General features: G+C 42.0%; 1 protein-coding gene across 3 annotated transcripts; it reads right to left on the bottom strand.

Annotated features, from left to right (window-relative positions):
* Positions 1-25,184: 25,184 nt before the first annotated feature.
* LOC310855168 (cytoskeleton-associated protein 5-like) lies at positions 25,185-53,847 on the bottom strand. 3 transcript variants are annotated; one of them, XM_083760071.1, is made up of 44 exons: positions 53,803-53,847; positions 53,388-53,458; positions 52,612-52,805; positions 50,952-51,158; positions 50,486-50,657; positions 49,728-49,857; positions 49,518-49,615; positions 49,322-49,435; positions 49,117-49,221; positions 48,217-48,306; positions 45,839-46,003; positions 45,584-45,712; positions 44,783-44,914; positions 44,564-44,680; positions 44,020-44,130; positions 43,793-43,885; positions 43,441-43,626; positions 42,462-42,556; positions 42,307-42,364; positions 41,969-42,094; positions 41,322-41,381; positions 41,200-41,276; positions 39,904-40,078; positions 39,677-39,790; positions 38,679-38,807; positions 36,878-37,072; positions 36,098-36,248; positions 35,708-35,793; positions 35,226-35,348; positions 34,739-34,888; positions 34,205-34,408; positions 33,355-33,490; positions 32,350-32,543; positions 31,423-31,559; positions 30,999-31,160; positions 30,625-30,748; positions 30,297-30,476; positions 29,629-29,816; positions 29,455-29,527; positions 28,809-28,997; positions 28,317-28,421; positions 28,148-28,210; positions 26,645-26,719; positions 25,185-25,492 (listed from the first exon to the last, which is right to left on the bottom strand). In XM_083760071.1, the coding sequence occupies exons 2-44, from the start codon at positions 53,442-53,444 to the stop codon at positions 25,289-25,291; spliced, it is 5,673 nt and encodes a 1,890-aa protein (XP_083616197.1). In that variant the 5' UTR covers positions 53,445-53,458; positions 53,803-53,847; the 3' UTR covers positions 25,185-25,288. The 3 variants fall into 3 exon arrangements, with proteins under 3 accessions (XP_083616197.1, XP_083616195.1, XP_083616196.1); XM_083760069.1 differs by having other exon boundaries at positions 41,200-41,381; XM_083760070.1 differs by having other exon boundaries at positions 35,708-35,790; positions 41,200-41,381.
* Between the last annotated feature and the right edge of the window lie 18,242 nt (positions 53,848-72,089).

The raw sequence follows: 72,089 nt of genomic DNA, 5'->3' as shown, positions 1-72,089 counted from the left end.
CAGCCAAAATCCAACTCCAAACTCTAACTCACAGGCAAAGGAAGACTGTTGTTGCAGATATCAATAGGTAACTGAGTTAGGGTGCTGTCGTCATTGTCTGGAGATTGAAGGTTCAAACCCCACTGGCCCACTCAACTATTTACTGTGAAGTTTTCCTTTCCACACTGACATCAAGTGGCCTGGAAATTCCAGCTGAGCTGTGTGCCGCTAAGTGGCCCAGCGGTTAAATCACAAGTTATCTGTAGAGTACCTTGTAGAATTGTGCTAGTTCAAACCCAACACACTCAGTAGGAAGGTGCTGGTTTTTGACGTGCCAATCATTCTGATTGACAGATTCCTTGGCCAATCAGATCAGTCTGCCAGCCAATCCTAGGCCTCCTTACATTGTCTCCTCCAATCAAATGGTCGCAGACCCGGACCACATCCTTGTTTATAACTGGATGAAATACTCTGACCTGTTTTAGATTTATAGTGATTCTTCAACTTCATTTTCTTCATTTTCACAGTTTTTGACGTTTTATTAATATAATTGATCATTCTAGATCACTGCTAGATCTGTAACAATCTTCTCTTATGGGGTTAGGGTTAGGGTTAGGGTTAGGGTTAGGGTTAGGGTTAGGTTCAGGTTCAGGTTCAGGTTCAGGTTCAGGTTCAGGTTCAGGTTCCACAGGTTAATAAAGTGTAAATGTGGGGGTCCTTGACAAGAAAAGGTTTGGGAACCATTGTTGTAGAGGGACTATAGAATAGATAGATGTTGATAGTATTAAGTTAGTTACTTTGACAGTGTACAAATGGAACCGGTTTTCAGCAGGTCAAATGAGGTACAGAAAACCGTATGACTCCCAGGCTGATCTCACTGGGGGAAAACTGTATGAGTTTTTGTTTAAGAACTAACAATACATTGAAAAATATATTCTGGATGTGACACTTACAAGCCGAAATAGCTCAGTTGGTAGAGCATTAGACTGAATATCCAAAGTTCCCTGGTTCAATCCAGGCTTTCGGCACTTGAAATGCTGTACAGAAAATCCTTTGACTCTTAGGCTGATCTCACTGGGTGAAAAACTTTATGAGTTTTTGTGTTTAAGAAGTAACAAGTAACAGTCAATGTAAAAATAAATACTGGATGTGTTACTTGCAAGCCATAATAGCTCAGCTGGGAGAGCGTTAGGCTGTAGATCTGAAGGTTCCTGGTTCAAACCTGAGATTCGGCAGTTGAAATGAGGTACAGACAACCGTATGACTCTCAAGCTGATCTCACTGTGGGATGAACTGTATGAGTTTTTGTTTAAGAACTAACAATACATTGAAAAATATATTCTGGATGTGACACTTACAAGCCGAAATAGCTCAGTTGGTAGAGCATTAGACTGAATATCCAAAGGTCCCTGGTTCAATCCAGGCTTTCGGCACTTGGAATGCTGTACAGGAAATCCTTTGACTCTTAGGCTGATCTCACTGGGTGAAAAACTTTATGAGTTTTTTTGTTTAAGAAGTAACAAGTAACAGTCAATGTAAAAATAAATACTGGATGTGTTACTTGCAAGCCGTAATAGCTCAGTTGGGAGAGCGTTAGACTGAAGATCTAAACGTCCCTAGTTCAATCCTGGGTTTCGGCAGTTGAAATTAGTTACAGAAAACTGTATATAGTTTTGGAAGACTTACTATAATATGTTGTTTTTCATGATTTTGAAGGATAAAAAAATACATACTATAGTTCATGGGTTTGGAAGACATACATGTGTACTTCATGATTTGGAGGATTAAAAAATATCAGCCAAAATCCAACTCCAAACTCTAACTCACAGGCAAAGGAAGACTGTTGTTGCAGATATCAATAGGTAACTGAGTTAGGGTGCTGTCGTCATTGTCTGGAGATTGAAGGTTCAAACCCCACTGGCCCACTCAACTATTTACTGTGAAGTTTTCCTTTCCACACTGACATCAAGTGGCCTGGAAATTCCAGCTGAGCTGTGTGCCGCTAAGTGGCCCAGCGGATAAATCACAAGTTATCTGTAGAGTACCTTGTAGAATTGTGCTAGTTCAAACCCAACACACTCAGTAGGAAGGTGCTGGTTTTTGACGTGCCAATCATTCTGATTGACAGATTCCTTGGCCAATCAGATCAGTCTGCCAGCCAATCCTAGGCCTCCTTACATTGTCTCCTCCAATCAAATGGTCGCAGACCCGGACCACATCCTTGTTTATAACTGGATGAAATACTCTGACCTGTTTTAGATTTATAGTGATTCTTCAACTTCATTTTCTTCATTTTCACAGTTTTTGACGTTTTATTAATATAATTGATCATTCTAGATCACTGCTAGATCTGTAACAATCTTCTCTTATGGGGTTAGGGTTAGGGTTAGGGTTAGGGTTAGGGTTAGGTTCAGGTTCAGGTTCAGGTTCAGGTTCAGGTTCCACAGGTTAATAAAGTGTAAATGTGGGGGTCCTTGACAAGAAAAGGTTTGGGAACCATTGTTGTAGAGGGACTATAGAATAGATAGATGTTGATAGTATTAAGTTAGTTACTTTGACAGTGTACAAATGGAACCGGTTTTCAGCAGGTCAAATGAGGTACAGAAAACCGTATGACTCCCAGGCTGATCTCACTGGGGGAAAACTGTATGAGTTTTTGTTTAAGAACTAACAATACATTGAAAAATATATTCTGGATGTGACACTTACAAGCCGAAATAGCTCAGTTGGTAGAGCATTAGACTGAATATCCAAAGTTCCCTGGTTCAATCCAGGCTTTCGGCACTTGAAATGCTGTACAGAAAATCCTTTGACTCTTAGGCTGATCTCACTGGGTGAAAAACTTTATGAGTTTTTTTGTTTAAGAAGTAACAAGTAACAGTCAATGTAAAAATAAATACTGGATGTGTTACTTGCAAGCCGTAATAGCTCAGTTGGGAGAGCGTTAGACTGAAGATCTAAACGTCCCTAGTTCAATCCTGGGTTTCGGCAGTTGAAATTAGTTACAGAAAACTGTATATAGTTTTGGAAGACTTACTATAATATGTTGTTTTTCATGATTTTGAAGGATAAAAAAATACATACTATAGTTCATGGGTTTGGAAGACATACATGTGTACTTCATGATTTGGAGGATTAAAAAATATCAGCCAAAATCCAACTCCAAACTCTAACTCACAGGCAAAGGAAGACTGTTGTTGCAGATATCAATAGGTAACTGAGTTAGGGTGCTGTCGTCATTGTCTGGAGATTGAAGGTTCAAACCCCACTGGCCCACTCAACTATTTACTGTGAAGTTTTCCTTTCCACACTGACATCAAGTGGCCTGGAAATTCCAGCTGAGCTGTGTGCCGCTAAGTGGCCCAGCGGATAAATCACAAGTTATCTGTAGAGTACCTTGTAGAATTGTGCTAGTTCAAACCCAACACACTCAGTAGGAAGGTGCTGGTTTTTGACGTGCCAATCATTCTGATTGACAGATTCCTTGGCCAATCAGATCAGTCTGCCAGCCAATCCTAGGCCTCCTTACATTGTCTCCTCCAATCAAATGGTCGCAGACCCGGACCACATCCTTGTTTATAACTGGATGAAATACTCTGACCTGTTTTAGATTTATAGTGATTCTTCAACTTCATTTTCTTCATTTTCACAGTTTTTGACGTTTTATTAATATAATTGATCATTCTAGATCACTGCTAGATCTGTAACAATCTTCTCTTATGGGGTTAGGGTTAGGGTTAGGGTTAGGGTTAGGGTTAGGTTCAGGTTCAGGTTCAGGTTCAGGTTCAGGTTCCACAGGTTAATAAAGTGTAAATGTGGGGGTCCTTGACAAGAAAAGGTTTGGGAACCATTGTTGTAGAGGGACTATAGAATAGATAGATGTTGATAGTATTAAGTTAGTTACTTTGACAGTGTACAAATGGAACCGGTTTTCAGCAGGTCAAATGAGGTACAGAAAACCGTATGACTCCCAGGCTGATCTCACTGGGGGAAAACTGTATGAGTTTTTGTTTAAGAACTAACAATACATTGAAAAATATATTCTGGATGTGACACTTACAAGCCGAAATAGCTCAGTTGGTAGAGCATTAGACTGAATATCCAAAGTTCCCTGGTTCAATCCAGGCTTCCGGCACTTGAAATGCTGTACAGAAAATCCTTTGACTCTTAGGCTGATCTCACTGGGTGAAAAACTTTATGAGTTTTTTTGTTTAAGAAGTAACAAGTAACAGTCAATGTAAAAATAAATACTGGATGTGTTACTTGCAAGCCATAATAGCTCAGCTGGGAGAGCGTTAGGCTGTAGATCTGAAGGTTCCTGGTTCAAACCTGAGATTCGGCAGTTGAAATGAGGTACAGACAACCATATGACTCTCAAGCTGATCTCACTGTGGGATGAACTGTATGAGTTTTTGTTTAAGAACTAACAATACATTGAAAAATATATTCTGGATGTGACACTTACAAGCCGAAATAGCTCAGTTGGTAGAGCATTAGACTGAATATCCAAAGGTCCCTGGTTCAATCCAGGCTTTCGGAACTTGAAATGCTGTACAGAAAATCCTTTGACTCTTAGGCTGATCTCACTGGGTGAAAAACTTTATGAGTTTTTTTGTTTAAGAAGTAACAAGTAACAGTCAATGTAAAAATAAATACTGGATGTGTTACTTGCAAGCCGTAATAGCTCAGTTGGGAGAGTGTTAGACTGAAGATCTAAACGTCCCTAGTTCAATCCTGGGTTTCGGCAGTTGAAATTACTTATAGAAAACTGTATATAGTTTCGGAAGACTTACTATAATATGTTGTTTTTCATGATTTTGAAGGATAAAAAAATACATACTATAGTTCATGGGTTTGGAAGACATACATGTGTACTTCATGATTTGGAGGATTAAAAAATATCAGCCAAAATCCAACTCCAAACTCTAACTCACAGGCAAAGGAAGACTGTTGTTGCAGATATCAATAGGTAACTGAGTTAGGGTGCTGTCGTCATTGTCTGGAGATTGAAGGTTCAAACCCCACTGGCCCACTCAACTATTTACTGTGAAGTTTTCCTTTCCACACTGACATCAAGTGGCCTGGAAATTCCAGCTGAGCTGTGTGCCGCTAAGTGGCCCAGCGGATAAATCACAAGTTATCTGTAGAGTACCTTGTAGAATTGTGCTAGTTCAAACCCAACACACTCAGTAGGAAGGTGCTGTTTTTTGACGTGCCAATCATTCTGATTGACAGATTCCTTGGCCAATCAGATCAGTCTGCCAGCCAATCCTAGGCCTCCTTACATTGTCTCCTCCAATCAAATGGTCGCAGACCCGGACCACATCCTTGTTTATAACTGGATGAAATACTCTGACCTGTTTTAGATTTATAGTGATTCTTCAACTTCATTTTCTTCATTTTCACAGTTTTTGACGTTTTATTAATATAATTGATCATTCTAGATCACTGCTAGATCTGTAACAATCTTCTCTTATGGGGTTAGGGTTAGGGTTAGGGTTAGGGTTAGGGTTAGGGTTAGGGTTAGGTTCAGGTTCAGGTTCCACAGGTTAATAAAGTGTAAATGTGGGGGTCCTTGACAAGAAAAGGTTTGGGAACCATTGTTGTAGAGGGACTATAGAATAGATAGATGTTGATAGTATTAAGTTAGTTACTTTGACAGTGTACAAATGGAACCGGTTTTCAGCAGGTCAAATGAGGTACAGAAAACCGTATGACTCCCAGGCTGATCTCACTGGGGGAAAACTGTATGAGTTTTTGTTTAAGAACTAACAATACATTGAAAAATATATTCTGGATGTGACACTTACAAGCCGAAATAGCTCAGTTGGTAGAGCATTAGACTGAATATCCAAAGTTCCCTGGTTCAATCCAGGCTTTCGGCACTTGAAATGCTGTACAGAAAATCCTTTGACTCTTAGGCTGATCTCACTGGGTGAAAAACTTTATGAGTTTTTTTGTTTAAGAAGTAACAAGTAACAGTCAATGTAAAAATAAATACTGGATGTGTTACTTGCAAGCCATAATAGCTCAGCTGGGAGAGCGTTAGGCTGTAGATCTGAAGGTTCCTGGTTCAAACCTGAGATTCGGCAGTTGAAATGAGGTACAGACAACTGTATGACTCTCAAGCTGATCTCACTGTGGGATGAACTGTATGAGTTTTTGTTTAAGAACTAACAATACATTGAAAAATATATTCTGGATGTGACACTTACAAGCCGAAATAGCTCAGTTGGTAGAGCATTAGACTGAATATCCAAAGGTCCCTGGTTCAATCCAGGCTTTCGGAACTTGAAATGCTGTACAGAAAATCCTTTGACTCTTAGGCTGATCTCACTGGGTGAAAAACTTTATGAGTTTTTTTGTTTAAGAAGTAACAAGTAACAGTCAATGTAAAAATAAATACTGGATGTGTTACTTGCAAGCCGTAATAGCTCAGTTGGGAGAGTGTTAGACTGAAGATCTAAACGTCCCTAGTTCAATCCTGGGTTTCGGCAGTTGAAATTACTTACAGAAAACTGTATATAGTTTCGGAAGACTTACTATAATATGTTGTTTTTCATGATTTTGAAGGATAAAAAAATACATACTATAGTTCATGGGTTTGGAAGACATACATGTGTACTTCATGATTTGGAGGATTAAAAAATATCAGCCAAAATCCAACTCCAAACTCTAACTCACAGGCAAAGGAAGACTGTTGTTGCAGATATCAATAGGTAACTGAGTTAGGGTGCTGTCGTCATTGTCTGGAGATTGAAGGTTCAAACCCCACTGGCCCACTCAACTATTTACTGTGAAGTTTTCCTTTCCACACTGACATCAAGTGGCCTGGAAATTCCAGCTGAGCTGTGTGCCGCTAAGTGGCCCAGCGGATAAATCACAAGTTATCTGTAGAGTACCTTGTAGAATTGTGCTAGTTCAAACCCAACACACTCAGTAGGAAGGTGCTGTTTTTTGACGTGCCAATCATTCTGATTGACAGATTCCTTGGCCAATCAGATCAGTCTGCCAGCCAATCCTAGGCCTCCTTACATTGTCTCCTCCAATCAAATGGTCGCAGACCCGGACCACATCCTTGTTTATAACTGGATGAAATACTCTGACCTGTTTTAGATTTATAGTGATTCTTCAACTTCATTTTCTTCATTTTCACAGTTTTTGACGTTTTATTAATATAATTGATCATTCTAGATCACTGCTAGATCTGTAACAATCTTCTCTTATGGGGTTAGGGTTAGGGTTAGGGTTAGGGTTAGGGTTAGGGTTAGGGTTAGGTTCAGGTTCAGGTTCCACAGGTTAATAAAGTGTAAATGTGGGGGTCCTTGACAAGAAAAGGTTTGGGAACCATTGTTGTAGAGGGACTATAGAATAGATAGATGTTGATAGTATTAAGTTAGTTACTTTGACAGTGTACAAATGGAACCGGTTTTCAGCAGGTCAAATGAGGTACAGAAAACCGTATGACTCCCAGGCTGATCTCACTGGGGGAAAACTGTATGAGTTTTTGTTTAAGAACTAACAATACATTGAAAAATATATTCTGGATGTGACACTTACAAGCCGAAATAGCTCAGTTGGTAGAGCATTAGACTGAATATCCAAAGTTCCCTGGTTCAATCCAGGCTTTCGGCACTTGAAATGCTGTACAGAAAATCCTTTGACTCTTAGGCTGATCTCACTGGGTGAAAAACTTTATGAGTTTTTTTGTTTAAGAAGTAACAAGTAACAGTCAATGTAAAAATAAATACTGGATGTGTTACTTGCAAGCCATAATAGCTCAGCTGGGAGAGCGTTAGGCTGTAGATCTGAAGGTTCCTGGTTCAAACCTGAGATTCGGCAGTTGAAATGAGGTACAGACAACTGTATGACTCTCAAGCTGATCTCACTGTGGGATGAACTGTATGAGTTTTTGTTTAAGAACTAACAATACATTGAAAAATATATTCTGGATGTGACACTTACAAGCCGAAATAGCTCAGTTGGTAGAGCATTAGACTGAATATCCAAAGGTCCCTGGTTCAATCCAGGCTTTCGGAACTTGAAATGCTGTACAGAAAATCCTTTGACTCTTAGGCTGATCTCACTGGGTGAAAAACTTTATGAGTTTTTTTGTTTAAGAAGTAACAAGTAACAGTCAATGTAAAAATAAATACTGGATGTGTTACTTGCAAGCCGTAATAGCTCAGTTGGGAGAGTGTTAGACTGAAGATCTAAACGTCCCTAGTTCAATCCTGGGTTTCGGCAGTTGAAATTACTTACAGAAAACTGTATATAGTTTCGGAAGACTTACTATAATATGTTGTTTTTCATGATTTTGAAGGATAAAAAAATACATACTATAGTTCATGGGTTTGGAAGACATACATGTGTACTTCATGATTTGGAGGATTAAAAAATATCAGCCAAAATCCAACTCCAAACTCTAACTCACAGGCAAAGGAAGACTGTTGTTGCAGATATCAATAGGTAACTGAGTTAGGGTGCTGTCGTCATTGTCTGGAGATTGAAGGTTCAAACCCCACTGGCCCACTCAACTATTTACTGTGAAGTTTTCCTTTCCACACTGACATCAAGTGGCCTGGAAATTCCAGCTGAGCTGTGTGCCGCTAAGTGGCCCAGCGGATAAATCACAAGTTATCTGTAGAGTACCTTGTAGAATTGTGCTAGTTCAAACCCAACACACTCAGTAGGAAGGTGCTGTTTTTTGACGTGCCAATCATTCTGATTGACAGATTCCTTGGCCAATCAGATCAGTCTGCCAGCCAATCCTAGGACCTCCTTACATTGTCTCCTCCAATCAAATGGTCGCAGACCCGGACCACATCCTTGTTTATAACTGGATGAAATACTCTGACCTGTTTTAGATTTATAGTGATTCTTCAACTTCATTTTCTTCATTTTCACAGTTTTTGACGTTTTATTAATATAATTGATCATTCTAGATCACTGCTAGATCTGTAACAATCTTCTCTTATGGGGTTAGGGTTAGGGTTAGGGTTAGGGTTAGGGTTAGGTTCAGGTTCAGGTTCCACAGGTTAATAAAGTGTAAATGTGGGGGTCCTTGACAAGAAAAGGTTTGGGAACCATTGTTGTAGAGGGACTATAGAATAGATAGATGTTGATAGTATTAAGTTAGTTACTTTGACAGTGTACAAATGGAACCGGTTTTCAGCAGGTCAAATGAGGTACAGAAAACCGTATGACTCCCAGGCTGATCTCACTGGGGGAAAACTGTATGAGTTTTTGTTTAAGAACTAACAATACATTGAAAAATATATTCTGGATGTGACACTTACAAGCCGAAATAGCTCAGTTGGTAGAGCATTAGACTGAATATCCAAAGTTCCCTGGTTCAATCCAGGCTTTCGGCACTTGAAATGCTGTACAGAAAATCCTTTGACTCTTAGGCTGATCTCACTGGGTGAAAAACTTTATGAGTTTTTTTGTTTAAGAAGTAACAAGTAACAGTCAATGTAAAAATAAATACTGGATGTGTTACTTGCAAGCCATAATAGCTCAGCTGGGAGAGCGTTAGGCTGTAGATCTGAAGGTTCCTGGTTCAAACCTGAGATTCGGCAGTTGAAATGAGGTACAGACAACCGTATGACTCTCAAGCTGATCTCACTGTGGGATGAACTGTATGAGTTTTTGTTTAAGAACTAACAATACATTGAAAAATATATTCTGGATGTGACACTTACAAGCCGAAATAGCTCAGTTGGTAGAGCATTAGACTGAATATCCAAAGGTCCCTGGTTCAATCCAGGCTTTCGGAACTTGAAATGCTGTACAGAAAATCCTTTGACTCTTAGGCTGATCTCACTGGGTGAAAAACTTTATGAGTTTTTTTGTTTAAGAAGTAACAAGTAACAGTCAATGTAAAAATAAATACTGGATGTGTTACTTGCAAGCCGTAATAGCTCAGTTGGGAGAGCGTTAGACTGAAGATCTAAACGTCCCTAGTTCAATCCTGGGTTTCGGCAGTTGAAATTACTTACAGAAAACTGTATATAGTTTCGGAAGACTTACTATAATATGTTGTTTTTCATGATTTTGAAGGATAAAAAAATACATACTATAGTTCATGGGTTTGGAAGACATACATGTGTACTTCATGATTTGGAGGATTAAAAAATATCAGCCAAAATCCAACTCCAAACTCTAACTCACAGGCAAAGGAAGACTGTTGTTGCAGATATCAATAGGTAACTGAGTTAGGGTGCTGTCGTCATTGTCTGGAGATTGAAGGTTCAAACCCCACTGGCCCACTCAACTATTTACTGTGAAGTTTTCCTTTCCACACTGACATCAAGTGGCCTGGAAATTCCAGCTGAGCTGTGTGCCGCTAAGTGGCCCAGCGGATAAATCACAAGTTATCTGTAGAGTACCTTGTAGAATTGTGCTAGTTCAAACCCAACACACTCAGTAGGAAGGTGCTGGTTTTTGACGTGCCAATCATTCTGATTGACAGATTCCTTGGCCAATCAGATCAGTCTGCCAGCCAATCCTAGGCCTCCTTACATTGTCTCCTCCAATCAAATGGTCGCAGACCCGGACCACATCCTTGTTTATAACTGGATGAAATACTCTGACCTGTTTTAGATTTATAGTGATTCTTCAACTTCATTTTCTTCATTTTCACAGTTTTTGACGTTTTATTAATATAATTGATCATTCTAGATCACTGCTAGATCTGTAACAATCTTCTCTTATGGGGTTAGGGTTAGGGTTAGGGTTAGGGTTAGGGTTGGGTTCAGGTTCCACAGGTTAATAAAGTGTAAATGTGGGGGTCCTTGACAAGAAAAGGTTTGGGAACCACTGTTGTAGAGGGACTATAGAATAGATAGATGTTGATAGTATTAAGTTAGTTACTTTGACAGTGTACAAATGGAACCGGTTTTCAGCAGGTCAAATGAGGTACAAATGGGTATGACTCCCAGGCTGATCTCACTGGGGGAAAACTGTATGAGTTTATTTGTTTAAGAACTAACAATCAATTGAAAAATATATTCTGGATGTGACACTTACAAGCCAAATTAGCGCAGTTGGTAGAGCATTAGACTGAAGATCTAAAGGTCCCTGGTTCAATCCAGGCTTTCGTCAGTTGAAATGAGGTACAGAAAATCCTATGACTCTTCGGCTGATCTCACTGGGTGAAAAACTTTATGAGTTTTTTTGTTTAAGAAGTAACAAGTACCAGTCAATGTAAAAATAAATACTGGATGTGTTACTTTCAAGCCGTAATAGCTCATCTGGGAGAGCGTTAGGCTGTAGATCTGAAGGTTCCTGGTTCAAACCTGAGATTCGGCAGTTGAAATGAGGTACAGACAACCGTATGACCCTCAAGCTGATCTCACTGTGTGATGAACTGTATGAGTTTATGTTTAAGAACTAACAATACATTGAGAAATACATTCTGGATTTGTCACTTACAAGCAAGCAAACAAACAAAAAAGCACTTTGCTTTCCACACTTACATAAAATAGCACAAAAAAGCTGTGTAGTAGTATCCAGCAGTTAGCTCAGTGTGATGAGAGGCTGTCCTTGGGAGCCACAGGTCCAGGGTTCAAATCACACATTAGTCATAACTGTGACACTTTGCTTTGCACACTGATTTCCAGAAGGACAACTTTAAAGCAGCCCAGAAATTCACCATGTTTGTGTGCCTCAGTGGCCCAACGGATAAATCACAAGTTATCTGTAGAGTACCTTGTAGAATTATGCTAGTTCAAACCCAACACACTCAGTAGGAAGGTGCTGTTTTTTGACGTGCCAATCATTCTGATTGACAGATTCCTTGGCCAATCAGATCGGTCTGCCTTCAGCCAATCCTAGGGCTCCTTACATTGTCTCCTCCAATCAAATGGTCGCAGACCCGGACCACTTCCTTGTTTATAACTGGATGAAATACTCTGACCTGTTTGAGATTTATAGTGATTCTTCAACTTCATTTTCACAGTTTTTGACGTTTTATTAATATAATTGATCATTCTAGATCACTGCTAGATCTGTAACAATCTTCTCTTATGGGGTTAGGGTTAGGGTTAGGGTTAGGTTCAGGTTCAGGTTCCACAGGTTAATAAAGTGTAAATGTGGGGGTCCTTGACAAGAAAAGGTTTGGGAACCACTGTTGTAGAGGGACTATAGAATAGATAGATGTTGATAGTATTAAGTTAGTTACTTTGACAGTGTACAAATGGAACCGGTTTTCAGCAGGTCAAATGAGGTACATAAAACCGTATGACTCCCAGGCTGATCTCACTGGGGGAAAACTGTATGAGTTTATTTGTTTAAGAACTAACAATCAATTGAAAAATATATTCTGGATGTGACACTTACAAGCCAAATTAGCGCAGTTGGTAGAGCATTAGACTGAAGATCTAAAGGTCCCTGGTTCAATCCAGGCTTTCGGCAGTTGAAATGAGGTACAGAAAATCTTATGACTCTTAGGCTGATCTCACTGGGTGAAAAACTTTATGAGTTTTTTTGTTTAAGAAGTAACAAGTAACAGTCAATGTAAAAATAAATACTGGATGTGTTACTTTCAAGCCGTAATAGCTCAGCTGGGAGAGCGTTAGGCTGTAGATCTGAAGGTTCCTGGTTCAAACCTGAGATTCGGCAGTTGAAATGAGGTACAGACAACCGTATGACCCTCAAGCTGATCTCACTGTGGGATGAACTGTATCAGTTTATGTTTAAGAACTAACAATACCTTGAAAAATACATTCTGGATTTGTCACTTACAAGCAAACAAACAAAAAAGCACTTTGCTTTCCACACTTACATAAAATAGCACAAAAAAGCTGTGTAGTAGTATCCAGCAGTTAGCTCAGTGTGATGAGAGGCTGTCCTTGGGAGCCACAGGTCCAGGGTTCAAATCCCACATTAGTCATAACTGTGACACTTTGCTTTGCACACTGATTTCCAGAAGGACAACTTTAAAGCAGCCCAGAAATTCACCATGTTTGTGTGCCTCAGTGGCCCAACGGATAAGTCAGATGATATCCGTAGTATACCTAGTAGGAGTGTGCCGGTTCAAACCCGACATACGACATGCGGTGTTCAAATCACCAACACCTAGAGTAGGCGTGTCCCAGCGGTCTTTCTTTACTGTGACACTTTGCTTTCCACACTTACATCAAATAGCACAAAAAAGCTGTGTAGTAGAATCCAGCAGTTAGCTCAATTTGATGAGAGGCTGTCCTTGTGGGCCACAGGTCCAGGGTTCAAATCCCACATTAGTCATAACTGTGACACTTTGCTTTGCACACTGATTTCCAGAAGGACAACTTTAAAGCAGCCCAGAAATTCACCATGTTTGTGTGCCTCAGTGGCCCAACGGATAAGTCAGATGATATCTGTAGTATACCTAATAGAAGTGTGCCGGTTCAAACCCGACATACGACATGCAGTGTTCAAATCACCAACACCTAGACTAGGCGTGTCCCAGCGGTCGTTCTTTACTGTGACAATTTGCTTTCCACACTTACATCAAATAGCACAAAAAAGCTGTGTAGTAGTATCCAGCAGTTAGCTCAGTGTGATGAGAGGCTTCCTTGGGAGCCACAGGTCCAGGGTTCAAATCCCACATTAGTCATAACTGTGACACTTTGCTTTGCACACTGATTTCCAGAAGGACAACTTTAAAGCAGCCCAGAAATTCACCATATTTGTGTGCCTCAATGGCCCAACGGATAAGTCAGATGATATCCGTAGTATACCTAGTATAAGTATAAGCGTGCCGGTTCAAACCCGACATGCGGTGTTGGTTCAAATCACCAACACCTAGAGTAGGCGTGTCCCAGCAGATAAATCAGATAATATCCATAGGATGGTGCTGTTTCAAATCAGGTAGGAGGAGATTAGTGTGGTCAGGTAGGAGGAGATTAGTGTGGTCAGGTAGGATATGAGTAGTGGCTCAGGTAGGAGGAAATTAGTGGTGTCTGGTAGGAGGAGAGTAGTGGGTCAGGTAGGAGGAGAGTAGTGGGTTCAGGTAGGAGGAGAGTAGGAGGAGAGTAGGAGGAGTTCAGTCCGGGCTGTGTAGGAGGAGAGTACGGTGGGCAGGCAGGGGGAGAGGCCAGGCAGGAGGAGAGTAGGAAGGGGAGGGGCCAGGCAGGGGGAGAGTAGGAAGGGGAGGGGGAGAGTAGGAAGGGGAGGGGCCTGGCAGGAGGAGAGTAGGAAGGCGGAGGGGCCAGGCAGGAGGAGAGTAGGAAGGGGAGGGGCCAGGCAGGAGGAGAGTAGGAAGGGGAGGGGCCAGGCAGGAGGAGAGTAGGAAGGGGAGGGGCCTGGCAGGAGGAGAGTAGGAAGGGGAGGGGCAAGGCACGAGGAGAGTAGGGAGGGGCAAGGCAGGGGGAGGGGCCAGGCAGGAGGAGAGTAGGAAGGGGAGGGGCAAGGCAGGGGGAGAGTAGGAAGGGGAGGGGCAAGGCAGGGGGGAGAGTAGGAAGGGGAGGGGCCAGGCAGGAGGAGAGTAGGAAGGGGAGGGGCCAGGCAGGAGGAGAGTAGGAAGGGGAGGGGCCTGGCAGGAGGAGAGTAGGAAGGGGAGGGGCCTGGCAGGAGGAGAGTAGGAAGGGGAGGGGCAAGGCAGGGGGGAGAGTAGGAAGGGGAGGGGCCAGGCAGGAGGAGAGTAGGAAGGGGAGGGGCAAGGCAGGAGGAGAGTAGGAAGGGCAGGGGGAGGGGCCGAGGCCAAGTAGGGAGGGGGTTAGCACTGCCCCTCCCCCTCCTACTCTCCTCCTGCCTGGCCCCTCCCCACTCTCCCCCTGCCTGGCCCCTCCCCTTCCTACTCTCCTCCTGCCTGGCCCCTCCCCTCCTGCCTGGCCCCTCCCCTTCCTACTCTCCTCCTGCCAGGCCCCTCCCCTTCCTACTCTGCCCCTCCCCTTCCTACTCTGCCCCTGCCTGGCCCCTCCCCCTGCCTACTCTCCTCCTGCCAGGCCCCTCCCCTTCCTACTTTCCCACTCCCCTTCCTACTCTCCCCCTGCCTGGCCCCTCCCCTTCCTCCTCTCCCCCTGCCTGGCCCCTCCCCTTCCTACTCTCCTCCTGCCTGGCCCCTCCCCTTCCTCCTCTCCCCCTGCCTGGCCCCTCCCCTTCCTACTCTCCTCCTGCCTGGCCCCTCCCCTTCCTACTCTCCTCCTGCCAGGCCCCTCCCCTTCCTACTCTCCCCCTCCCCTTCCTATTCTCCCCCTGCCTGGCCCCTCCCCTTTCTACTCTCCTCCTGCCTGGCCTCTCCCCTTCCTTATCTCCTCCTACCTGAACCCACTACTCTCCTCCTACCTGACCCCGCCACACTCCTCCTACCTGACCCACTACTCTCCTCCTACCAGACACCACTAATTTCCTCCTACCTGAGCCACTACTCACATCCTACCTGACCCCACTAATCTCCTCCTACCTGACCACACTAATGTCCTCCTACCTGATTTGAAACAGCACCATCCTATGGATATTATCTGATTTATCTGCTGGGACACGCCTACTCTAGGTGTTGGTGATTTGAACCAACACCGCATGTCGGGTTTGAACCGGCACACTTATACTTATACTAGGTATACTACGGATATCATCTGACTTATCCGTTGGGCCATTGAGGCACACAAATATGGTGAATTTCTGGGCTGCTTTAAAGTTGTCCTTCTGGAAATCAGTGGCAAAGCAAAGTGTCACAGTTATGACTAATGTGGGATTTGAACCCTGGACCTGTGGCTCCCAAGGACAGCCTCTCATCACACTGAGCTAACTGCTGGATACTACTACACAGCTTTTTTGTGCTATTTGATGTAAGTGTGGAAAGCAAAGTGTCACAGTAAAGAAAGATCGCTGGGACACACCTACTCTAGGTGTTGGTGATTTGAACACTGCATGTCGTATGTCAGGTTTGAACCGGCACACTTCTACTAGGTATACTACGGATATCATCTGACTTATCCGTTGGGCCACTGAGGCACACAAACATGGTGAATTTCTGGGCTGCTTTAAAGTTGTCCTTCTGGAAATCAGTGTGCAAAGCAAAGTGTCACAGTTATGACTAATGTGGGATTTGAACCCTGGACCTGTGGCTCCCAAGGACAGCCTCTCATCACACTGAGCTAACTGCTGGATACTACTACACAGCTTTTTTGTGCTATTTGATGTAAGTGTGGAAAGCAAAGTGTCACAGTAAAGAAAGACCGCTGGGACACGCCTACTCTAGGTGTTGGTGATTTGAACACTGCATGTCGTATGTCGGGTTTGAACCGGCACACTTCTACTAGGTATACTACGGATATCATCTGACTTATCCGTTGGGCCACTGAGACACACAAACATGGTGAATTTCTGGGCTGCTTTAAAGTTGTCCTTCTGGAAATCAGTGTGCAAAGCAAAGTGTCACACTTATGACTAATGTGGGATTTGAACCCTGGACCTGTGGCTCCCAAGGACAGCCTCTCATCACACTGAGCTAACTGCTGGATACTACTACAAAGCTTTTTTGTGCTATTTGATGTAAGTGTGGAAAGCAAAGTGCTTTTTTGTTTGTTTGCTTGTAAGTGACAAATCCATAATGTATTTTTCAATGTATTGTTAGTTCTTAAACATAAACTCATACAGTTCATCCCACAGTGAGATCAGCTTGAGGGTCATACGGTTGTCTGTACCTCATTTCAACTGCCGAATCTCAGGTTTGAACCAGGAACCTTCAGATCTACAGCCTAACGCTCTCCCAGCTGAGCTATTACGGCTTGAAAGTAACACATCCAGTATTTATTTTTACATTGACTGTTACTTGTTACTTCTTAAACAAAAAAACTCATAACATTTTTCACCCAGTGAGATCAGCCTAAGAGTCATAGGATTTTCTGTACCTCATTTCAACTGCCGAAAGCCTGGATTGAACCAGGGACCTTTAGATCTTCAGTCTAATGCTCTACCAACTGCGCTAATTTGGCTTGTAAGTGTCACATCCAGAATATATTTTTCAATTGATTGTTAGTTCTTAAACAAATAAACTCATACAGTTTTCCCCCAGTGAGATCAGCCTGGGAGTCATACGGTTTTCTGTACCTCATTTGACCTGCTGAAAACCGGTTCCATTTGTACACTGTCAAAGTAACTAACTTAATACTATCAACATCTATCTATTCTATAGTCCCTCTACAACAGTGGTTCCCAAACCTTTTCTTGTCAAGGACCCCCACATTTACACTTTATTAACCTGTGGAACCTGAACCTGAACCTGAACCTAACCCTAACCCTAACCCTAACCCTAACCCTAACCCTAACCCTAACCCTAACCCTAACCCTAACCCCATAAGAGAAGATTGTTACAGATATAGCAGTGATCTAGAATGATCAATTATATTAATAAAATGTCAAAAACCGTGAAAATGAAGAAAATGAAGTTGAAGAATCACTATAAATCTAAAACAGGTCAGAGTATTTCATCCAGTTATAAACAAGGAAGTGGGCTGGGTCTGCGACCATTTGATTGGAGGAGACAATGTAAGGAGCCCTAGGATTGGCTGAAGGCAGACCGATCTGATTGGCCAAGGAATCTGTCAATCAGAATGATTGGCACGTCAAAAACCAGCACCTTCCTACTGAGTGTGTTGGGTTTGAACTAGCACAATTCTACAAGGTACTCTACAGATAACTTGTGATTTATCCGTTGGGCCACTGAGGCACAAAAACATGGTGAATTTCTGGGCTGCTTTAAAGTTGTCCTTCTGGAAATCAGTGTGCAAAGCAAAGTGTCACAGTTATGCCTAATGTGGGATTTGAACCCTGGACCTGTGGCTCCCAAGGACAGCCTCTCATCACACTGAGCTAACTGCTGGATACTACTACACAGCTTTTTTGTGCTATTTTATGTAAGTGTGGAAAGCAAAGTGCTTTTTTGTTTGTTTGCTTGTAAGTGACAAATCCAGAATGTATTTTTCAATGTATTGTTAGTTCTTAAACATAAACTCATACATTTCATCCCACAGTGAGATCAGCTTGAGGGTCATACGGTTGTCTGCACCTCATTTCAACTGCCGAATCTCAGGTTTGAACCAGGAACCTTCAGATCTACAGCCTAACGCTCTCCCAGCTTAGCTATTACGGCTTGAAAGTAACACATCCAGTATTTATTTTTACATTGACTGTTACTTGTTACTTCTTAAACAAAAAAACTCATAAAGTTTTTCACCCAGTGAGATCAGCCTAAGAGTCATAGGATTTTCTGTACCTCATTTCAACTGCCGAAAGCCTGGATTGAACCAGGGACCTTTAGATCTTCAGTCTAATGCTCTACCAACTGCACTAATTTGGCTTGTAAGTGTCACATCCAGAATATATTTTTCAATTGATTGTTAGTTCTTAAACAAATAAACTCATACAGTTTTCCCCCAGTGAGATCAGCCTGGGAGTCATACGGTTTTCTGTACCTCATTTGACCTGCTGAAAACCGGTTCCATTTGTACACTGTCAAAGTAACTAACTTAATACTATCAACATCTATCTATTCTATAGTTCCTCTACAACAGTGGTTCCCAAACCTTTTCTTGTCAAGGACCCCCACATTTACACTTTATTAACCTGTTGAACCTGAACCTAACCCTAACGCTAACGCTAACGCTAACCCTAACCCTAACCCTAACCCTAACCCCATAAGAGAAGATTGTTACAGATCTAGCAGTGATCTAGAATGATCAATTATATTAATAAAACGTCAAAAACTGTGAAAATGAAGAAAATGAAGTTGAAGAATCACTATAAATCTAAAACAGGTCAGAGTATTTCATCCAGTTATAAACAAGGAAGTGGTCCGGGTCTGTGACCATTTGATTGGAGGAGACAATGTAAGGAGCCCTAGGATTGGCTGAAGGCAGACCGATCTGATTGGCCAAGGAATCTGTCAATCAGAATGATTGGCACGTCAAAAACCACGACAGCACCCTAACTCAGTTACCTATTGCTATCTGCAACAACAGTCTTCCTTTGCCTGTGAGTTAAAGTTTGGAGTTGGATTTTGGCTGATATTTTGTAATCCTCCAAATCATGAAGTACACATGTATGTCTTCCAAACCCATGAACTATAGTATGTCTTTTTTTATCCTTCAAAATCATGAAAAACAACATATAAGTCTTCCGAAACTATATACAGTTTTCTGTAACTCATTTCAACTGCCGAAACCCAGGATTGAACTAGGGACTTTTAGATCTTCAGTCTAATGCTCTTCCAACTGAGCTATTTCGGCTTGTAAGTGTCACATCCAGAATGTATTTTTCAATGAATTGTTATTTCTTAAACATAAACTCAAAGTTCATCCCGCAGTGAGATCAGCTTGAGAGTCATACGGTTGTCTGTACCTCATTTCTACTGCAGACTCACCATCTCCCGATCATGTGGCAGCGTTCTAACACACTGAGCCACTGGCTCGAGACAATTCACAATGCTTTTTTGTTTGTTTTCTTCTTCTGAAATTGGTCTTGAAAATAAAGAATCATTTGGGGTTTGAACTCACCATCTCCCGATCATGTGGCAGCGTTCTAACACACTGAGCCACTGGTTCCAGACAATTCACTTTTTTGTTTGTTTGCTTGTAAGTGAAACATCCAGAATGTATTTTTCAATGTATTGTTAGTTCTTAAACATAAACTCATACAGTTCATCCCACAGTGAGATCAGCTTGAGAGTCATACGGTTGTCTGTACCTCATTTCAACTGCCGAATCTCAGGTTTGAACCAGGAACCTTCAGATCTACAGCCTAACGCTCTCCCAGCTTAGCTATTACGGCTTGAAAGTAACACATCCAGTATTTATTTTTACATTGACTGTTACTTGTTACTTCTTAAACAAAAAAACTCATAAAGTTTTTCACCCAGTGAGATCAGCCTAAGAGTCATAGGATTTTCTGTACCTCATTTCAACTGCCGAAAGCCTGGATTGAACCAGGGACCTTTAGATCTTCAGTCTAATGCTCTACCAACTGCACTAATTTGGCTTGTAAGTGTCACATCCAGAATATATTTTTCAATTGATTGTTAGTTCTTAAACAAATAAACTCATACAGTTTTCCCCCAGTGAGATCAGCCTGGGAGTCATACGGTTTTCTGTACCTCATTTGACCTGCTGAAAACCGGTTCCATTTGTACACTGTCAAAGTAACTAACTTAATACTATCAACATCTATCTATTCTATAGTCCCTCTACAACAGTGGTTCCCAAACCTTTTCTTGTCAAGGACCCCCACATTTACACTTTATTAACCTGTGGAACCTGAACCTAACCCTAACCCTAACCCTAACCCTAACCCTAACCCTAACCCTAACCCTAACCCTAACCCCATAAGAGAAGATTGTTACAGATCTAGCAGTGATCTAGAATGATCAATTATATTAATAAAACGTCAAAAACTGTGAAAATGAAGAAAATTAAGTTGAAGAATCACTATAAATCTAAAACAGGTCAGAGTATTTCATCCAGTTATAAACAAGGAAGTGGTCCGGGTCTGCGACCATTTGATTGGAGGAGACAATGTAAGGAGCCCTAGGATTGGCTGAAAGGCAGACCGATCTGATTGGCCAAGGAATCTGTCAATCAGAATGATTGGCACGTCAAAAACCACGACAGCACCCTAACTCAGTTACCTATTGCCATCTGCAACAACAGTCTTCCTTTGCCTGTGAGTTAGAGTTTGGAGTTGGATTTTGGCTGATATTTTGTAATCCTCCAAATCATGAAGTACACAGGTATGTCTTCCAAACCCATGAACTATAGTATGTATTTTTTTTATCCTTCAAAATCATGAAAAACAACATATTATAGTAAGTCTTCCGAAACTATATACAGTTTTCTGTAACTCATTTCAACTGCCGAAACCCAGGATTGAACTAGTGACGTTTAGATCTTCAGTCTAATGCTCTTCCAACTGAGCTATTTCGGCTTGTAAGTGATAAAATAAATAATTATTTGGGGTTTGAACTCACCATCTCCCAAAGATGTGGACAGTGTTCTAACACACTGAGCCACTTGCTCCAGACAATTCACTTTTTTGTTTGTTTGCTTGTAAGTGAAACATCCAGAATGTATTTTTCAATGTATTGTTAGTTCTTAAACATAAACTCATACAGTTCATCCCACAGTGAGATCAGCTTGAGAGTCATACGGTTGTCTGTACCTCATTTCAACTGCCGAATCTCAGGTTTGAACCAGGAACCTTCAGATCTACAGTCTAACTCTCTCCCAACTGAGCTATTACGGCTTGCAAGCAACACATCCAGTATTTATTTTTACATTGACTGTTACTTGTTACTTCTTAAACAAAAAAACTCATAAAGTTTTTCATCCAGTGAGATCAGCCTAAGAGTCATAGGATTTTCTGTACAGCATTTCAAGTGCCAAAAGCCTGGATTGAACCAGGGACCTTTGGATATTCAGTCTAATGCTCTACCAACTGAGCTATTTCGGCTTCTAAGTGTCACATCCAGAATATATTTTTCAATGTATTGTTAGTTCTTAAACAAAAACTCATACAGTTTTCCCCCAGTGAGATCAGCCTGGGAGTCATACGGTTTTCTGTACCTCATTTGACCTGCTGAAAACCGGTTCCATTTGTACACTGTCAAAGTAACTAACTTAATACTATCAACATCTATCTATTCTATAGTCCCTCTACAACAGTGGTTCCCAAACCTTTTCTTGTCAAGGACCCCCACATTTACACTTTATTAACCTGTGGAACCTGAACCTAACCCTAACCCTAACCCTAACCCCATAAGAGAAGATTGTTACAGATCTAGCAGTGATCTAGAATGATCAATTATATTAATATAACGTCAAAAACTGTGAAAATGAAGAAAATTAAGTTGAAGAATCACTATAAATCTAAAACAGGTCAGAGTATTTCATCCAGTTATAAACAAGGAAGTGGTCCGGGTCTGCGACCATTTCATTGGAGGAGACAATGTAAGGAGCCCTAGGATTGGCTGAAAGGCAGACTGATCTGATTGGCCAAGGAATCTGTCAATCAGAATGATTGGCACGTCAAAAACCAGCACCTTCCTACTGAGTGTGAACTAGCACAATTCTACAAGGTACTCTACAGATAACTTGTGATTTATCCGCTGGGCCACTTAGCGGCACACAGTTCAGCTGGAATTTCCAGGCCACTTGATGTCAGTGTGGAAAGGAAAACATCACAGTAAATAGTTGAGTGGGCCAGTGGGGTTTGAACCTTCAATCTACAGACAATGACGACAGCACCCTACCTATTGATATCTGCAACAACAGTCTTCCTTTGCCTGTGAGTTAGAGTTTGGAGTTGGATTTTGGCTGATATTTTTTAATCCTCCAAATCATGAAGTACACATGTATGTCTTCCAAACCCATGAACTATAGTATGTATTTTTTTTATCCTTCAAAATCATGAAAAACAACATATTATAGTAAGTCTTCCGAAACTATATACAGTTTTCTGAGACTCATTTCAACTGCCGAAACCCAGGATTGAACTAGGGACGTTTAGATCTTCAGTCTAACGCTCTCCCAACTGAGCTATTACGGCTTGCAAGTAACACATCCAGTATTTATTTTTACATTGACTGTTACTTGTTACTTCTTAAACAAAAAAACTCATAACATTTTTCACCCAGTGAGATCAGCCTAAGATTCAAAGGATTTTCTGTACAGCATTTCAAGTGCCGAAAGCCTGGATTGAACCAGGGACCTTTGGATATTCAGTCTAATGCTCTACCAACTGAGCTATTTCAGCTTGTAAGTGTCACATCCAGTATGTATTTTTCAATGTATTGTTAGTTCTTAAACAAACTCATACAGTTCATCCCACAGTGAGATCAGCTTGAGAGTCATACGGTTGTCTGTACCTCATTTCAACTGCCGAATCTCAGGTTTGAACCAGGAATCTTCAGATCTACAGTCTAACGCTCTCCCAACTGAGCTATTACGGCTTGCAAGTAACAAATCCAGTATTTATTTTTACATTGACTGTTACTTGTTACTTCTTAAACAAAAAAACTCATAAAGTTTTTCACCCAGTGAGATCAGCCTAAGAGTCATAGGATTTTCTGTACCTCATTTCAACTGCCGAAAGCCTGGATTGAACCAGGGACCTTTAGATCTTCAGTCTAATGCTCTACCAACTGCTCTAATTCGGCTTCTAATTGTCACATCCAGAATATATTTTTCAATTGATTGTTAGTTCTTAAACAAATAAACTCATACAGTTTTCCCCCAGTGAGATCAGCCTGGGAGTCATATGGTTTTCTGTACCTCATTTGACCTGCTGAAAACTGGTTCCATTTGTACACTGTCAAAGTAACTAAATTAATACTATCAACATCTATCTATTATATAGTCCCTCTACAACAGTGGTTCCCAAACCTTTTCTTGTCAAGGACCCCCACATTTACACTTTATTAGCCCGTGGAACCTAACCCTAACCCTAACCCGGCTATAATCCATGGTCAAAAACGATGAAAAACGAGGATTTGAAAAAAAGACAAAATCACTTCCAGACCATGGGCTATAGTCCATGGTGTCGGAGTGATTTTCGTCCTCAAAAATGATGAAAAACGGCATGCTACAGTTCCCTAACCCTAACCCTTGATCGTAGGAGATAGTAATGTAGGACTCTACAGATCGAGTGCTATCCAGTCATAAAGTTTGAACACTTGAAGAAACTACTACAGAAAACTGGAAACACCGCCAATGTGGCGCACTGCATCCTATCCGTAGCAATGAGTGTGGCCTGATAATTTGCCCAGCTGGTACCCACTTAAGGCCCAATCAGATCCCAGTTCAAACCCATATAGGCAAACACAGTTGGCACACATGGTTCTGAAATAAAATGGCCCATTTGGATACCACCTAAGACCCAGTTAGAAACCCACATAAGCCCATATGGGCTAACACGGGTGGGCCCTTTGTGAATACTGGGTGCACGGCCCACTTGGAACCCAAGCCCATAGCCCATGTCAAAACCCAATTGGGCCGAGGTGGACATGTTAGCTGGGATAGCACGCCGTTTTTCATCATTTTTGAGGATTTGAAAAAAAAAAACATGGGTTATAGCTATAGAATTTTTGAAAAAAAGAATGTAACCTCGTTTTTCATCATTTTTGACCATCCCACTGAGCAAAAAACACGTCTATTTTTAGACGTTTTTTATCCCATCTTTAGACGCTCGCCTAATAGCCCATACCGTACAGCATACTATAGCACGCCGTTTTTCATCATTTTTGACCATCCCACTGAGCAATAGCCGGCTATTAGACGTGCGTCTAAAAATGGGATAAAAAAAGTCTAAAAATAGACGTCTAAAACACGTCTATTTTTAGACTTTTTTTTAATCCCATTTTTAGACGCTCGTCTAATAGCCCATACCGTACGGCATACTATAGCACGCTGTTTTTCATCATTTTTGAGGATTTGAAAAAAATATTTAAAAAAAAAACCGATGGGTTATAGCCCATCGTTTTTAGATTTTTTGAAAAAAAAAAAATCCTCATTTTTTATCATTTTTGACCATCCCACTGAGCAATAGCCGGCTATTAGACCTGCGTCTAAAAATGGGATAAAAAAAGTCTAAAAATAGACGTCTAAAACACGTCTATTTTTAGACTTTTTTTTATCCCATTTTTAGACGCTCGTCTAATAGCCCATACCGTACGGCATACTATAGCACGCTGTTTTTCATCATTTTTGAGGATTTGAAAAAAAAGAAAAAAGAAAAAAAAACGATGGGTTATAGCCCATCGTTTTTAGATTTTTTTTAAAATCCTCGTTTTTCATCATTTTTGACCATCCCACTGAGCAATAGCCGGCTATTAGAGCTGCGTCTAAAAATGGGATAAAAAACGTCGAAAAATAGACGTCGAAAAACGTCTAAACATAGACGTCGAAAACATGTCTATTTTTAAACCATTATATTATTTAACTCAAGGTGCTAATCAACACGGATGTGTTCAGTTTCAGGTTTTGTCCCTACCTTTGTGATTGTTTGAAGTATTTAACAGTTTGCAGAATTACAGTACATTTCAAGCACAACTAAATACAAAAAACTGTTAACCGAGTGGATGCGAATGGGCTTACAGCTACAGCAGGTTGAATGGGTTTAGAGGGGGGGTGTCAGATGTGTCATTTGATCAAAGTAGTGATCGAATCAAACAACTTAAACTGTCTGGGGTACAAGCAAAAGCCAGAGTAGACTGGAAAATGATATCCAACAAGGGTTAAAAGGATCTTTATTACAAAAGTAAAGTAAAAGAACAAACATATAAAATGTCACACACATTGGACAACAAATATAAACGGGTCAAAGTGGGGCCTATTTAGCGCCCCTGCTTTAAAATCTGAAGCCTCCTCTTGATGTCATCCAAGGTGGCAGTGGACTTAGAGACAGACGTAGTAGGGCCACGGGCAGGGCTCTGGGAACAGGCCTGGTTGTCTTGGAGGAGAAAGGGGAGCTTGTTGTCGATGTTTACAGAGGAAGCAGGTCCAGAGGTGTGCGAGGAAGGTTTGTCTGCCTCCTCCAGCTGCAGTAGAGAACATAAAGTCGAGATGGATTAAATCATTGCCAACAATCTCAAACCATGTTCACATTACAAGATTAGTCTGAGGAAATACTACAGTACACAATAGTACTGAATTAAATGACTCAATTTCATGGAAACCTAAAAAAATAATATATATATATATATATATATATATATATATAGTGATAAAAACAATATTTTGCAGTGCTTCACTCGGTATCACCTTTGCTTTCTGAACCAAAAATCCAAAATTACACCACTGTGACCTGACAAAAATGTCCATTGTTTGGCGTATGCTGCAGCCTTTAAGGTGAGGTCTGAAGGGTTTCGTAACTCAGTTCTGGACATTAGACCCCAACAGTATAACAGCGTACGTTCTTATTCAGTATTTAAGTCCGACGTCATTTTGTAGTGCTACGTTACGTCCGGGTCCAAGTGGCACCAGCTCCCATCCGCATCTCATTGTAAATAGAATATCTAAACGCGTGAATATTTTCACAATGACGTTATTTTTCAGAAAGGAAGCCGTTGAGGGTTAAAATGGGTCCTAATGCTTCCAACTCAAGTAGAATTATTAATGTTTTGTACAAGTGTCCATGACAACAAAAATATTTGCTCGGTAAAATATTTCCGTTGCATATTTAGAATGTGTGCAGGCTTGAGTATGTTGAATCTAGTTTGCATTAATGAGGATTTAGTTGACACAATAAAATAAAATGGCGATAGTATTCCAGGTGGGGCAGATGGCCTGTCACAGCCAGATTTGGGAGAGCAGCGCAGCTTTGTTGTTGCGAGGAAAGCGGTAAAATGAGACTTTCGTGGTTGTTTTCGTCTCAGATTTACGGTAGTCCGACGGAGCATCACAGCTAAATTACTGAATTAGGTCATGTTGTTCGTATTGACCTGCTGAGGCAGAACAAAGTTGTGTTCTGTTGAGAACATACTGCAGCCTTAAGGGGGACGTTCTTCCTGTGCTATTGATTGATTTGTTTTATTAGTGGTAAATGCAGTTGTTTAGGACACTTTTATGAGTGCAACTTTTTCTTCCCATTCAACTTAGAAAACATCTATAAACAGACGTGTGAGCCATTACTTTACAGCACACTGCTGCTGCAGAAATTTTAGCGCAATGCAGCGAGAAGCCCAACGTACCCTCATGTTGCTGGTCAGTCCATGATGTTCTTGCAACACTTGCCGTTTCTCAAGGTTGAAGCCGGAGCCAGAGACCTTAAGGGCAAGACTATGGTTAGTTGGACATTCTTATGTGTAGCAGTGTTGTTTTTGTCGACTGAAACCAAGACAAAAAATGTTAAACTACCTTAAACTAAACTAAATTTAAACTAAATGAAAAGTAAGCTATGACTAAAACTAAGACTAAACTTATTGACAATTTTGTCAGATAAAAACTAGACTAAAATGTTAGGAAAGGACTAGTGGACAAGAGATCCAGTATAAGTCATTTAACACTTGGTTGTGTATAGCAGATCTAAAAGCACAACACACGTTGTGAGCTTGTAGATAGTCTATTTTCAGCAAGGCAAGTGTAAAATGAAAAATCAGTCATTACGACGTCATCAAGGCCCGCCAAAATACATTTTAGCCGACTAAATAAACTGTAGATTTAGTAGACTAAAATCTTATGACATTTGGTAAAACTAGACTTAGTCACATTTTAGTCACCTAGAATGAAAACGATTCGACTAAAACCAAGAAATTCTGCCAAAAACACTGGTGTGGAGTCACAGGATTAGTCTCCAATATCATTAGGAGTATTAATGTTATTGAGTGAGAGCTAAGCAAATATGAGGATCAACTTCAAATATATCAATTTAATACAGAATAAATTGTTCCCCATTTAATTACCATGCATGCAGGTGTGTTTATGCACCATTCACAAACATCACATGTAAACAATAAACCAAAAATGCACAGCTCTAAACAGACTACAGTCTACCGTGTCCTGTCCTCATTAGCCTGCTACTTAAAAGTGAATAGGTTGGCCTTGTGTGTTGTGATGACATATTTCCATGATAATACACCATTTATGACCAACAAATTCAGTAGAGGTTTTCACCTCGAGTCTTCAAATTAGTGATGCACCGAATATTCGGCCGCAGAAAATATTCGGCCTATTCGGTTTCGGTCCGAATAGGCAGAAAATATATCACCAGAAAATATATCACCAAATAGTGTATGCAATTAATGCATTCAAAAGAGCTGAATACATGTTTTATGGACCCATAAGTGATTATTATTCAAGTTAAGTTATGTTAAGTTTTGCCATAACCATTTATTTTGCCATAAATCAGGTAGCTTTAAGGTAGGGCCATGACAGCAATGGTAGGAAAAAAGATATAAAATATAATATTAATCATATTCGGTATTCGGCCAACTGTTTCCAATATTCGGTATTCGGCCAAGAATTTCCCTTTCGGTGCATCCCTACTTCAAATTAAACTCCAAGTGCCTCATCTGTCGTATATGACGGCATTGGGCTGGACACATTCCCACAGAACTTGCTCCTGGCATTAATTTAGCACCATCAAAATAGGGCCCCAAGTGAGCTCGTCTTATGGCATTATCGGTAGGATAGAAACTACGGTATTTATAGCATTGCAGCAGTTCAATAGCAATGCACTTTGAACCCCAACACACCTTAACATTGGTCAGTCCATGATGTTCCGGTTGCTTTTCAGGGTTGCAGCTGGTACTAGAGATCTTACAGCGAGAAAATACTAACGTTAGTTGAAGATTCTTATGGTGTACGTGAATATAATTGACATAGGAGCCCTACACGATTATACACTATTTTGTGTATACATACCACATTTTCTTTTGCGGGCATAAGACCTTGGGATTTCAACACATTCTTAAGCGTTGCCTCCAGGGTTGAGAACTCATCTTGGACTAGGGTCAAATGTTCCATGATCTACACAGACAGACACACGGGGGTAGTACTTTTAAAATGTTTCACATCTTTAGATACGCGTGGTATCAAAGAGCAGAAATGATGCGTTTCAAATCTTTAGATATACATGGTCTGAAAAATGCAGACATACTTTTAAAACTTGCGACAAATGTTTCACATCTTTAGATATGCATGGCCTGTAAAATGAGCAAATCGGCATAGTGTTTATTTTTGTCCTACAATGATTAAATTCCCATTGACAATGAATGGACATCATAGTGTCAAGGACAGAGGATAACCCCTCGGGTTGATGAGACTTATCACAACCCTGACCGAGGGCAAATAAAGGCTGGTAGTGGTGGATATAGAATTCTCACAAGAGATACACGGCATCATTCATACACCGACCTTTGGCCCTGTGAGTCGACACAGCGTGATGATCAGGGTCTTGAGTGTGCGTTGGGGTAGGCTGTTGGGAAACTGGCGAAGCTTCTCTTTGGTATAAACCGCCATAAAGTTGTGAATGTCCAACAAGACCCTGTCCAAGTTTAGTGTAGCGATGATGTCTGGAAGGAACCTGGTCACCCTCCATATACACTGAGCCAACAAAAACAAATCGTACAATTAGTTTCATTTCAACAGTAAGCAACATGAAGTACAGTGAAATAACCACCTGAAACTAAAGACTATCAGGCATTCTGTTGCTTGCATTTTTACAAAAGGAAAAAAAAGTCAAAGTGATCAAAAGGAAAAAGGAAAAGAAAAAAGACCCCTCTGAACCAAGTGGTGCTGTACTGTACTTGTACTGTACAATCCTCCTCCCTGGCCTGTGTGTGTCTGTTGGGCTGTGCAACAGTAACACTTGGTGGTGAACAAACGCTATTACCGTGCTCAGGCGGACAGACCCAGACCGAGCAAGGGACACATAATGCTGTGCAATGGAGTGGCTGCACCACTCAAAAAGTTGAAAGTGGACATCATAGATGTCCACTCAGAGATCCAAGACAAATTTCTCTTGAGGGAGACAAATAAAGACAACCTTGATGCCCGTTACCTTCATCACCAAGTCTGAGAACTCTGAGATGGTGTGGTCTTGAAGGGCATCTTGTAAAAGCACCAGCAGAGCACTGAAAGGGAAATGAGGTAGAGCTTAAAGTGAAGGCTAAATTTGTCCTGGATTCAAATTCAGACTAAAATATCAAATAAGGAGAACTGAAAGCACACATACCCGAGCACATTTGTCTGATCGGCCTTCAATAAAAGCAGCCCCATAAGTTTGTTAACAGAGCGGATGACCTCCGCTCCATCCGACAGCTCATTCACCCTTTTGTCTGACAGCACAGTCACCATGCCCTCTATCAGGTCTTTCAGGGCACCTGAAGAGGCTTGCTGTGCCAGCACCTCCGACTCAAATACCTGGGGAGAGGATATGACCGTTGTCATTTCAATTCTAAAACCATCCTTTTTTAGGCATTACCTACATCAGAGGAAGATCATGGCACAATGCATTAGGAAGCGTCCCATATTCACATAACAGAATTATAGGATGTGCATTAAATATCAGCCAACGTTGAACTTCATACCTTTTCAAATGGGACAATCCTGGTCACTGTAAATGCATGTATTGTCTGTACTTATCAAAAGCCTTTCAACCATAACGCAGCTGTCACTTTATATCTGCAAATTCTTACCTGTTCTAGCCCAGAAGGATTGCAAACGGCAAGTATATCTACCACAAAGGTTAAGACATTTGACGTTAAAGAATGAGTGCTTGCACTATTTACACAGACAAAAGAGTGACATGTGTCACTTCACTCTTCAATGTCTAAGTGCAGTGTTAATTGAACGAATAGCAGCATTATGGGTAATTTGGGCCATCGAGCACCCATTACTCACAGACGAGATACTCGTGGTAATACAGCAGTACAACTTTGAGAGGTCTCTTCTAGATACATGCCGATCGGCCAGGTGAGAGCTGTGGATGAGGCGCAGCTGGAACAGGGCAGCGTTTAGAAAGGGGTTCACAGTTTTTACCACAGCCTCTGAACAGCCCTTCTTGCCGAACTCCTCAGTCATCTGTAAAAAAAAATAAAAATAAAAAAATAAGGAAGACTTTTATAACGTGTTACTTTGCCATCTGATGGATGACAGGGCCATATTTCTCCCTGTACATTTCTAAAGTTATTAGCCAGAGAGTCATGAGGGAAATGGTTCGCGTTCATACTTGGATTAGGGCATCCATGCTGGTGTGAATGTCTTCAAATGCAATTTTGGACAATAGCATGTTGATGCGGACAGCAGGATCGGCATCGATATTGTACACTGGAGCAAAAAAACGTGAATTTGTCCTGCAAAAACAACATTACATGTATCAGGCAAGATAATTGAAGATACTGTATGCAATATGCATGGACATTATTGAAGTGGTCACGTGTGGAAATTGTTGTTCCCTGTACATTTCAAAGAGTGGGTTGATTATAGTGTCAGGGACAGCACACTGTATGAAGTGTTGATGTGATGACAGCATTGCAGAATCCTGAGGAACATTAATTGTGGCGCGCACACACCAAAACCTTGAATCCTAGGAATGCGTCTTACTTGAATGCAGGGACGTGTAGAGGCTCCAAGTTATCCAAATTCCAATCCTCCAGCTCAGGTAGCTCCTTTACAACAGAGAGGTTACTTTCGAGGTCCTCTGGAAGGTCCAGGCTGAATTCCTGGTGTGTTGCCTGGACCAGGGCACTCTGGGTTTGAAGCAGACTGCCGACATTGAACAGTGGTGAGACTTTTGAGAGCATGGGGTCAAAATATTGTGTTCAATGCATGAGAAACATGCTAAAAACTACACATGATGATTGAACAGTGTGTGTACCATGAGTGCATGTGGTCATGATGCATTGAATGGCACTTTCCTCATCACAGTGCGACTATAAAAATGAATGACTGTATAAACTATGATGGGGAAGATCATGTGGCATTGAAATGACTGAAAGCCACAGCTTTATGTCATAAATAAGCATACCCGAGTTTAGTGGGTTTGTCAACTGTTGGTTTGCACAGCAGGCTGGTGCTGGGTGCCTTGTCGTTCAACGGCGGAGCACTGTCCTTGCCCGAGCGCTTGATCCTCTCCTCCAACATGCTCAGGTCCTTGTCTGGCAACTAGGGACAAAGGAACGGCATAACGTTCATCTTGTTGTGGCTGCCAGGCATATAGTATCTCAGTTTCTTCTGATATATAATAGGGCAAAACTGGCCATTGCAGTGATCAAATTATTTTAACCCAGTCTGGGGGGGGGACCCCTTTTTACTTTAACCATAATTTAGCCAGATCTACAAGCTCGTAGCACGGCACTCTCTGCCATTTTTGAAAAATAGTGAAAATGTGGCGCAAATCTTTGAATATATATATTATTTCAGAGCACACGTTTTAACTCAAATATTTGCTTCTGGGGTTACCTGGAACAACATATTTTCAGATGGGGGTCTGCAGCCAGTTACATATAGTTTTGGGTGTCCTTGACATGAAAATGTTTGAGGAACCACTGATATAGAATATCGGGTTTTTCAGAAAACTGTACATATTTTTTTATTTTTTTTAATCGGCCTCAGGTCTAAATGGGTTAAAATGGTCCAGGTTAGTATAGTTAGTTTTCAGGGAATATAGAACAACACAAATTCATTAAACATAATTACTGGGCCTGGGCCATGGCTCAGCGGTCCAGGCACCTTGGCTGGTAATCCAGTCTGGCAGTGTGCCGCGGGTTCGACTCCCGATCACGACGGCCTTTACTGCATGTCTCCCCCCCCCCCCCATTTCCTGTCAGCCTACTGTCTGTCCCTCCATAAAATAAAAGGCGAAAGCCAAAAAAGAGAAAAAACATAATTACTGAAGCCAAAAAAACGTTTGGAACCACTGACATAACTTCAGTAGGAAAGCAAAGGTACGTACATTGCCAATGAGTTTGTAAACCTGCTCCCCGGATATGTTGTACACGACGACTATGGTTTTCAGAGCTGCGTTGCGCACCGAGGCGTCTCGGTCTCCGATGTGAACGGCAATGGACTTGAGTGCTTTTGCTGCCGTGGGCTGGCAGACGGACACGCCGCACAGCTCAATAAGACAGCCTAGTTCTTCCAGACACTCTGGATGGAAAATGTCCCCGTTTCAAATCGTGAGCAGTAAATCAAGAGGGGGAAAGAAACATAAATAATAAGCAAAATGATGGTATTTAATATGGTATGAAAATAAACTTCTTGCTATAGACACGTTACAACACTAAATGTTATACAATGGTGATTGTGCTTTAATGCTTTAATAAATTATAACATTGCCTGAGTAATTGAATTAACGTCAGCCATGCTTTGACAGGAGAAATGTGATTAATATGTGAAATCCCAAAGCAACGACAAACGTGAAATGATCAATGTTTATGTAAGATGTATGGCTGTGTGAATACTAGACAAGACAGCAGTATGGTCATTTATATATTATATATTAAACCTAAAATGCCAGTGGCTGGCTGTCAAAAGCATGAATAAAGTGCTTTGTTTGACAATTTATCTGATTGATAACAGATATGCAGTTATTAGAAAAAAGGGAAATAATATGGAGATTAATTCATTAAAGTATATTCAAAGGAGGAGTAAGAAATGCATCATTATACAGATTAAAATATAGAATCTGTATTGTGTAACTACTTCCGAGTGAGTCAGATGGCCCCTGTGCACATGGGTGTGTCCCCAGGTTGGTGTCGGAATGGAGCGCGGGTGCCACTTGCAACCTGACGCCCCATCCATTAGTGCAACTCATCACTCTCACCCCATAAGCTCTAACCTCAATCATGGCAGCTATTGCTTTGATGTGGTGGTGAAAGCTGTCAAAAGCATGAATAAAGTGCTTTGTTTGACAATTTATCTGGTTGATAACGGATATGCAGTTATTAGATCTACTCACCAGCTCTCTGCTTAGAGTTCTTAGACTTCGTTCCATCCATGACATACGGAAAGATTTTGCTGGAAGGGTAAACCTTGCAAAGCATGCCCATGATGGCACGCACATCCTTCCTCACCACATCCTTGGACTCGCCCATCTTCCGAAGAAGAAAAGATGTACAGAGAAATATAGATCAGAGGCACTGATTCAGAATATTTAAGTCTTTCTGCTGTGTGCGATGGGGGTGATTCTGTATGCCTGATACTGAGTAACAAAATAAATTCTGGACAGGCAACTTGGCTAAATAGTGCAACTCTTCACTGTCATCATCACAACCCACCAGACAATTCCACACCATTACTTTTTAGGGGTGCTTTTCAAGATTCTCATATGGCAGCCAAGTCTATGGACTTTAATGACTTTAACGGAATCTATATTTTGTAACTACTTCCGAGTGAGTCAGATGGCCCCTGTGCACATGGGTGTGTCCCCAGGGTGGTGTCGGAATGGAGCGCGGGTGCCACTTGCAACCTGACGCCCCATCCATTAGTGCAACTCATCACTCTCACCCCACTCCTCCATTATGAGTGGAACTGTTGAAAAATAGCAGATCTACAAGCTCGTAGCGTGGCACTGAGTGCCATGCTACGAGCTTGTAGGTCTGCCATTTTTGAAAGATTGTGAAAATGTGGCGCAAGTCATTGAATATTTAACTCAAATCTTTGCTTCTGGGGAGGTCCCTGGAACAACATATTTTCAGATGGGGGTCGGCGGCCAATTATTTCACGTCGAGGAGCCCCAGAAATATATATAGCTTGAGAATCTGGCATCAGGTCGAAATGGGTTAAGCGTGATTGGTGCAAACACAAACCTTGAGGATGAGGTAAGGAATGAAGGAACTGGCCTCCAGATCAGTGAGGTGGTATTTCTGCTCGCTGAGAGAGAGGAAGAGGAGCTTGAGGAACTCCAGAGCCTTCATCAGCACACTGGTGTTGGTGTCAAAGAAGCGTAGAGTGAACCACTTGAGGATCAGGTCCAGGCAGGACACCATGGCATCATTTTCAGCTTCCAGGCGCTGGAGCAGGTAGGAGGCAGTAGGACAACAACAAAAAAAAGAGGGGAAAACTCACTGCATAAAAAGGTGCATGGAGATTCATTCAAGTATATTCAAAGGAGGAGTATGCATCATTATACAGATTAAAATATAGAATCTATATTTTGTAACTACTTCAGAGTGAGTCAGATGGCCCCTGTGCACATGGGTGTGTCCCCAGGATGGTTGTCGGAATGGAGCGCTGGTGCCACTTGCAACCCGACGCCCCATCCATTAGTGCAACTCATCACTCTCACTCTCCCACTCCTCCATTATGAAGTGTGACTCTGAATGCCCATAACAAGCTCTAACCTCAATCATGGCAGCTATTGCTTTGATGTGGTGGTGAAAGTCATGGTGGAAGAGTTCTTCTTGCAGCCATTTGGCAACGCACGGCACCATCTGAGCCTTCAACTGCTCCACGTACTCGTCTTGGGGAGAGCCGAAGTTCCACTTCAAAATCTAAAAATAAATAAAAAGACATTTATAAAAACACGGTAAGCAACATGATAAAATATTACTGGCTGGTTGTTGTGGCAATTGTACTAAATGTGTTTTGATAAGTAAAATACACCCAGATTGAGTCGTTTACAGGATTAACCGTTTGCTTATACCATGGAGAATATTATATTCAGATTGGCTGTAGCTTCATTTTATGCAGCATCATTGTTCTACATTACAATGCATCATTCAAAGTATCAACTTTATATTAAAGCTATCATTAGCTGCAATATAGTCTTGAAAGTTGGCTTGATGTTTAAAACGGAAACAGTATTAGATGCAAATATTGGTAAAACACCTTTAAGCTCTTTTCCTCTTTGACACGAAGCTCTTTTTTGTTGGGTATCAGGGTGAAGATTGGACCAGATTTGTCCTCTTCATCTTTTCCCTTCCCTGAAGGCTTTTTCAGCACCACTCCACTCTGGAGGGGAGGAAATGAGGAAAGCAAATTGGGAAGTCAGTCTTCAAGATATTTGACTGTTTCTGATCAATCCTTGACCAAGTAGACAATTTCCACTAGTGGCATAACAAAAGGGTAGGCATTAGGAATTCATCAAGAGACAACAAGCTACAGAGTCACTCGGCAGTGTGTGACCAAAGAAACAAGGTACAATTACCAGCACGTTTTGTGGTTTCCAGAAAGACACTACTCATCCATTTCAGCTCAACAATTTAACATGGAAAGTCAAAATATAATGAGTTTGTTGAATACCTTGTCCAAGAGGGTTACAAAAAGCATGCAAAACCACTGAAAATAACCAAAACTGTATAATGACTCACTTTTCCTTTTTTTGCCTCTTCTGTTGGTTTAGTATTCTTGGGAGGACATTTATCAGCGGTTTCTGAATCCAACTGGGCAGTTGCTGCTTTAATGGAGAGAATACATAATGATGTTCAAAAGGAGACTGAGCTACAGTTTTCTAGGATGGATATAATGATGACTATAGCTATAAATTGACTGGCATGCATCTTGTAATATGACAAGCATGGGTTACAAATCCTTTGAAAATGTATACAACGATTTGTCAAAATTTGAGCAAATTGTCTGGCCGGGTCATCTTAGAAATCCTTCCCTACTGGCTTGAATTGCACACACCATCATGCCACAAATGGTTGGTTAGGTCCCAGACACACATTTGCCCCTTGCTGGGAGAGGATACACGAACCAACCTGGGGAACTCTTGGCAGGATCTTTGGTTTCCAGTTTGGCAGTGGGACCACTGGCAGCAGGTTTAGAAGTGGGATCACTTGCAGTGGGTTTGGCTGGCATGTTTGATCTGGCTTTTTCCAGCAGCACTAAAACCTGGTCCTTCGATGCAGGCTATAGACGGAAGGACAATTTAACTACACCAGTAAGTATAAAGCAGCCAAACAGTTGAGCAAAATGTAATACATTGCAAGAAACCCAGATGCAAGCTTTCCCCTCTGACCACACTTCGGTTTAGCAGGAAATTAACACATTTTGGGCTGGAACCCCTTTTGGTGTCTAAGCATTATGTTATACTTTAGCTATTGGAAAATAGCAGATCTACAAGCTCATAGCACGGCACTCTGTGCCGCGCTATGAGCTTGTAGGTCTGCTATTTTTGAAAAATGTGGCACAAATCTTTGAATATATATTCTTTCCGAGCGGACGTTTTTATCAGATGGGGGTCGGTGGCCAATTACATATCATTTTTGGGGTCCTTGACATGAAATATTGAGCACCACCGATACAGAAACAGGTATTTCAGAAAAGTGTCAGAAGAATACTTCCCCCCCCCCCCCCCCGACGTCAGGCCTAAATGGCATAACATTGTTCAGTTGTTCAGTTTAATTCACACTAAGTAATCTAATCATGTTTGCGTAATTCCTGGAAGATACATGTGCACTAGTAGTATATCCTCCCCCCCCCCCCCCCCCCCCCCCCACACACACAAAAAAAAACACATCTTTTACAATGTGGTCTACCTTGAGTTTCCCGGCAGCCTTTTTCATCTTGTCAAAGCCCAGGTGGGTCATGAAAACAGGCAGGGCATCCTGGGCCTTCTTCCTCACATCAGCATTGCGGTCTTCCAGGCATGCGTACAACGGGCCCACACAAAGCAGTGCATCTGCAGGGACAGAGCCAAGGGCGGCCAGGTTCTCTGCAAGCCAGCCGAGCAGCTGATAGAGGGGGAAACGGAATAAGACAATAACCAATGAATTCTTATATACATATTTAGAGAATGAAGTTAACAATTTAGTCATGGTCCCTATATCGATATCATCTCTCATCCCATTTATGAACTGCTTGGCCCATTTCAACGTACAAACCCGTCATGGTCCGTGACTCCCTTATATTGATATCATCCTATATAATATATTATCTGATTTATGAACCGCTTGTCCCATTTCGACATACACAAACCCTGCCTGCAACATCTCTTGCACCACGGCTGGATTGTCACCTTGACCTTTGAGTCCCAAAACTTTAAATCATTGCCCCTAGTTGAATCCTCTTGATCATTCCCATACGTTGTTCATTTTGAAATTCAAACCATTCTGGGCTGGAACTCCTTTTGGTGTTTTAAGCATCATGTTACACTTAAGCTATTGAAAACTCTACAAGCTCGTAGCGCTATAAGCTTGTAGGTCTGCTATTTTTTTTTTAATCTTGAAAATGTGGAGCAAATCTTTGAATATATATTCTTTCAGAGTGAACCTTTAACTCAAATCTTTGCTTCTGGGACATCACTGGAACAACATATTTCCAGATGGGGCTCGATGGCCAAATTTTGGGCCTTGACATGAACATGTTTGAGAACCACTGACATAGTTAAACCATGGACAGATATAGACCATAGACTGTAAAAAAAATATGAACAAAGCGTTCTCCGGGTCTGATATGGACGTAAGATGAAGCCTGTCAGTAAATCGCCATCTTTCTAGATCCGTTTGGGCCCAGCTGGCCATTGGCTGGCCCAGACAACAAGGCGGGACTTCCCCGATCGTGGTCCCGATCATAGACTGCAACGGTAGCCACACCCCTCAGAACATACTCAACTTTATGGTCATGTTTTTAATAAATGGGACCATAATTTTCCAAAAAGAATATTATGACATGAGAAATTAGACTTTAAACTAGTGACTGGAAGCAGAAAGTATTCATGACCATGTTTATTAAGGTAATACAGTCTAGGTCATTGGTTCCCAACCTTTTTATACTGAAGTACCACCAAAGATTTGTCTCTCCAAGTACCACCATAATAACTGATGTTAAAATACAAGAGCGTATTACCTGTCCTTTTTGTTCTATTCCTATGCCAATAATGCTGCTGCTCTGACAAAACTGTCTAATCACTAATCGGCACAACTGATGATATTTCTAATGTGATTAATCCGTTCTCAAATCTTCTATTAACGGCTAGGTGTGCTGTCATGCTCATTTCAGCACGGCTGGATAGCCTATTTCAACCAATTGCTTGTTCAGAATAACTACCTGTAGTAATATAAATATTTCATTGCACTTTTGTCTTTGTTTAATTTTTTGGGGCAATTCCTCTGTGTACCACCAGAGGAGGGCTCAAGTACCACCAGTGGTACCAGTACCAGTGGTTGAGAACCTCTGGTCTAGGTGAAGTTGGGCCCAAATACATGGACCTCTATGGAGCTATGGGTTTTTTGGGCCCAATGACAGCGCCACAACAGGCCATTATATGAACTTTCAGGAAGTCAGGATTTCCGACTGGCTTCACTGCGCCCCTGATGTAGACCCAGAAGACATAATCACCTCCTGTCTAAGGAAGGGGTTCTCCTTCCTCAACTCCTCAGACAGCTCCTCACCCTCCAGCCATTTCTTCATGCCAGTCTGCTCCACCCAGGCCTTCAGGGTAGCCAGGGCTGCAGCACGGACCATGTTCTGGAGGAATACACAAAGCCGCAGTGTTGTTTTTGGCAGCAACATTTAGTTTTAGTCATATTTTAGTCATCTGGATTCTGTAATGTCTTGGCGTTAAGTCTAGTTTTAGTCGACTAAATGTCATGCGATTTTAGTCGACTAAATGTACAGTTGATTTAGTCAAATAAAATGGCGGGCCTTGATACCGTCGTAATGACAGATTTCACACTTGCACAAATAGCCGATCTAAAAGTAGATCTGCTGTCCGTTTCTAAACAAATCTGACAAGAGCTCAGAAACACGCAGAATTGAACAAAGCATGCTGCATTTTGTTGTGAATTCCTAAACTTCTTCAGCCAGATCCTACAAAGTAAACCTTTTAAGAGTCAGTTATACAATTGTTAAAATCTATCTTCCTGTACCAAGTCTGTTACCAAATTGTCAGAATCAATCTCCACACCATGTACCTACTCCAGAAGAGAATAAAGTACTTTGAATCATGGTGTGTGTATATGTATACAGTATATATATATATATATATATATATATATATACACATACAATGAAATGGGAGTTAAATGCTGCAATTTGTAGAAATGGCAAAATATGACTCCTAACGTGGGACTCATAAAATGTCCCTGGGAATCATCTAAAAGACCTTCCCTGCGCCCCGCGACTCATTACATTGAAAACCTATTTACATCACTGTATACTGCAATCATTTCTACTGGAATTTATATCTTGTTATAAATGTCTTTATTGTATTTGAATATAGGTAGAGGTATAAGCCCCCAGGGCTTCTTGCCTCCTCCTGGCACTTTCCCTTTTTTATGCTTAGATATTTTTTTTACTTTGGCACAGTATAGAGCAATACATTAATCTTCCTGTACCTTGCCGTCACCAAGGACAGTGATTACAGGTATTCCAAGAGGCTTGATATGCTGCTGGATGCCAGGACCCATGGCAACGGCCATCTGCTGAAGGATGGACAGGGTCTGCTGGACCTGAATGAGACAAAATACCAGCGTCAAAATCAACATTCCCATTGTGTCGGTTGCACTCATTCGGTAGGCCAACATTAAGGCTGGGTGTGTGGGAGACAAACCCTACTACGCACCAGGATCTTGTTGGAGTCGTTGAGGCGTCCTTTAAGTGCATTAGGCAGTTCTCCCACTGTGGGCTTGATGAGTTTAGCTTCCGATATGACCGCAGCTACCTGGTCCAGTCCTTCCTTGCGGACCTTCCAGTTTTTGTCCCCAATATTTTCTACCATCTCCCCAGTTATCTTGTCACTGAAAGAGATATACAATGATCAGAAAGATTTACCACCCATTGTTTTACTTCAGTACAGTGCATACTATGGCACGGCTTATGTAATTTCTTTAATCCATGCTTTTGTGACGTTATTTGTATGCCATAATGTATCTTTACTGTATGTTATTGGTATTAGTGAACTACTGAACATACCATTATCACCATCAGTATTTATTTTTAACAAATAATTGATTTGAACAAGTATTTGATATACCAAAATTTTAAATTGAACCAATATTGTTTAATTAAAACTAACAATTGTTTAGATTAACCCATTCTGGGTGGGAACCCCTTTGTGTTTTAGCTATTGAAAAATAGCAGATCTACAAGCTCATAGCGCGCCACCGAGTGGAGCGCTATGAGCTTGTAGGTCTGCAATTTTTTTTAATCGTGAAAATGCGGCACAAATCTTTAACCAAACATTTCCACAGGTCCTGTGGCCATTACATGACAAATGCAAGCGCTATGCTAACCATAGCTAGTGAAAGTACACACAGCCCAGTGATAGTGGAAATCAGATTCCATGAGAATGTACATGCAGTCCCATGACAGCTGGATTAACCGCTTGTATAAGTCTGACGTCTGACGTCCGAAGTCTGACGTCAATATCGGTAGAAGGCGCAAATCCACGGGTTCATGTACTTTTTATTTGCATTGTAATCCCCATAGGGGGATTTTAGATCGCCTCATATAAGAACTGGGTTTGAAAAATAAACATGTCATCCCGGCCGTTACACTCATTATGGATATGACGAATCAACTGACTGAGAGAAAACTCTATCGTTACTGATGCTGAATTAGTTACATCTTTGCTAGAAACAGACTGTATCATATATGAGTGACTGACGGTCGTAAACGATAGAGACACCTCCCTGACAATAACGCAGAGACAGCTAGTTTACTTTTGGACCACAATGCGTATATGAAACGATTTTAAGATGAGCCCATGTTATTCTCCATAGAGAAATTACTTCCGTGAACCAGGCAGAGCCAGGGGATGAGCGAGTGACGTCAGGACTTCGGCGCTCTATTATCTTTGGCTACATCAATCCTACTTTTCACACTGGACTGGCAATCTTTCATTAGTTCAGCGGCTAACCTGATGTCAGTGCGCGGAAGCATATCCGCGACGTCATCCTTTTCCTCATCTTGCTGCTCAGCCTCCTCTCCTTCCACCTGGCCCTCACGCCCCTTAGCAGAGCCCCTGGTCTCTCCTTCCACCTGGCCCTCACGCCCCTTAGCAGAGCCCCTGGTAGGTGCAGGAGGAGCCTGGCCTTGCATCTACGGAACAGCACAGAACACCAGTGAGATTCACGGTGCAGACACATAATTGCAACCCATTATGAACTGCCCACTGAAAAAGAACCCCATTGTTGAAAAGCAATGAAAAGCATAAAAGTGCGGCGTCGACAAAACCAGCTAACTTAATTGGACCCTCAAACTGTCGACTAAACCAGCCAACTCCACCCCCTCTCCTGCAAGTAATTGACAATATATAACACCAACTTTGACGAGGCAGTGTTGCTTGGTTTATAAAATATAGTTTACATTTCCTGGAAATAAATAATATGCCCGACAGCAGAGATATGCAGCACTCTTGTTTCAGACTATGTTTGACTTTATAGATCTTCAGACTAGGTTAGACCTTATAGAAAATAGTCACTGCGCACATCCCTGCAAGTGGTTAACCCATTATAATTTAGCTATTGAAAAATAGCAGATCTACAAGCTCATAGCGCGCCACCGAGTGGCGCGCTACGAGCTTGTAGGTCTGCTATTTTTGAAAAATCGTGAAAATGTTTATTTCAGAAAACTGGAGGATTTAGAAGATTTTTTTTTAATTTCGACGTCAGGCTTAAACACGCCACCTTTTGGAACTCTGCATCAATCTGGGTTACTAATGCAGCCTTCTCATCCTCAAAGAACATCCGCAGCGGAGATCCAATGTAGAGGTACATGACGCCCAGGAGACTGATGGCTGCTGTGCGAATGGCCTGCAAAGGAGGAAAAAAAAGAAGAAAAACAAAGATTTAAAATGGCAAGCAATATTTCTGCTTCATATTTAATTGCCAAACTTGATTCTCAAAGTAGCTACACTTTACTCTAGCAAGAGTATGTGCTCTTATTAGATCATCTGTAATCGGAAAAGGTGAAGGCACAAACACAATGTACTGTAATGTCAAATTAAATATGATGAAACACTCACAGGATTGGTGGCTTTCAAAGCAGTCTTCACATGGCTGATGAAAGCTTTCACATTCATTCTGCAAGGAGAAAGGTGATTGAAACGCAATTGAAAAAAAACAGAAAGGCATTAATCCAATGTAAATCCAAAACCAACTGTCACAGAGTCGCGCTTACCCTGAAAAACCAAAATCTTTTATGGCATTAGACAGCCAGCTCAGTGTCTCAGCTTGGATCTTTGGGTTCTTCTGGGTGAAGGCTATTGAAACAACCTAAGACAGACAAAAAAATATTGTATAATAAGCAAAAGGCTATTAATTTCAAAACAATCGAAATAAGCAGCACACAATGAGGAACAATAGGTTAGTTGCAAACAGATGCTCATCATAGAAAAGTAATGGAAAAGTATATAATATCGCACACAAGTTTAAAGGAGAATTCCATACTAAAAGGCTACCTTTCTTTGTAGTTGTTACGTCCCCACCAAAGAGGTCCAGGTGTTATTTTGTGCAAAAGCTCCTTATTGGCTATTTCCCCTACCATAAGCCAATTAATTGCATTGAATGGGAATTGATTGGGGCTATGGGGTGTTGTGCTAATTCGCTTATTTCCATCACTCAAAATTAAAATGTATTTGTATATATCCTCTCTTCATAATGTAAATAATATCCCAAGCGGCACACTTTACTACTTATTTCGATGGAAATAAGCAAATTAGCATAACACCCCATAGCCCCATTCAATTCCCATTCAATGCAATGCAATTCATTGAGGGTTTATGGTAGGGAAAATAGCCAATAAGGAGTTTTTGCACAAAAAAACACCTGGTCCTCTTTGGTGGGGAGTCGAGACGTAACAACTACAAAGAAAGGTAAGAAAGATAAGAAAGCATTCTAGCATGGAATTCTCCTTTAAAGTGGCAATAATAGAAATGTTAAACACACCGAAAGGCCTCCACAAATATTGGCTACCATAATAAACAAAAGTCTATAATCTAACATGTCAGTGAACTTTACTCAACAAAATAAAACATACAGTATTTTGGTAGTAGTTTAATAATTTACAAAATACCGTAATTTAATTTTGGCACTGGTGTTCTTTGTACTATTGCTTGCAAAGTAAAACAAAACTAAAAACTAAATAAGATACTTGTCACCTGCTCAGCTGTCCAAGGCAGAGTACAGGCCTCCCCAATAGCAGTCAGGGCTTCCTTGGCCTTTCCGCCACACTTGATGTCTCCCACCTTGTCCACCAGACCTTCCAGCACTGCAGAGGCTGATGTCGTAGAGAAGTTACCCCTCTGGGCCACCACAGCTACCACCTGCAGTTTTAACTGCATCACCTGGGGGAAAAAAGACAAATAGTCTTCTTGAAAAAATAATTAAGACAGTGCCTCTGTCCTTCCTTCAATGTGAGCGCTTATCTACAAATGATTGTGTCTGTCAAACTTAATTTACTCATAGCAACATAAGGGATATAAGTACATAAACACAGTAAAGGGGAGGTACCTGAAAGTTGGTCTCCTTCCAGCCTGGTTTCCTGGACAGCATGCGGACCAGAGCCTGACAGGGCATCTCACTGCCATCAATCTTCTCCACGGTCTACACAAAACACAGCCACGGTTAAAGCTAGTCTTTTGCATATAGTATATACTACTGAAGAACAGCAAAAATGTTTCTATAAAATTATAGCTCTAGTCGAGTTTTAGGATTTCAGATTCTAAACTAGTACTGACCTGAAGGAACTCCTCCATGCCAGCCAGTCTCTCCTTCCAGTTGCTGCTGTCTAACTGCTGCACACAGGAGGATGGAAGGACAGCAGCAGCTTTCTCTTCGCACACCTCCATCTGAGAACAGAAGAACCATCGCAAATGTCAAGGTTGCCGACTGCCCGTGACAGGTAAATAAAACTTTCGGGCAGGTGGAGTTCTCCTCTGGTTTCCCCAACCAGGCATGTGCGCGTTTGAGTGAGGACGCAACAGTCTTTAGTTCACTGTAACACAACATGAGAGATCTGTCTAAACATGGCCAGGTCGCTCCGTGGATCTCTCTCTCCCTCCACTGTTCCCTAGTCCCTAACAGATATGTTAAAAGTACAAGAATGCAGCAAGCCGCTTACAAAGTCTTCGGGCAAGACCCATGGCCAAGTAGAGTAGACAATTACTTCCGACTGTTCTTGCCTGCCCTGATGGGAAAGTGCCTCTGAGACCTTAGTGTCAACACTTAAAACATAACCAAGAGAACTTGCTGCATGGTCATTTACAGTATATGATTACTCACAGAGAGTTCCGTTTCCAGCACTTCTTTAGCCTCTGCCACATCTTTGTTTTTTCCTGCCAGGGATCGTGCTCCAGCTGCTGCTTTTGCCTTGGTTTTCTTGATAGCCACATTAGTGGTCTAAAAAAAAAATTACATATAGACACACACACACGTGTGACAATGTGCAGCATATTATATATTTTCTAAAGGTAGAGTGCTGGACAGATGCCGTGTCCTTACTTTGGGTAGAGGGGTCTTTTTGGGATGTGCGGGGGCCTCAGGGGCTGGTTGTAAGGTGGAGGCAGAACTCTGTGTCGGTGCTGCTTTCTTCTTTCCTCCAATAACCTCTACCTTGTCAGCAATCTCCTTAATCTGAAGAAACAAACAACGATATGGAATTAGGAGACTGGCCATTAAAGATGCATGTTAACAATTATGGCATGTGAAAATAAAACTGTTGGTTGTCAGCCGGTTCCAACACATTTTCCATTTTGAAATCAAACTGTAACTCTTTAAACATACAACACTAGATGTTTACCATACGACCCTAGAGGTTTATGCTATAAATTAGCAGTTTTATGTTCGGCTTGCCTTTATGTAGGATAATGTTACCAAATAAAGATTTGTAGCCAGGTGCTGTAGGTCATACAAATAAATTAACAATACCAACGCCGTTGTCATACAAGTGTCAAAAATAAACAAATCCCAAAATGTAACATTGCCATCAATGCATATTTTGCCATGATTATAGACGGCATCCAACGTTTTCCATCTACTTAAAATTCAACCGTTCAACCATTGTGGAACTTTTTGGTCAGGTTCAAGGCAATGGGCAACTACAATTAAATATTCATACAGAGCAGATGACCCTCAATTCACGGGACACATGTTTTGACAACAAGGCACACAAAACCATAGGGATAACTTTCCCAGCATCTCAAACTATTCAGTATAGTTTATTGTTCAGTATAGTTCATTGTTTGAGCACCTTTAATAATGGCTTTCCAATTACACCGCTTCTCTCCACCCCCAGTAGCTCACCTTATCGAGCTTGGTTTTATCAAGGTCGGCCAAGAAGGGGTTGACGGCCTTCTCTCCAGCTACCTTCATCATGGTTGCCAGAACGTCGAAGGCAGCATCACGCACCTCAGGAGCTGAATCGTTGACTTGCTGTCAGAAGGGAAAACCAACCTTAATATGCTACAAGCTATTCATGCGAGTCACAAAACAAGATAATTGGATTTCATGACAAGTCAAGAATTAGGTTGTGGTTTTCAGAAATGTTGTGTATTGAACCTTGAGGGCAGCAGCACAGAATGATTTGACCAGTGGCTTTGGCACAATAGCAGGGCTGGTGACACGAATACTTCTGGCCAGAAACAAGGACGCCTGTTGCTTCACTGAAGGGTTTTTATTGTCCATCACGGCAAGAACATCTTCAGTCACATTTTGTAGAGTTGTCTGAGGAAAAAAATACATAAAAAATGAACTTTTATAAACATAGCAAGAACTTCACACTGGCTGCACAGACCTTTTCAACTTCTGAGTGAGTGGACACATTCAAGTTGTTCCAACCTCAAGCATGTTATTATAGTAAAAAATAGAGCACCTGACGTCACTGTCAGTAGAGGGCGTCAGTCCAGGTTCATGTACTTTTTATTTGCATTGTAATCTCCATCGGGGGATTTTAGATCGCCTCATATAAGAACTGTGTTTGAAAAATAAACCGATCACCCCGGCCTTTTCACTCCTATGGATATGAAGCATCGACTGAAGGTGGAAATGTACAAATATACCCAAAGAGTAACAAAATAAGCGTTATAAACGAGTCAAAGCCTGACAAAGCCATCATACTGCTACCTAAGGGGCGCCTCTTGTCTACTCTGAATGCAAGTAAAAAAGCGGGGACAAAAATACCGTATGATTAAAATCAGAACAGTTTATTATGGACTTTTTTTTTTAATTCTTGATCTGTGACTTTGTTTGTTCCGGCACCCAGGCTACTAAGGTACTTGGGTGTGCGTGGCTTTTGGCTGTTTTTCAGCCGCCTCCTTCTAGCTAATCTCCCATAGCGGCATGTATAATGTTGAATGACAGGACTGGATGATATTTGAATTCATGGCTCTGTATGCTATTGCTAGTTGTCTCAGAGTGTTAACATTGCTAATTTCGTTTCAAATGTCTAATGGTTTTGGTGTTTAATATTTAATAGAATGGGCATCTGATTTACCAGGTAGGCAGGGTTGCTGCATCTGCCCGTCGCACAACAGAAACTGAATGTTAATTACGTTTATTTTTATTTTATTGATATTTATTGTTTCGTGGTTAGTACGAGTCGAGTCACCACCAGCTGAGCTTCCGTCAACAAGGAATCTCAGGAAGGCAATGTGTTGACAGATGGGCATGAAGTATATTAGCAGCGACATTGCCTTCATATGTAGTTTCAAGGCTTTTGCAGCCACATTAATTAAATTCTCTCCAGAAACTGGCTGTATCAAATATGAATGGACATCATTAACCACGCACAGCCACACCGACAGAAAGGCCGGGGTGGTCAGTTTATTTTTCAAACTGTTCTTATATGAAGCGACCTAAAATCGCCCTATGGGGATTACGATGCAAATAAAACAATACATGAACCTGTGTATTGGCGCCCTCTACTGAAAGTGACGTCAGACTTCGGTGCTCTATACAATCAGTTTGAACAGTGTTTTATTGTCAGTTGCTTGAGGCCAATAACAATTAATGATAAGAGTACACACAAGGGGTGTATGGGTGGTACATGGAATGAATGAACCCCATTACTTCACTGTAAGACTAGAGTAAGATTAGTTTAACCCATTTTGGCCTGACCGACATTTAAAAAATGTCTTCTAAATCCTCCAGTTTTCTGAAATAAATATGTTCACGATTTTTCAAAAATAGCAGATCTACAAGCTCATAGCGTGTGGCGCGCTGAGCTTGTAGATCTGCTATTTTTCAATAGCGAAATTATAACATGTTTAAAACACCAACATGGGTTCCCACCCAAAATGGGTTAAACATAGGCTCTTAGCAAGCCAACTAAGTGGGAATTTGGATTATTTATTTTCTTAAAGCAGATGCCCATTCTATTAAATAGTAAACACCAAAACCATTAGACATTTGAAACGAAATTAGCAATGTTAACACTCTGAGACAACTAGCAATAGCATACAGAGCCATGAATTCAAATATCATCCAGTCCTGTCATTGAACATTATACATGCCGCTATGGGAGATTAGCTAGAAGGAGGCGGCTGAAAAACAGCCAAAAGCCACGCACACCCAAGTACCTTAGTAGCCTGGGTGCCGGAACAAACAAAGTCACAGATCAAGAATTAAAAAAAAAAGTCCATAATAAACTGTTCTGATTTTAATCATACGGTATTTTTGTCCCCGCTTTTTTACTTGCATTCAGAGTAGACAAGAGGCGCCCCTTAGGTAGCAGTATGATGGCTTTGTCAGCCTGAGGCATTTGTGTACATTTACAATGTCTGTAAAAGTCTGGGATAAACAGGTGGACTACGTATATAAATGTATTGTCTCATGAGGATGGGCTGCGTAAAGATATAACTGGGAGCTGAAATTGGTGTGCAGGCTGTTTTATTCTTGATATGGGAGATTAGCTCCCTTAAAGGAATAAACCAACTCACACTGAGGAAAACAGCATCAATAGCTTCTTGGAGGGCTTGGACCACCAGAGCCTTCTTTTCCTTGAACTTCTCCAAAATGGTTGGCACCACCTAGATATAGATTGCAAGTAGTTAGGATTGACACAGGCTTCCCAGTCCAAATGTGTGGCTATATTGTGTATTGTAAGTACATTTTATGTATCTAGCACCCGTCACAAAGATCTCTCTCAAGTGCTTTACATACAGTGAGAAAGAGCAAAACAGGGGATAAAAACAGAAAGAATACTGTACAATTTCGACTCAAACTAAACAATAATACACACATCGAAAAAATAAAATCAATCAGAGAGAGGGGAGTTGCACCACGGGTGTGATTTTAATTTAGTAGAGGGTGGGTCTAACAGACCATGTTCAGCAGACCTAAGGGCCTTTCTGGGCACATACCGAGGGAGCCAGGTCAGTCAGGTAACCTGGGGCCTGACCGTGCAGAGCTCTAAAAGTGAGCACTACAACTTTAAACTGGACCATGACATTTATAGGATAGGAAGCCAGTGTAAGGAGGCCAGGACTGGAGTGATGTAGCACCATCTGCTGGACCTGGTTAGTAATGCGGCTGCTGGCATTCTGAATTAGTTGGGAGGCGGTCCATGGTGGTTTTGTTTAGACAAGTGAAAAGTGAGTTGCAATAATGCAGCCTTGAGGAGACAAAATTGTGACTATTGTCTGACACTTCCATGGCCATAAGCATGAAGCCTTATATAAGCTTTTATTTGACACTGAGGATGTTATTGGAAAATGTTTAAAACATTAAGCAACAAGCCCTTGGGAACCAACCATTCTAAGACATTACAGATTTCAAATTGCATGGCAGGCTATGCATCACATGGTGTGTCTCAATCGTGAATTCAGCAGCTCTCTTACCTGGCCTGCATAGATGCCAAACTTCTTTCTCAGACCAGATGCCAAAGCAGCTAGGCATTTGGCTGCCAGAGCTACCAATAAAACATTGGAGTCTTTTCCAATGACCTACAACCAGAAGAGAAAATAAATACATTGTTGTCCAGTACACATCCACCTGTCCATGGGTCATTTAAAACCGTGTCAAGTGGCTAAATGATGTCCGTACCTTTTTCAGTGCCCGTACCAAATCCCCGTAGTCACCCTGTTCTAGCTTGGGGTTTTTAGCTAGTGGCTCCAAGGCTTCCAGCGCCTCTTTTCTCTCCTGCCATTTCTTGGCCTCCTGCAAAGACAGAGTAATTTAACATTTGCTAGAGCTGAAGTAATAATTTTGATTTCCCAAACTGTAAATGGATAGAGCTTACAATCTTCTCATAGAAATCCTTTGGCAGTTTTGAGAGGATCTCCACTGGCTCAAGGAACTCGTAGGAATCAACTTGCTGGGGCAAGTCCTCGGTTTCACCTAAGACAGGGAGAACATGCCATTTTTTATCTCAGCTGACTGTATGTATACCACGATCCAAGCTGCCAGAAAGAAGGGTGAAGTGAGGGGGTCTGTGTGTACGACTACATACTGTCATCCTCGTCCCCTGCAGCTTCCACTTGTTGTTGCCGTTCTCTCAGCTCCTGTTGGGATCGAAGGAAGCGGTTCTGTCTGGGGGCTCCTTGAGGTACTTTAGCCCATTCCTCCTCCAGCTCCTTCAACTGAGAATACACACACACACGTATCAGTGTTGTTTTCGTCGACTAAAACTAAGACGAAAAATGTTTGTCGACTACCATTTTTCACTGACTAAAACCAAATAAAAAGTAATCTATGATGACTAAAACTAAGACTAAATATACTGACAACTTCGTCAACAAATAAAAACTAGACTAAAATGTTAGGAACGGACTAGTGGACAATAGATCCAGTTTTGCTGAAAATAGCAGATATACAATCTCACAATGCATCGCAGCGCGACGCGTTGTGAGATTGTATATCTGCTATTTTCAGCATGCAACCAAAGTGTAAAATATGTCATTACAACGACATCAAGGCCTGTCAAAACACATTTTAGTAGACTAAATCAACTGTAGATTTAGTCGACTAAAATCGTATGACATTTAGTTGACTAAAACTAGACAAAACTATTCAAGAGACAATGACTAAAACTAAAATAGAAATTTGCTGCCAAAAACAACACTGACACATATACAATGTGCTCCAATGCATGGACCAAAGGAACACCCTAAGAAGCACTACAGTGAGTAGATACAGAAAGGTGGCCGCATTGAGCAATATTCCAATGTGGCTGTGCGCATCCTTGACATTACAGTGAGCTTGGTTCACCTGTACAGCATTTATGCTCTGAAGCGAGGGCCGGAGAGCATCTCTGATCCATCTGTAGATTTCTACAGCCAACAACTTTGCTTCATCCCTCACTGCCTTCTCTCTGCACTCGAAGAGCTTCGGCAACAGTTTAACAATTGGCTTCACAGAAAAATTCTTGAGTCCAAACTCACTGGGGGAAAAAAAGCAAAAGGATACATAATTCAGCTATATGGGAATAATGCTGACAAAAATATTTTTAAAGTCACCTTTAAAAAGTACTTTGTGCCAGCCCATGTTAGCTGGAAAATTGCTATATGAAGCTACAATTTCCTGGGTTTTAAATAAATTACATTTATCAAAGCATTAAATGAGAGATGTTCTACTGTAAATAATTACATTTCACTCTAGTAAACAGCGATCAACTCGGCACAAAAAAAACACAAAGTCCTGTTAGCAGAAAAGCCATTCCATGTGCCTGTAGTACCTCAGAGCTCTTCGTATGACTTCCACACAGGCCAGAACAATCTTTGGGTTCTTATTGTCGAGGCCCTTGATGAGCTCTTCCTGGACAACATCAGCCTTTTCTATCTCTATGTACATGAGGCAGATGTCAGAGCCCAAGTCCTTGGCCCTCGCCTTGGGCTGGTTAAAAACCTTATTGACGACGGCACTCACTACCTCACCCACTGTCCTGCAGATGGCACAAAAGATAAAGACAGAGGGATTAAATCATACTTATTAATTGCAGGGTTCCTACGCATTTTAACCCATTTTGGGGCGGGAACACCTTTGTGTTCTAAGCATTATGTTATGCTTTAGCTGTTGAAAAATAGATCTACAAGCCGATAGCTCGGCCGCGCAATCAGCTTGTAAGTCTGCTATTTATTTATTTTTATCGTGAAAATGTAGTGCAAATCTTTGAATATATATTATTTCAGAGCCAACGTTTTTAACTCAAATCTTTGCTTCTGGGGGTCCCTGGAACAACATATTTTCAGATGGGGGTCGGCAGCCAATTACAAAAAAAATTGGGGGTCCTTGACATTAAAATGTTTGAGAACGACTGACATAGATACATGGGTTTTCAGAAAACCGTCAGGATTTAGAAGGCATTTGTAGAATCGGTCTAAATGGGTTAAAATAATAAATGCTTTCATGCGGTCTATATATTATGCCAATACGTTGCCAAATAATTTCAAGAAGCCATGTACTGTCGCTCATAGAAGTCAATTAACCACCGCCTTAGCTGTGCAATGGTGTCAAGTGGTGAAAATAGCCAATCTACAAGCTCACACTGAGCTTGCTGATCTGCTATTAGATATTGATTTTTTTTTGCCTACAATGTCAAAATAAGGACAGCATGTGGAAATTAACACCAACTTCAGGCAATCAATGTTATAGTTTGTCGTCAAGTAAACTTAAACCATATACACCTTCAACCCCTGCAGTAACACCATGTGATGTGCATCACCAAAGAACAATAACTCTGCTCCATTGGCAGTTTATAAAGTAAAATGTTAAACATACGTCAGCAGCTTAACAAATTATAAGTAAACCAACTGAAACGGTCGGTCTATATATATATATAATTGTTCTCCATGAATCGCTTTATGAAATAACAATTTAAATAAGATGACATGTATATATGCAATTCAGAGATATTGCTGCATTGTCTGTAAACAAATTTGGTGGGGGATGTGCGGAATTGGTAGTTATTAAAAGTCAAGTCTGTAAACTGATTTCTATACTAATTTCTTATTTGCATACTTAAACCTGGAAATGACAAAAAACATATACACTTGTGTAGGAAGCCTGTAATTACCATGCATTTAATTTAATTTTACACATGCAATCGCAACATAAATGAAAAGATCCATTTCAAACATTGTAGGCTAAATGAAATTGATAAAATACACAATTGGCCTACACGAAAAATATAACCATAAATAAAATATTTTGTTCTGTTCTGTAAAGCGACTTTGAGTACCTTGAAAAGCGCTATATACATTTATGTATTATTATATACACAACATACAACAGTGTAACAAACAGTAGTCTTATTTACCCGACTTCTAATGAATGAAATGTAACATTATTGTAGCCAGCTATCTGCAGGGAACCTAATGGAACATTCATCTACCTACCTGGTAGCAACATGGGCTTTTTCTATAAAAGCCAGGGCAGCTTCGAGGCTCCTCAGCTGGGCAACTGCATTGGACTCTTTCACAAAGTTTTTGATGAGTCCAAGGAACTTCCCCCATTCTGGGCTTTTATCATCGTGAATCCTCTGAAATAGCTTCAGAGCATCCTCATAGCCTTGTAGCCTGGCCTTCCACACCTTGGGGGGAAAAAAGACAAGGTTCATGACAACGCTGTTTTAACATGCTGATAAAATTCAAAAATTAAAAATTAATAATAGAGAAATGTAGATAATTTGCGTGTGAAAGTGTGAAAGCTACAGGTAGGTGGGCACATAGGAAGAGTGTGCAACTCTGTTAAATTGGCTTCTTTTTTTTCTAAATGTTTTAAAATAACTCAGTTTATAATATTTTTTAAAGTAAAGTATACATGATCCGAACATGCTTAAACATTCGTGAAGAGTTGAGATGAAAAAACATTTAAGTGCATAACTTATTTATGGACTTAAATGTTTAATTCATGTTGGTGATAATATAAAAAGGCATCATATTAATATAACATTGTCAAGTTCACTCTGTATAACCACGGGCATAATAGCATGATGATGGCTTGTACAGAGTAGAGTAGAGTAGAGATACTATACAATCTAATAAATCTGTATATACGATGATTTCAGATAGGGAGGGAAATACTAAATTAACTGTTAAATACATTAAAACGTTTTGCGGGGGCAAGTGTCACATGACGCTCGTACTTCATGTTTCAGGGCTAGTGTTTATACCTTGTGTTCACATTTCTGCTCCACTGGTAATTTTGCCCACTCACTTTCGTCAGTCATGTTTGAGGTGAAATCTGTTAAATTAATACATGAAGAAATAGGCCCTGTAAACAGACATGACATGATCGACGACACTATCCGAATTACTGTAATCATTATGGTATCAAACTTATTAGTTTGATATAACATTACATAGATAGCCGATATACAATATACAGAGACGAGTAAATAAATACAAAGTAGCGAACATGGTTAACAACAGCGTTGCTACCAGCAGACATAACATTAGCTGAAGCAAAGAGACATTAAAATCGTAGCTTTAAGCTAAGCTAACGTTAGTTAGCACTGTGCAGCATTTCTACCAAATAACCCTGAAGCGGAGTAACTAATCAGTAATCACCCAAATCGCAAGACTTACCAAAACACAAGCAGTAAAACAACTATAAAAATAATAAAACTTATTTCTTCCGTCAGTCAAGTCAACTCAACGCTTCTCTCTGGAATGTTTTCAGCAAGACGAGCAAGTGAAGCAACAACAAATTTTAAACTGAGCTATGACTCGGCGCTGAACGCCGCTGATTGGTTCAATCGTATACGAAGGCAGTAGTCCAGGCAATCTAGCCCATTTTAGACCCAAAAATCTGACTAATTAAAATAGGTTTTTTTTCAACAGATATAATTTCTATGAGGTGTCTAGAATAACATACTAAAAGTCCTAAGAAATCCTAGATGCGGAAATATGTTTAATTCTCATAAATTCAAGATGTGTGCTAATACCTCGAGAAAACTAAACACCCTAATGGGCTTTTTCTTTTCTTTTGTCCTATCACAATGAAACTTTCCACAATGAATCTTAACATGAAAACTAAACTTTTTTGTATTACAAGTTTCTCTGAAAATTTATTTGAATATGCAAATTAGCTTAATATATATTGAATATGCCCACATTTGCATATCACGAAAATTCCTTTTCCCCAAAATGTATAATATTTACATTGTTGTTTGTTAATGATATCAAACACACTGATCAGACTTTCATGAACCATTTCATCGAAATATTGTGACTTCATAGAATAACACCATTCATATGTATGACAAATGCATAAATCCGTCAAATCTTCCTCCAACCATCCTACTGCTAATGGTTGATGGCAATGCTGCTTTTGGACTGGCCTCTAACCTGAAACCTGCCTGGCTTGGTTGGACCTACCGGGGGCATAACCCCCACCGGTATAGTCCTCAGGGTCACAGAGGCACACAAGCCTCCCCACCACGACAAGGTAGCAACAACAGGGGAGGTTCCCCTGGTAACGTGGCCCAGGAAAGAGAAGTCTGGAACTCTCTGCAACCCGACTTCGGATGAGCGGATGAAGATGAATGGATGGATGAATTTGCAACACATTAAAGGGATTGTGACATTAAAAATAAATGAATTAATGTCACATGTGAAACCTTTAAGGAGTAGGAAACACACAACATAATTGTAGCGACAGAGCTGTGTGATGGAGTCTACCTGGAGGAGACAGAGCTGTGTGATGGAGTCTACCTGGAGGTGACAGAGCTGTGTGATGGAGTCTACCTGGAGGTGACAGAGCTGTGTGATGGAGTCTACCTGGAGGTGGGAGAGCTGTGTGATGGAGTCTACCTGGAGGTGGGAGAGCTGTGTGATGGAGTCTACCTGGAGGAGACAGAGCTGTGTGATGGAGTCTACCTGGAGGTGACAGAGCTGTGTGATGGAGTCTACCTGGAGGTGGGAGAGCTGTGTGATGGAGTCTACCTGGAGGTGACAGAGCTGTGTGATGGAGTCTACCTTGAGGTGACAGAGCTGTGTGATGGAGTCTACCTGGAGGAGACAGAGCTGTGTGATGGAGTCTACCTGGAGGTGGGAGATGTGTGATGGAGTCTACCTGGAGGTGGGAGAGCTGTGTGATGGAGTCTACCTGGAGGAGACAGAGCTGTGTGATGGAGTCTACCTGGAGGTGACAGAGCTGATGTGTGATGGCGTCTACCTGGAGGTGGGAGAGCTGTGTGATGGAGTCTACCTGGAGGAGACAGAGCTGTGTGATGGAGTCTACCTGGAGGTGACAGAGCTGTGTGATGGAGTCTACCTGGAGGTGGGAGAGCTGTGTGATAGAGTCTACCTGGAGGAGACAGAGCTGTGTGATGGAGTCTACTTGGAGGTGACAGAGCTGTGTGATGGAGTCTACCTGGAGGTGACAGAGCTGTGTGATGGAGTCTACCTGGAGGTGGGAGAGCTGTGTGATGGAGTCTACCTGGAGGTGACAGAGCTGTGTGATGGAGTCTACCTGGAGGTGACAGAGCTGTGTGATGGAGTCTACCTGGAGGTGACAGAGCTGTGTGATGGAGTCTATACCTGGAGGTGACAGAGCTGTGTGATGGAGTCTACCTGGAGGTGACAGAGCTGTGTGATGGAGTCTACCTGGAGGTGGGAGAGCTGTGTGATGGAGTCTACCTGGAGGTGACAGAGCTGTGTGATGGAGTCTACCTGGAGGTGACAGAGCTGTGTGATGGAGTCTACCTGGAGGTGGGAGAGCTGTGTGATGGAGTCTACCTGGAGGTGACAGAGCTGTGTGATGGAGTCTACCTGGAGGTGACAGAGCTGTGTGATGGAGTCTACCTGGAGGTGGGATAGCTGTGTGATGGAGTCTACCTGGAGGTGGGAGAGCTGTGTGATGGAGTCTACCTGGAGGTGACAGAGCTGTGTGATGGAGTCTACCTGGAGGTGACAGAGCTGTGTGATGGAGTCTACCTGGAGGTGGGAGAGCTGTGTGATGGAGTCTACCTGGAGGTGACAGAGCTGTGTGATGGAGTCTACCTGGAGGTGGGAGAGCTGTGTGATGGAGTCTACCTGGAGGTGGGAGAGCTGTGTGATGGAGTCTACCTGGAGGTGGGAGAGCTGTATGATGGAGTCTACCTGGAGGTGACAGAGCTGTGTGATGGAGTCTACCTGGAGGTGACAGAGCTGTGTGATGGAGTCTACCTGGAGGTGACAGAGCTGTGTGATGGAGTCTACCTGGAGGTGACAGAGCTGTGTGATGGAGTCTACCTGGAGGTGGGAGAGCTGTGTGATGGAGTCTACCTGGAGGTGGGAGATGTGTGATGGAGTCTACCTGGAGGTGGGAGATGTGTGATGGAGTCTACCTGGAGGTGGGAGATGGCCTGCAACAGCTTCAGGCGCGTCTGCAGAGTACAGGAACAAGAAGACTGGGATGGACTGAGACACTGCTGCAGCCAGGGGATGTCCTCCCAGAGGTAGGTCACCTGGCCTCTGTGACCCTGAGGACTATACCGGTGGGGGTTATGCCCCCGGTAGGTACAACCAAGCCCGGCAGGTTTCAGGTTAGAGGGCAGTCCAAAAGCAGCATTGCCATCAACCATTAGCAGTAGGATGGTTGGAGGAAGATTTGACGGATTTATGCATTTGTCATACATAAATTTGTCATACATATGAATGGTGTTTTTGATGTTATTCTATGAAGTCACAATATTTCGATGAAATGGTTCATGAAAGTCTGATCAGTGTGTTTGATATCATTAACAAACAACAATGTAAATATTATACATTTTGGGGAAAAGTAATTTTCGTGATATGCAAATGTGGGCATATTCAATATATATTAAGCTAATTTGCATATTCAAATTCAGTTTCAGAGAAACTTGTAATACAAAAAAGTTTAGTTGTCATGTTAAGATTCATTGTGGAAAGTTTCATTGTGATAGGACAAAAGAGGTATTAGCACACATCTTGAATTGATGAGAATTAAACATATTTCCGCATCTAGGATTTCTTAGGACTTTTAGTATGTTATTCTAGACACCTCATAGAGATGATCTATGGTGAAAAAAATTCTATTTTAATTAGTCTGTCTGGAAATGCTACTTTGCCTGGACTACAGTGTTTTACTGGCCAGTTGTTTAAACAGCATGATTCCCACTTCCTGGTCCAATTTTGCACAAGGAGGGCGAGTGTATTTCCAAACTGTTTTTTACATAGACAATTAATATCTATGATTGGAACTATCCCATTGAGTTTATTTTTCAAAAACAGTTCTTATGAAGCGACCTAAAATCCCCCTATGGGGATGTCAATGCAAATAAAAAAATACATGAACCTACAACACAAAATACATGAACCTATGTGGACTGGCGCCCTCTACTGAAAGTGACGTCAGACTTGTCTGGTTACTCGAGACATCAGCAGCCTAAAAACAAAAGGAGTACACCGTTAACCGTTGTATTAGTGACTTTGGTCACTTATTGTTTTTGTATTTATTTAAGGGAGTAGAAGTACTCAAGTTTGTTAAGTACTCAACAACTATAGCCCCTGCATTTAGTGCATTAGGGGAGTTAGAAACAGCCTCATTCATGACTGTATTAACTCCCCTCATTAGGGGTGGCTGTAAAAGTTTGATCCAATTACATCATATTTTCAGTGGCGTGCACAGACATTTAGAGGGGCAGGTCACTGCTCAAGTGTTTATCAAGAATTGATCAATGTCACCATGGTCCACATACTGTACAGTGGAACCAGCATTGCAAAATGTTGTGCATATTAACTAATAAATGTATAATGTAATGATATAAAGGGTATGTGTGTATGTTGCACTTTGTATAGCCTATGTACTGTATCTGAACTGAATGAAATAGGTTTTCTTTTATTACACATTGGTTTCTCTGGGCTGAGCACGGAATATTGTGGTTTTCAGCTCTTTTCACTCACGGTGTAATGTAGCACTCAGTGGCGTGCCGTGCACAGACATTTAGAGGGGCAGGTGCTCAAGTGAAAAAAGGGCACCTTGTGTTTTTTTTATCAAGAATTGATCAATGTCACCATGGTCCACATACTGTACAGTGTAAAAGAAAAAAGGGCACATTGCTGTCCAGAGCAAGGGCAGGTGGTGCTCTAGAACCCCCTAGTGTCTATCTGTGCACACCACTGCATATTTTATATAGTTCTGTGTTGAACTAGTAGAGTAGAAAAAAGTAGAAATATTCAGTACAAGGGTTCCTGTAATTATTTTTAAATAAATGTCTTGGCCCAGATTAGAAAACGGAATAAATTAAATAAACATTAGGCCTACTGGACATTACGGCTCACTTGTGGAGCAATTACAAGGCTAGTAGTATGCACAAACTAAATGTGGCCTACAACGATGCATTAAGATTACTTATGAGGGAACCAAGATGGCACAGTGCCAGCCAACTATTTGTCAGCCTGGGGGTGCCTACCTGCCCGGCCCTTTTAAGAAACTTGATGTACAAATTCATGTGCCGTCTAGATAAGTCTGATAACAGCATCATAATGGTTTTAACGGACCCTATGAAAAGCTCATGTCGATACACGTCCTTGATCAGGAGACATTGGCATAATAGCCTATATAGATTATAGGTTTGTGTATACTGTGTATAATAAACATATGCTATGTTGGATGTATCTATTTGTTATTTTATTCTTATTTTTTATCCTTGTGTTTTATCCCCCTGTCTTCTTGTCCTTTGTATGTGATATGGACCTGAGTCTGAAATAAAGATTTATTATTATTATTATTAGGCCTACTCAGGAGTCAGAAAATAATTATCTTCGCTACATTTTGTCTATTGTCTACACACACTGTCATGCACTAGGGGATGCATGGCAAAAACTGAGTCCACACAAGAGTATAACGTTTTGTAATTATATTTATTATATTAAAGTAATATTAATAATTAGTCAATAATATTAAAGTATATTAAAAATAATGAAGTGTGGGATGTGAGGATGTCAGTCATCAGTAATGTGTGCAGTGTGTGGATGTATGGAGAGTGGTGTGTGCGTGTTGTATTAGCTGGTGCAAAACATAACTTAACAAGTTATGCGACAATGGTAACGGAAATAAATAAAAGTTCCTTCATAATATGTGTGAAGTGTACTGTCTCCCTAGATGTTTTCCATCGCCGCTCTACCTTTCGGCATTCCCTTTTTAGACTGCGGATGTCGTCGTTCATCCATGGGGAGGGGTTGGCACTCTGAGTTACAGACCCATAAGGGTCCATTTGGTTACTAACTATCATTTAGCTGCATGGGGACCCCGTGGAACTCCCTCAAGGACCCCTGAGGGTCCCTGGACCCCACTTGGTCATCTAGATGGAAAGAATTTATCCAAATTCATGAATTGAAAAGTGAAGAATTCTGATTGGGTAAAAAAGATGGCAAAACTGCCTGGCAACAATGGCAAGCCTTCGTTCCATTGGCTGTCCGTCTGTGCCGACTATCCGCGACCCCCCCGCCCCCCCGCGCGCGTGTGAGCCATAGGTTGTGGGTTCAAGTCTAGCTGAGTTCCTTCTATTCTTCACTGTGGACCACATTTTGGAGAATAACACCCATAAGAACAATGGAAAGCTGAGGATATTCTCAAAGAGCATGGTGGCATACTATATACAGTGGTACAGTGGTGATACAGTTCAGATGTCTATAGAGCGTCGAAGTCCCGCCCCCTATCAGGGCCCAGGAAATGATTCTCCGTTCATTTTCCTCATAGACATTTCAAAAAATATTTATTTAAAGACGTTTACACCGCGGACAAAGCCAACTCGAGTCGTGACAACTCATGACAACAAACACGATATTTTGGACCAAACAAATAATTACAAAGAAGAAAAAAACTTTTTTGTTGTTTTTCATCTTTGTAATTATTTGTTTGGGGGTGGGGGGGGGGGGGGTAGAAAACAGAAGAAATAAAATCAGTATAGGAAACATCTAGTGACTCTCTCGGAGGCCTGGCCATACCTATTTTATTTTCTGGTTTTTATTGTTTATTTTATTTATTTATTTGTACTATGTCGACCGTCATTAATATCGTATATCCATGGAACTGGTATAATCAGGGACCTCTTATGCATACTACAGTGATTAACACTATTACAGCATCTTTTTACAGGCATAGAAAAATGGGGGGCGGGGGGGGGGGGGGGGGGGATGGGACATGACTTACTGTGATTTTCTTTTAAATGGAACACTGAGAGGTGAAAGTTAATGTGTGGAGAAAAAACAAAACAAAAGTACAATAATGCTGTAAATGTTGATGTTGATCACTCTCCTTCCAGTTCTGTACAATTGTCTGAATGAGTGTGCTTATCAATAAACAGAATTAAAAAAGAAAAAGAAAAAGAAGGATAATTTCCACACATGCTTTGAACAGGTTGATCTTGGTAGCTCTTGAGATGTCTGACTGAAATATAAGATGTAGCTTATTACAAGCACTCCAGGCCTGTCCTTTCCTTGTCAGGAAGTCCTTTCTGCTAGTCTTCATTCAGAAGCAGGCATTCTGTATTTTTGGCATTGAGCAATAGATCAACTTTGGCTGCTGACACTGCTAGTGATGTTAAAAGCTCTTGAGCAGAGTTTATGTGTTCAGTAAACAGTGCGATGTCATCCTCGTAGTCAAGGTCGGTCAGCCACTTCTGACTTTGACGACCAGATCTTCTGCCTATTGTGAGACCTCTGGAGGAGATGGTATCCATCGCTTGCCTAAGGACATAGTCAACGACAATGACAAAGAGAAAAGTGTGTCGCTCAGAAGGACGCCTGTGGTTGTCTGGAATTCCTTTGTTGGTCCATCAATGCTCTGCACGAAGCAGACAGGGTTCTCATACATCACTGCTATTGCTTTCACCGTTTCTTCTGGTATTCCATAGTTGAGCAGCATATGCATCATAGCTTTCCTGTGCTATGAATGCTTTGCAAAAATCTACAAAAATGATGGAAGCTTTCTTCTTTGATACCCGGAGTTCTTCGATTATTCTCCTTAAAGCAAGGATCTGTGGTAGAGTTGATCTTTTCCTACGGAAACCATTTTGGTTCCAATGGAGAACAATTAAAGGTGGGAGTATTTGTTGTAATTTATATGCTCCTATATCTTATATAATTATCTTATTTGATCTATTATAATCTGTATTCATTTTAAAGTGCACTGTTGCACTCTGTATTTGTTTTTATTCTGTAAAGCACCTTGAATTGCCTTGTGTATGAAAGGTGCTATATCAATAAAATTGCCTTGCCTTGCCTTGCCTATATGAGGTGTAATGCGGTTAAGCAGAAGAGAATTGTAGATTTTGGAAGCAATATGGCTGACAAGCACAAATGCCTCTGTAGTTCCCAGGCAGCTGGAGGTCACCTTTCTTGGGTAACGGTATGAGGCTAGATATGGAGAAGGCAGTGGGTTTGTTGTTCCCTTGCGTGTTTCGTTGCAGAAAATGAGGAGCTCTTCATGATGGCAGGAATACCGTCAGGTCCAGGGGTCTTTGACTTGCCGATTCCTTTGATGATGGTTTGCAGTTCATCCATGGAAAAGTATAGGCAGTTTGTTAGAAACCTTTAGGTTGTAGAAAGGAGCACTTATAGGTCGACTGGCTGCTGATCAGGGTTACCAAGGAGATTACTGAAGTGATCACACCAGGTGTTCAGGCGGTCTTCTGTGGTTTTTTACCTCTGATCTTAATGACAGGGGAGGACTATATTATGTAAGGTTTTTGCCTAGCTCTGGTCCATAGCTCTAATGCCGTTGCAAGAGCATTATGTTATCGATGACCATTCTGAGAGAAGCAGCAAGCCACAGGCATGTAATATTAATTTTAAGCAGTTTCCTCACAAGTATTATGGAGTTGGTTATACCTTTATATAATGAGTCACATTTATGTACATAATGATTGTGAACATAAGTTATTGGATCAATGTTTTGTGTGCATGCGTGTGTGTGTGCGTGCGTGCGTGTGTGCGTGTGCAGTCTTCCAGCCCAGCTGCTTGCTGCATGTGGTCTCACCATGCAGAAAGCAGGGATGCTGCAGCAGCAGCCACACTGTGCAGCTTGTTTCTCTGTCCCATAGTATTATTAAACCCACTATCCATTTTTCACACTGAAATCTTGTCTCTCTCTCCCCCTTCCTTCCCCTCCTCTTCCTGCCCCCCCCCCCTCTCTCTCCCTCTCTCTCCCAGTTCAGTTCCTCAGTGCACACAGAGACACATACACAAGGAGTCGCGTCAAGCAGCAGCAGCACTAGGATGTGAGAAGAGAGAGCAGGTAAGAAGACAACATATCCTTTCAGCTGCCACCTGTTTCATTCTCTCTCTCTCTCTCTGTCTCTCTCTCCGTTCGTCCGTCCGTCTATGCTGCAGACAGTATACAGCGCAACAGTTTTTAACATGTGTGTGTGTGTGTGTGTGTGTGTGTGTGTGTGTGTGTGTGTGTGTGTGTGTGCACGCATGCACGCGTGCGTGCTCATGTGCACATGAAAAAGTGACATGATCTATGACTCAGTTTTCCCTTTTTACACCATCGTCAGTGAGGGTTCACATTGTACCCTGTGTCCATAGGGTTCACATTGTACCCTGTGTCCATAGGGTTCACATTGTACCCTGTGTCCATAGGGTTCACATTGTACCCTGTGTCCATAGGGTTCACATTGTACCCTGTGTCCATAGGCATCACATTGTACCCTGTGTCCATAGGGTTCACATTGTACCCTGTGTCCATAGGCATCACATTGTACCCTGTGTCCATAGGGTTCACATTGTACCCTGTGTCCATAGGGTTCACATTGTACCCTGTGTCCATAGGGTTCACATTGTACCCTGTGTCCATAGGGTTCACATTGTACCCTGTGTCCATAGGGTTCACATTGTACCCTGTGTTCATATAGGGTTCACATTGTACACTGTGTTCATGTGCTTGCTGTACAGTCCAGTCTGCTTAGCGCTGAGCGAGTGCTGATAAGAACACAGGGTGACTATTAGGGAGAAGAAAGATGGGATCTCGGTGAGGCAGCAACACACAGTTAGTGTCTTCGTGTTACTTTGCTCCCGATCCTCGGAGCATCTCTTCAGAGTCACAGAGCATCTCTTCAGAGTCACAGAGCATCTGTTCAGAGTCACAGAGCATCTCTTCAGAGTCACAGAGCCTGCAGCAAACAGCCTGGTTTCTCACAACAACATTAATACGCTCACACACAGAGTTTGTGTGTGAGGGAAAAGAGAAATAGAGAGGAGAATAATACAAGAAGACTGTATGGATTTAATAATATAGAGAGAAAGCACGACTCAGCTTTAACGTGTATTTCCCTTCAGGGTGAAACGCACGACTATAACTGAAGCAGTGAAACAGTGTGAGACGTAGCAGAGCCTGACGATACAGTGACAGGCCGCTCCGAATGGACCTGAACACATTAACACATTAACACTGTTGCAGTGTGTGTGTGTGTGTGTGTGTGTGTGTGTGTGTGTGTGTGTGTGTGTGTGTGTGCGTGTGCGTGTGCGCGTGTTTGTGTCTGTTCGTCTGTGTACAGCTAATCTCCGGCACCGTTAAAACCCGGTCGATGTCAAATTTTGCACACACACTCCCTGCATGCCAACAATGAACCTACGCCCCCAATCTTCCAGAACGGCCTGTTATAGCGCTACCAGGAGGCCGACTTTTATAAAACAATTTTTTTTAAATATTTAACACAGTAGGCTATCTCTATAGTCATGTGTTCAAGACAGATCTGTCCGATATTTCAATATTTAATATGGAATCCTGAAAATTTACATTTTTATGTAATTTCAAATGCCTTTAATTATACGTGTGTTGAGCATTGAGATACTAATTTAGACTGAAGTAATTAAAGCAGGTCATGTTTGCATGTTGTGGAATTGTAAACAGCTGGAACCAATATTATATCAGTATTCTGATATTAACCTGAGAGCCACATTAAGTGCCCCCGGGCCGCCAGTTGCCACCCCTGCCCTATTATATAGCCTGGTGCACTGTATGAACAGGTGCTCTAAAGTTTCCTCCTGCATGGCCACAGAAAACACAACCCACGCCATGACTAGGATCGAGGTGTGCTACGTGTCTGTTCGTGTCTATCGCTCCATGCACTATCCTCCACTGGAGGTCGGCTGTCCGTTTTTCAATGGGCAGTTTGTACAGGGCCCCGCCAGCAGCCTTTCGGGGACTTGTCTGCATGTGCCAAAACACTCTGACCACCTCGACACTTTCAACCTTTCCAAGGACCGTATTATGTGACACACTTTGACACAGGCCTGGTATGCTGACTTATTCTCCATCTCCTCAAACTTCCTGCGGAACCGAACTAGCTTGCGGAACCAAAAAAGAGAGGAACTTTTCCTCTCCCTCCTCCCACTCTCCCACAGCAGGGCCAACAGTCAAGGCTGCAGGGAAGCAGTACTCCGCAGGCTTGCAGAGGATAAAGTCTGTGCGTCAAATAAACTGTTGTTAGAATAGTGGCTCTTCAAAGAGCCACATTCCTGGTGTTTTCCTCACGATCCCTGGTGGCCTCCAGGACCTGCCAAGCTTGAAGTACGGAGCTATAAAACGGAGTTAGCCCATTGAGATCTACCTTGTTAAGTCTTAATAGGAACAGCTGCTTACTGTACCCCCAAACGGCCAGCTCTCCGTATAGAAGCATGCTCAGCAGTCTCCAGCCATCTTGCTCCGCAGTGGGGTGAAGCAGCCTTTGAGCCGCCTCCAGTCTGAAGGCCATCAGTTTCCTGGACTGAATGTCAATTAGACCTTATGGCCCCCTTCCTCGACTGGGAGATATAGGGCAGCAGCGCGTATCCAGTGTTGTCCCAACCGGAAGAAGTCCACCAGCAGCTTCTGAACAACCAGTCTGTGCCACAGTGTCGAGGCAATCGGCTGAATCGGGTTATTATAGCAACCAGAACTCGTCCCCTAAATGACAAGTGCGGGTATAGCATCCATTTCCATGTAGACAACTTTGCACACGCTCTCTCCACTATGCCCTCCCAGTTCTGTTTCTGATAATCCTCTGTATGCCCAAGTAAACACCTAACACCCTCATACCATTCCTCCCCCACTGAAGTCCCCCAGGTAGTTCCCCACTGTTCTTCCTCTCCACCTCCCCACCTGTAAGAGAGAGAGAGAGAGAGAGAGAGAGAGAGAGAGAGAGAGAGAGAGAGAGAGAGAGAGAGAGACAGAGACAGAGACAGAGACAGAGACAGAGACAGAGACAGAGACAGAGAGACAGAGACAGAGACAGAGATTTCATATGGATTTTTGCAATCTGTTTTACAATTTGCTTTTAAGCTGCTCAACACCGCTGGCCTATTGCTGCTCCCATCATGATTGATGATGAAACTAAATGTGCTGATTGTTCTCCGTTGTAAGGTTAAAACACAGTGGAATGTGTTCTGTAACTGGGGTGTGTTTTTAACAGGCATATAGTTATGAGTTATGATAGTAAAAGATGCACAGTATGAGCTACATAGAAGATATACAGAACATGTTGTCAAGCACTGCCAGGAATGGCATCCACATGGTTTGGAACTTAGCTTGTGTATAAATGCATGTTGTTTAGTATTGTCCATTCTACGACTTTTTAACCCATTTTGACCTGAGATCAGATTAAGAAAATGTCTTCTACATCCTGACAGTTTTCTGAAAAAGCGATGTTTCTATGTCAGTCGTTCTTCGATTTTTCAAAAATAGCAGACCTACAAGCTCATAGGGCGCCACTCGGTAGCGCGATATGAGCTTGTAGATCTGCTATTTTTCAATAGCTAAAGTATAAGATAATGCTAACATTATTTCCCGCCCCAAAATGGGTTTGAATAAGGTAGATCTAAAGTACATTTTGCTATAGTAGTTTATACTTTCTATTTAATGAGGTAGATCTTTTTTTTTTTAAGTTTTCTTTTTGTGGCTTTCACCTTTATTTTATATGCCGTATATATATTTTTTATGGAGGGACAGACAGTAGGCTGCCAGGAAATGGGGAGAGAGATGGGGGGGGGGGGGGGGGGGGGGGTGACACGCAGTAAAGGCCGTCGGGATCTGGAGTCGAACCCGCGGCACACTACCAGACTGCATTACCAGCCAATTAAATTGTGCACTTTGTGCTCAGACAGAATTTGAACTGAATGAAACCCCAAGCTGAGGTTTAATGTAGAATAGATACATGCATTGATGTTGCAATGTGTGCGCTGTGCGCACACGCGCGCACACACATATATTGCAATGTGTGCACTGTGCGCTCACACATATGCATAGATATTGCAATGTGTGTACTGTGCACTGCACTACACACACACACACACAATTTACAATTTTACAATTTAGGCATTTAGCAGACGCTCTTAATCCAGAGCGACTTACATTTAAGCAAGAACAAAAGCATGGGAATACATCACATAAAAGCATTTATCATGAAACATGCGTAAGCTAAGAAAGTAACAGTGGAATATCTATATAATGAAACTATACATACACTATACATATAAACTATACTATATATATTTACTACTATGCTATACATATGTACTATGGCGTGCTGTGACTATATACAATACAATTATAGTGCTGTCTACATAACATGCTATAAGTCTGTGTCAAATGCTATCTAAGCCAACAGAAATGCTATCTAAGGGGTTAGGGTAAGTGCTATGGGCCATGATGGAGTCTGAAAAGGTGGGTTTTCAGGCTACGGCGGAAGATTGGGAGTGATGCTGCAGTTCTGACTGCAATGGGAAGTGCATTCCACAGGGAGGGTTTGTAGGGTTCAATCATACTTGCAAGATATGGGGGAGCCATACCTTTGGTTGCTTTGAATGCCAGCATCAGAGTTTTGTATTCTGTGCGGGCAGCGACCGGGAGCCAGTGGAGGGAGCGGAGCAGGGGGGAGACATGTGAGAATTTTGGCTGGTTGAAGACCAAGCGAGCTGCTGCATTTTGGATCAGCTGGAGAGGCTTAAGTGCACATGCTGGTAGGCCAGTAAGGAGGGAGTTACAATAGTCGAGTTTTGACAAGACTGTTGTCTGGATTAGGAGCTGGGCTGATTCCTGGGTGAGGAACGGTCTAATTCGTCGTATGTTATAGAGTGTGAACCTACATGATCGAGTGACAGCTGTGATGTGAGCTTTGAACGAGAGCTGACTGTCCAGGACAACACCAAGATTCCTGGCTGTTGGGACAGACGTTACCAGGGCGTTGTCTACGTAAATAGTTAGCTCCCGCATAGGGCAGGACTTAGCTGGGAAGAAGAGAAGCTCAGTCTTGTCTGGGTTCAGCTTGAGGTGGTTGGAGGACATCCACTGTGAGATGTCAGCCAGGCATGCAGTGATGCGCTCTTCCACCTGAGTGGCAGAGGGGGGGAAGGATAGGAACAGTTGTGTGTCATCGGCGTAGCAGTGATAGGATATATTGTGAGCAGAGATGATAGTGCCAAGGGATTTAGTGTACAGTGAGAAAAGGAGGGGACCAAGTACAGATCCCTGTGGGACCCCAGTTTGGAGGGTTCGGGGGGATGATAACAGACCTTTCCAGGAAACCTGGTAGGTCCGGTCGGTTAGGTAGGAGGAGAACCACTTTAGTGCCGTTCCACCGATGCCTAGCTCCGCTAGGGTGTCTAGGAGCAGCTGGTGGTTCACTGTGTCAAATGCTGCTGATAGGTCTAGGAGAATCAGTACTGCAGAGTGGGAAGCAGCTTGGGCAGCATGTAGTGCTTCTGTGACTGCCAGCAGGGCAGTTTCTGTGGAGTGGGCCTTCTTGAATCCGGACTGGTTGGGATCCAGCAGGTTGTTCTGTGAGAGATGGAGAGAGAGCTGGTTGGAGACGACACGTTCAATGGTTTTAGAAATAAATGAAAGGAGTGATACCGGTCTGTAGTTCTTGACATCTGAGGGGTCAAGGGTTGGTTTTTTGAGGAGTGGTGTTACTCTGGCTGACTTGATGGCAGATGGGACGCAGCCTGAGGTTACTGAGGTGTTGATGATGGAGGTGATGAAGGGGAGCAGATCAGGTGCGATGGTCTGGAAGATTGGAGACGGGACAGGGTCAAGAGGACAAGTGGTAGGTCTAGAGGATGTTACTAGTTGTAGAACCTCGTCGTAGAACACACACACACACACACACACACACACACACACACACACACACACACACACACACACACACACAAGGGAATCCAAGCTCAGGGTCGGGTGAGAGGAGGCATTTATTTTCCGACCTCATTTCAACCGTGTTCCGGTCTGGTACTCTGTGCGTGCGTGCATGTGTGCGTGCGTGCGTGCATGTGTGCGTGCGTGCGTGCATGTGTGTGTGTGTGAGAGAGTATAGGCCTATACTCATAGTTTCATTGTACAGATATTCTACTGTTAGACGGATGTTAGGTTCTTATAGATTACTTATGATCGATGATGACTAGTTTTCTATGCATTTGGTGTATTACCATTAGTCAGGGGATATTAATAAAATCTGGGAATACATTTCTTACCAAGACTTTTCTTCACAAATGTGTTTGTAAAGGTGTCTACTAACATATCCCACATTGGTTTATATGCAATCACCCTAGGGGGATTTTTGACAACTGATGAAAGTTGGGTAATACAACCATTATAATTTATAAGGCAAAATGTTCTAAATTTCATTGTGCTTAAAGTAGCATGTGACGTGTCAAACTAGGGGGTTTTCATCATTCTGAATCCATTCCAAGCATTAGTTTTGCACGAAAAACACTCCTTGCAAGGCCATAGACGTCATCACAAAACGTGATGAGGTCAGCACATTTGGGCACATTTGGGCAAGTGTCTATGGCCGTTTTTAGCCCAAGGAGTGTTTTTCGTGCAAAACTAATGCTTGGAATGGGTTCAGAATGATGAAAACCCCCTAGTTTGACACTTAAAGCATGCTATTTAAAGCACGACAGCTGCTATTTTCAGCAGCTGTCAAAAATGTCCCTAGGGTGGTTGAATATAAACGTTTACACCTTTACAAACACATTGGTGAAGAAAATTCTTGGTAAGAAATGTATTCCGGCCCAGGCCGTAGCGTAACGGTCTGGGCACCGGACTGGTGATCCAGTCGCGGTGTGCCGCGGGTTCGACTCCCGGACCCGACACGGCCTTTACCGCATGTCATCCCCCCATCTCTCTCCCGTTTCCTGTCAGCCTACTGTCTGTCCCTTAAAAAATCAATAAAAGGCGTAAGCCGCAAAAAAAATATCTTAAAAAAAAAAAAAAAAAATGTATTCCCAGATTTGACGATAAACTGATGCATATTCCCTGACTACGTGTGTTGTTCTTGTTCTCTTGCTAAATAGTCCGGCAGCCGACAGGCTTCTTTTGTTTAAAGTGGGAAATTTGGCAAATTGGCCAAATGTGCCCAAAATGTGCCCAAATCACATTTGTCATGACGTCTATGGCCGTTTTTAGCCCAAGAAGTGCATTTTGTGCAAAACTAATGCTTGGAATGGATTCAGAATCATGAAAACCCCCTATTTTGTCACATTCTACTTAAAGCAAAAGGAACGTTTGACATTTTTGCCTGCCATAGGATTCTAATGGTAGGGTCACAAGAAACCCCAATAAAAAAAATCCCCAATAGTGACAGCCGGTCAGCAAGTGGATTCATGAATGTATAGACAATATTTTAGGCCAATAAAAAATACTATACCAAATTTCCCACCCCATAACCCCGGCTGCAGGACTAAAATGCCTAAATTGTAAATTATAATTGTAAATTGTCATCAAAGCACTGGCCTGATCTATGAAAACATGCATGCATTCGCGTGCGCACACACACACACACACACACACACACACACACACACACACACACACACACACACACACACACACACACACACACACACACACACACACTTTTGTAACGTTTATCTGATGCAAGCTGCGTAAATTATTCAGTTTAAATATTTATCGTTTTGAATTAATGTGTGTGTGTGTGTGTGTGTGTGTGTGTGTGTGTGTGTGTGTGTGTGTGCGCGCGTGCGTGCCGTGCACACATGCATTGTTGTGTTGTTATTTAAGTATTATTTCCTGGGGAAAAGCTTGGGCATAAAAGTTGATTTAGATTAGAATAATTTCCCCCTCGGGTGCTTGGCCGGGCTTTAGACTTCCACTTGAAATATCTCCTCAGCGTCGAGACCTCTAGCGATGAATTACACAAACAATAAAAGTTAATAACTTGGGCAAGGTGGCTGCCAGGCGCACGCACGCTCGCACGCACGCACACACATACACACACACACACACACACACACACACACACACACACACACACACACACACACACACACACACACACACACACACACAAGGTGGCTGCCTGGCACATGCACACAACAGATTGACAAGCCTTATGAAGTATCTGGCACGGTGCGTGTGTATGTGCGTGCGTGCGAGCACATGTCTATTGTCTAGAGTCTAGACCTTTCTTGTAGATCTGCTATTTTCAACAGAGCAGAGCAGAGCAGAGGAGAGGAGAGACTGCTGGCAGCCTGCAGCTAACGGACTCTTAGTGCTATCAGCACCTCTCTGATGACAGAGAGAGCTCCACTTGGCTGGCATGATGAGAGAGAGCGAGAGAGCGAGAGAGAGAGAGAGACTACACAACATGTAGAAAACATGGCAGATATCCTGTCTCCATCCTGTCAGTGCTAATGTTCTCCTCTCCACTCACACACGGTCAGCTAACGTATTTGAAACTGACAAAGCATAATGCATTACAACTGAAAGACTGCATTGCATCTTTTCACTTGATAGTAATGTATAGTTCCTCCATAACATCGTCTCTCTAGCCATTAGTGTTCCTCTTTCATGCTGCAGTCTCTGTATTTCCCATAGACTGTAAAAAATATATGGACAAAGCGTTCTCCGGGTCTGATATGGACGTAAGATGAAGCCTGTCAGTCCTTGAATTGTAAATCGCCATCTTTCTAGATCCGTTTGGGCCCAGCTGGCCCATTGGCTGGCCCAGACAACGAGACGGGACTTCCCCCCTTCTTCTTAGTTGGTTTTTATTTTGACTCGAACGGGGGTGGATCCCGATCATAGACTGTAACGGTAGCCACGCCCCTCAGAACACTCGACTTTCTGTTCATTCTTTTAATAAATGGGACCATAATTTTCCAAAAAGAATATTATGACATGAGAAATGAGACTTTAAACTAGTGACTGGAAGCAGAAAGTATTCATGACAGTCATTCATGACTGTCATGGTTCGCAGGTGTTAGGACCCAAGTGCAGGAAACTCAAACAAAGGCAGGACAAGATATCCCATAAACTTGACTTTACTTGGGAAATGACATAGGATAACAGAAGTACATACACTGATACACTGAACATAAAACCTGACACTAACTTAAGATCCAGCACTGAACAAACACAAGGCAGAGTTTAAATAGTCACTGGAGCTCATCACCCTGGCTCAGCTGGTCCCCACAGGTGATGGCACTCAGGGCAATCAGAGTCAGAGGAGCAGGACTTGGGAGAGACAGAGGAAAATCATGGACAAACGGAGGGGCTCAGGACGTGACCATGACAATGACAGTCTAGGTGAAGTACAGTAGGTGCTGTCAATGACAGCGCCACAACAGGCCATTATATGAACTTTCAGGAAGTCCCGGTTTCCTTAGTGGCTTCACAAAATATCTGTCTGACTGGTATTTCCACATCTGTCTTAAACGAGAATTCCATGCTAGAAGGCTTTCTTACCTTTACTCTTTAAGTAGATAGTGTCTCTGCGTCAACAGGATCTAGAACTCTTTAAGTAGATAGTGTCTCTGCGTCAACAGGACCACAGGCCATTGGTCCAGGACCACAGCATCGTGGAAGGCCATTGGTCATTTTAATTAGAGCTCCAAATAAGAACAATTACCATTGGTAGCATCAT

This window comes from Protomyctophum parallelum (assembly GCF_964188405.1).
Source record: "Protomyctophum parallelum genome assembly, chromosome: 2".
Taxonomy (NCBI): Eukaryota; Metazoa; Chordata; class Actinopteri; order Myctophiformes; family Myctophidae; genus Protomyctophum; species Protomyctophum parallelum.
The sequence above is the reverse complement of the archived record's forward strand: the minus strand, read 5'-3'. Positions and strand labels throughout refer to the sequence as shown.

Coding starts and splice junctions, on each gene's coding strand:
- LOC310855168 (XM_083760069.1), bottom strand. CDS start 53,444: ATGACTGACGAAAGTGAGTGGGCAAAATTACCAGTGGAGCAGAAATGT. Junction 49,616..49,727: donor TGCAGGGGACGAGGATGACA/GTATGTAGTCGT, acceptor TCCCTGTCTTAG/GTGAAACCGAGGACTTGCCC. Junction 36,249..36,877: donor AGGCTGCCGGGAAACTCAAG/GTAGACCACATT, acceptor TTCCGTCTATAG/CCTGCATCGAAGGACCAGGT.